Genomic DNA, 72089 nt, shown 5'->3' on the forward strand with positions numbered 1-72089 from the left:
TGCTGTCTCAAACCCATGGTCCACAAGGTTCATGGGAGTGGCCACACTCCCACCCTCTGCCTGCTAAGCCTACTGTCAACTGCTTACTAAGGACCCATAAAGTCCAGCCCCAGTTTGAAGATCCACCCAAGGCCCTATTGGCAGAGTCACAGAGCAGCTGATTGGCCTGCTGGCCCTCCTTAATCCAGCAGCAGAAACAGGAAGCTGTCTGAACAAGTGGTCATGGCTGGGTTGTGGACAGCCTGACTTGGAGGTCAGAGCTAGAATCCACAGTCACACAATCGAAGTCAAGAAGCAATTGGGTCAGGCCATCAGAAGCAGGAGACAAACTTGAGATCAGAACCATGAGTTCTAGTTCCATGAGTCAGGTACCACAACCAAATTGGCTCAGGACACCAAAGGGTCAGAAGCAGGAAACAACTGGGGGTCAGGAACCACACATCAGATGCCAGTAGTCAAGCCAGGGCAGGTTGCCTGAAAATCAAGCTGGGGGGCACACAGTCAAGAGTAGGGTGGAGATCAATTGTTCAGACAGCTTCCTCTTCCTGCTGCTGGCTTAAGTAGGGCCAGCAGGCCAATCAGCTGCTCTGGGACTCCTCCAATACAGAACCCGGGAGGCTAGCCCTGGCTCTGCCCCTAGGCAGATCCTCTCCTGTCCTATTATACCTGCCGTCCATGGGGCTGGGCTTAATAGGTCCTTGATAAGCAGTTCTCAGTAGGCTAGCAGGTGGAGGGTTGGAGCCTGGCCACTCCCATGAACCCTGTAGACCTGGCTTTGAGACTTGAGTGTGATGACAGCTGCTTCCACTGGTATCTCTCATGTGGGTGGAGAGGGCAGGAGCTGCAATCTACAGTGTTAGTACAGATGAATGGGGGTAAGTGAAACATTCTGCATGTTCAGTTCTTTAGTACTGAAGTATTCACAAGGAAGTCAGCTCATTAATACGTTTGTGACAACTGTTTATTAACTTATTAATATTTATGTGGCTATATAGTGAATGTGTTAACAATGCTACAAACCATTAACTATTGTTGATAATCTGAAGGCTTTGTTTGCAAATGTGTTTAATTAATTAGACTGATAAAATAACTTTTACGAGGTTAATAAGATGTCATAACCTGATGGTATTTGATTACTGTCAAACAAATGTGCATTTGCCTCAAGTTATTCCCTTAAATAGAGGTCTATGTAATAAACAACACAGAACACAACATTTTTAGAGACATCATCAAAGACCATGTCTGAATTGGATCAACTTCATTTTCATGTTTACTAAAATTCATTGATAACTTACAGACAAAAGTACTGACATATGTTTAATAACTGCAATTTATTAACTCTTCCATTATTGCATGATTAACCAGTTATGGGTCAATATTGTACACACTTAGGTAGATTATTGCCCTGACTATCAAGAGTAGACAATGGAATATTCTCATTGGAAAAAACAAAAAACCAAAAAAACTATGTGGGGTGAAAGGGCGAAATTTCAAAAGTACTGTGTTGACCTAATTCTGTTCCCATTGACCTCAGTGGGATCAGTTAGTCCAGTGCTAAGTGTTTTTGAACATTCCACTGTAAGCACTTGCATGATTGTGGTTTATATTTATATGTCTAGCAATTAGTTCTTGCATAATGTTTATATTAGAGCTGGGTGAACAGTTAACTATCAGCAATCTATTTGCTAAAATTAGCCCTTTTCCCTCTTCAGAAAATGTCTGAATAGATTACAGGTTTGTTTACTTTCAGAATTGTTTTAGGTTTTGTGCAAACAAATCTCAGCCTATGAATTGCGCACAAAGTGTCAGCTGCTAGTATTCACTCAAGCATATCATATTCATAATTAGAAAACCAACCTGTGTTACTGGTTTATTTCTGGTCAGTGATTTGATCATCAACAAATTATTTATTCTTATGTAGGGCCCAGAAGTTCCATTTTGTTATGACCCATGCAAACACATAAGACATGGTCCCTTGTCCAATGAACTAACAGCTAAAGAAGGCAATTAATACTAGAAGGATAGGGGAAAGGGCTACAATCTACTTCCATACTGTTATGTCCAACTGAGCCTCAGCTAGGCCCAGTAGAAAATTTTCTATCTACACTTATTTTGATAGAAAATTGGGTTTTCAACTAAATGAAAACATTTGTGGAAAGTTTGCTTTCCTAGAAAAATTTTCATTTCCCCCCCGAAAAACTGGAAATTCAAACCCCCACGCTTATTTCAGTTTTCAATTAAAAGTCAACATTTTCTGCAGAAGATAAATTCTGACCATAAACATAGCCTTAAATTACTTTTAGGCATAATGGGAACAAATGGTTTAGAGGGTGGATTTGAAGGAAGAGATCACTCTAGTGAAGGCAGCCCAAATTTAGGGGGCAGCATAGAAAAGGCACAAAGCAGGCAGTGAAAGAAATGTACAAGTCTATTGTCGTTGGCAGAGTGAAGAATGTTGGGAATAAAAAGAGAACAGCGGAGCTTTGAATGGCGTTGAAAGTCAGGGCAAAATGTCTGGAATTTTGTAAAAAGGGAGCTAGTGGAGGCATTAGAGACCTGATTTGATTCTAACTGAAGTCTTACAGTGGTCACCGTTTGTAAATGTCATGATTTTAACTGTAGTACTGTGTCAAGAACTGATAGGCACAAACAAAAATAAATCTGAATGAATAAACTTGGTAGTGTTACTGCTCCTAGCCTGTTCCAATGCCCAGTGAAGTAAATGTGAGTCTTGGCATCGATAACAATGGGCTTTGGATCAGGTCCACAATTCCCATATTTATTTATTACAATGAGATCTAAAGTAGTATTAATTCTTTGCAAAGGACATCATTGTATATACAAGTGAAAGATACAGGACTATCAAAATCCAGAACTGTTTGGACCCAGGATTTGATTCTATTCCATCTGTAACATAAATGTGTTTACAGAAGATGCACAAAAAGGTGCAGATGGCATGCTCTTTGCATACTAAGAAATATGACTGAGGTTAATAGGAATTTTGCCTGTGTAAGGACTGCCACATCAGGCCCTTTATTCTGTATTTTTTAACCTCTGGATACCCATGTAATTGTTAAATAAAACCAAAGCAGAGGTCCTAAATTTTAATGCATGGACTGATTTGCTCTTGGATTTTTATCACTTACAGCATTAAGAAGTGAAAGGATAATTTATCTTGAAGGACAAACCGTGTGTCTTTTAACCAAGTGTTACCCTGGGACCCCCCAAAAAAAAAAAAATCTACAAACAGATGGATTAGTTCACTGTGCACTAAATCTAAAAGGCACTGGACTGCATGATATGGACTATTCTACATCTCTATGCTTAGCTCAAGGTCACATTTGACTAATTAGAATATTTTTCTGATCAACCAGTTCTGTTAGATATGCACAGTAATATACCTGACAGGAACTTTAAAAAAAAAAAAATATCCTTCAAAATCCAATTTTGATTTTCATTGGAGTATCATATGGATACTATTTTTAAACACACCTTACCCCTAGATACACAAAAGAACGTAAGCATTGCAATACCTAACCGTTATGTTGCTAGAAAAATCACTGGAACAACAATGGGATCCACAAAGCCTGAGTTATACACCTAGGTTCCCTGTGCAATGAATGGGGAGAGAGAGATGCCTAAGACTGTAATCTATACAAGCCAGCATGCTACATGGGGAGCCACCTAAACCAGCCAATGGAGGTTGCTTACCAGAGTGGTATGTCCTAAGCTTCAATCTTCTCACAGAGTTCGGTGCCTAGCTCTGTTTGCAATCCAGCTAGAAACAGGAGCAGTGGCCTAACTCCACCCAAAAAGGCTGGGGGAGACGGTGGAACCTTATAACCTTTAGCCCAGTGGTTTGGGTATTCATTTGGGATGTAACAAACCCCAATTCACTTCCCTAATTTACCCGATGAGGAGAAGGGATTTGAATAGGGTTCCACACCTCTGAGTTGAATGCCCTAGCCACTGGACTATGGGATAGATGTGGGTCTCCCTTGATCTCTAAGTTGTTCCACTTTTGATTAAATAATTGAATAATTAAATACTTTCTCTGCTGCATTAATAAGAATCACTCCGTAGTCCAGAGGTTAGAGCCCTCAGAGAGGAGTGGAATCATTGTTTAAAATTCTTCTCATCAGGCAAGGGGGAAATTGAACCAGGGTCTGCCACATCAAATCTATCCTGGACACTGGGCTAAAAGTGATAAGGGAGGCCACCACCTTCTCCTCCCCTTCCCCAGGCCTCCAGATAGTGTGTGAGGTAAGTGTGCTCTGAACACACCTGCATCCAAGATAGGCATTTCTCTGCCTATCATTCCCCAGCTTTCGGATTTTGCTGCGGCTTAGGCGTGAGACAGGCATTCAGAGACAGAGTGAGGCAGCAGTGTGCATGCCCAGAGGCAGAACTTTAGGCACCTAGGGAACTTTGATAGCAAAAATTTAGCTCTGAATGAGGTTAGTGCTTACAGGGTTAGGTGACAGCCAAGCCTGGGGTTTGTGGATTGCAGTTGTGCCTAAAATTGGGACTTAGGCACCTCAGTCTGACTGGATCTGGTCTTTTAGAATCATAGAATATCAGGGTTGGAAGGGACCTCAGGAGGTCATCTAGTGCAACCCCCTGCTCAAAGCAGGACCTAATCCCAACTAAATCATCCCAGCCAGGGCTTTGTCAAGCCTGACCTTAAAAAACTCTAAGGAAGGAGATTCCACCACCTCCCTAGGTAACGCATTCCAGTGCTTCACCACCCTCCTAGTGAAAAAGTTTTTCCTAATATCCAATCTAAACCTCCGCCACTGCAACTTGAGACCATTACTCCTTGTTCGGTCATCTGCTACCACTGAGAACAGTCTAGATCCATCCTCTTTGGAACCCCCTTTCAGGTAGTTGAAAGCAGCTATCAAATCCCCCCCCCTCATTCTTCTCTTCTGCAGACTAAACAATCCCAGTTCCCTCAGCCTCTCCTCATAAGTCATGTGCTCCAGCCCCCTAATCATTTTTGTTGCCCTCTGTTGGACTCTTTCCAATTTTTCCACATCCTTCTTGTAGTGTGGGGCCCAAAACTGGACACAGTACTCCAGATGAGGCCTCACCAATGTCGAATAGAGGGGAATGATTAAGTCCCTCGATCTGCTGGCAATGCCCCTACTTATACAGCCCAAAATGCTGTTAGCCTTCTTGGCAACAAGGGCACGCTGTTGACTCATATCCAGCTTCTCGTCCATGGTAACCCCAAGGTCCTTTTCTGCAGAACTGCTGCCTAGCCACTCGGTCCCTAGTCTGTAACAGTGAATGGGATTCTTCCGTCCTAAGTGCAGGACTCTGCACTTGTCCTTGTTGAACCTCATCAGGTTTCTTTTGGCCCAATCCTCTAATTTGTCTAGGTCCCTCTGTATCCTATCCCTACCCTCCAGCATATCTACCACTCCTCCCAGTTTAGTGTCATCTGCAAACTTGCTGAGAGTGCAGTCCACGCCATCCTCCAGATCATTAATGAAGATATTGAACAAAACCGGCCCCAGGACCGACCCTTGGGGCACTCCACTTGAAACCGGCTGCCAACTAGACATGGAGCTGTTGATCACTATCCGTTGAGCCAGACGATCTAGCAAGCTTTCTATGCACCTTATAGTCCAGTGACTTAGGCTCCTAAGACCCATTGACTTTCAGTGAGACAGACTCCTAAGTTCCTGAGACACTTGCAAGTTTTATCCCTATACCCATATTTCAGTTTTTACAGTTTGGAAATTTTAGTTATTGAGTAACGCTTACAGTAGGTATTAGAAATTTATGAAAAAATAAATAGTTAATTTTGGCAGTTATCGTTGTAACATTTGAGCACAATGCACATCAATGAACAATGCAGGCACATACATGGTAATGGGCAAAGAAATTAAGCAACCCTACCTACAGTCTCCTTGTCTACTGATAGAATTCCCCAATCCCAGCTGCACCACAATACTCAGACAAAAGCCTAAATACAAAGATTGACTGCAAAAACCTAAACCAACATTCTTAAATATAGAGGGATCCAACACAGTTCTTTACCCCACATTTGTAACAGAGAACAAAGGAGATAAATTGTTTTACTGCTGAACAATAATTTACATTTATAAACAACACCTGAAGAGGCAAATCTGGGGTGGTTCCTTTTTCATAAGGTTCAGCAACATCTGCAGAATCGAAGCTTTTAAAAATATTAATTATTTGTTTAGAACAAAAAGTATCTAACACATGGTTATGGAAAAGACCTTGTCAATATGAATTGAGTGCAAAGGATGCCATATGAACTCTCCTGATTCATCTCAACAGGGTATTAATGCAGAAAACTGTTTTTGCAGGAGAAGTTGAACTTCAACATTTTAAAATGTATTTTACAGGCAGGATGCATTGGGATGAAGGCTGGGGGAAGGACTTGAGCCTCTTTCTTCAAATCCCAGGTGACCTGAGAAAGGGAAACCCATGGAAATTTCAGAAATTCAGGCCAGGTTTACACTAAAAACCTTTGCCAGTATAATAAAATCACTGGGGAGGGGGAGAATTATTTACAACAACAGTTTTTATGCCAGCAAAAAGCCCTAGTGTAGATGCAGTTATAGTGGCAGGAAAGTTCTAGGAAGACTTTAGTTAAGTGCCTCTGGAATTAGTGCTTACCCCAGCCAATCTCTTTTCTGACTTACAACAAATCAGACATGATTAGTCCCATTGCCTTATTGCGCTAACTTTGATGTCTATTCATGGAGGGTGACCCAGGACACTAAGGGCATATATACACAACAATTAGGAGATGTGATGGCAGCACGTGAAACATACCCAAGTGAGCATTAAACTAGTTACCCCCCCTCCGAAAATAAAAAAAAGTCAGACGAAGCCACAGTAGCATAGGCTGCATCAGCTTGCCTGGGAGTTGGGTTTATACTCAAGTGGCCAGCCCAAGCTGACACGGCTTCACTGCTACTGTTAGTTAGATCAAACTTAGCTTGAGTACATCTACATGAGTTGCAGCAGTCACACTCATGATCGCAGTGTGGACATACTCTACAGACAGGAATATAACTGTATCCTCTGTAAAATACCCAGGATCTCAAAAAATGGTTTATGTAATGCATTAGATATCATGCAATCTACACTTTCATAAAGATGCATTTCAATCTCTTAAACTATGAGCAGTCAGATAGGGCTGCAATGTATTCCTACCACTTATACAATCCTGACAATGCCAGACAATATAACCATCTCCTATATAAACAAGCAAGGAGGGGAAAGGGTCTATGAGTAGAGGCAGCCAATGATCTGGAACCACATCCCCTCCCAGGCACTCAGAACTCACTGGCAGATGGCCTCAACAGACATTTTGCCACTGATCACAAGTGGGAGTCACCTAATTCAGTGCTGAACAACATCTTCACTCAGTGGCAAATGCCATCTTGGGACCTGTTCACCTCCCACCTAAACAAGAAGTTCAATGCATATTGTTCCAAAGCAGCACAAGGGAAGGACTCCTGGGACAATGCTCTCCTCTTGTTCTGGACAGGCACTTGAGGTACGCCTACTACCCCAGAGTGTACAGAAGATTCAACACAAGAAAGCATAGGTCATTCTAATCACACCCAAATGGCCCAGACAATTCTGGATTCCGGACCTGCTGCGAATGTCAGCCTGTCAATCCATCAGAATTCAGTTCTTTCCAGACCTGAAAATTTAGAACAGAATCAGACATCTCAACCTGGACTCTCGTCATCTCGTGGGTTGGTATTTGGATGGTCATCAGACCTAGAGTGGTCATGGTCAAAGGCTGGGCAATCACAGCAGGAAAGATTCTACCAGAATATATCTAGCCAAATTAAGGTGTTTCTCTATCTGTTATCAGTTATCAGAATCAACAAGTATTCCTGCTATTTTAAAAAAGCAACAGAGAGTCCTGTGGCACCTTTAAGACTAACAGATGTATTGGAGCATAAGCTTTCGTGGGTGAATGCCCACTTCGTCGGATGCATGTAATGGAAATTTCCAGGGGTTTGTAGATCTCCTGTCTTATTTTAGTGAAGTCCGTTTGTGTGGAGGGTTGGTTATTAATGAAAGTCTCCAGGTTGGAGAGCTCTTTTTTGATGTTTTCCTGTTTGCTGTATAGGATGCTGATCAGGTGGTTCCTCAGTTTCTTTGATAGTGTATGGCATAATCTCTCACTGTGGTCTGTGCAGTATGTAGATAGCAATGGATTTTTCACCTTCAGTCCATTTGGTATGACGTCCATCCGTTTACATCTGTTAGTCTTAAAGGTGCCACAGGACTCTCTGTTGCTTTTTACAGATCCAGACTAACACGGCTACCCCTCTGATACCTGCTATTTTTAAACTCCCTCGTCACACTCAAGACGTGGGGTCTTTCTATTAGTTTGCTGCAGATCCACTGAACAACAATCAGTGCATTCCATCCTCAGGTAGATGGCTATTCTATTTTTCCTAAAGGGTCTGACTAGGACATTACTATTAGTAGTGAGGCCAAAACCATAGCGGGACCTCCATCTCTTACTTTCAGTACTTATTGGACCACATGTTCTGTGCCTCTTCTGTCTATGAAGGTTTCTATGTCTAGGTCCAGACTGTCATTTCGACCCTCAGGAGGAGTCCATGTGGAGTTCTTCTTCCTATGTTGTTGGTGGGAGGGTATCTGTGTATCAGTGCACTGTTCAGTGTTATCTTGTGCACGCCCACTAATGTTATAGATGCCATCATGTGCCAGCAATGCCCCTCTGCTATGTACATTGGCCAAACTGGACAGTCACTACGCAAGAGGATAAATGGACACAAGTCAGATATCAGGAATGGCAATATACAAAAACCTGTAGGAGAACACTTCAACCTCCCTGGCCACACAATAGCAGATGTAAAGGTAGCCATCTTACAGCAAAAAAACTTCAGGACCAGACTCCAAAGAGAAACTGCTGAGCTCCAGTTCATTTGCAAATTTGACACCATCAGATCAGGATTAAAAAAAGACTGTGAATGGCTATCCAACTACAGAAGCAAAAACAACAAGGAGTCTGGTGGCACCTTAAAGACTAACAGATTTATTTGGGCATAAGCTTTTGTGGGTAAAAACCTCACTTCTTCAGATGCATAGAGTGAAAGTTACAGATGCAGGCATTATATACTGACACATGGAGAGCAGGGAGTTACTTCGCAAGTGGAGAACCAGTGTTGACAGGGCCAATTCAATCAGGGTGGATGTAGTCCACTCCCAATAATAGATGAGGAGGTGTCAATTCCAGGAGAGGAAAAGCTGCTTCTGTAATGAGCCAGCCACTCCCAGTCCCTATTCAAGACCAGATTAATGGTGTTAAATTTGCAAATGAATTTTAGTTCTGCTGTTTCTCTTTGAAGTCTGTTTCTGAAGTTTTTTTGTTCTATGATAGTGACTTTTAAATCTGTAATAGAATGACCAGGGAGATTGAAGTGTTCACTTACTGGCTTTTGTATGTTACCATTCCTGATGTCCGATTTGTGTCCATTTATTCTTTTGCGGAGGGACTGTCCGGTTTGGCCAATGTACATGGCAGAGGGGCATTGCTGGCACATGATGGCATATATAACATTAGTGGATGTGCAGGTGAATGAGCCCTTGATGGTGTGGCTGATGTGGTTGGGTTCTCTGATGGTGTCGCCAGAGTAGATATGGGGACAGAGTAGGCAACGAGGTTTGCTACAGGGATTGGTTCCTGGGTTGGTGTTTCTGTGGTGTGGTGTGTAGTTGCTGGTGAGTATTTGCTTCAGGTTGGGGGGTTGTCTGTAAGTGAGGACTGGCCTGCCTCCCAAGGTCTGTGAGAGTGAGGGATCATTTTCCAGGATAGGTTGTAGATCGTGGATAATGCGCTGGAGAGGTTTTAGCTGGGGGCTGTATGTGATGGCCAGTGGTATTCTGTTATTGATTGAATTGGCCAGGTCAACACTGGTTCTCCACTTGCGAAGTAACTCCCTGCTCTCCATGTGTCAGTATATAATGCCTGCATCTGTAACTTTCACTCTATGCATCTGAAGAAGTGAGGTTTTTACCCACGAAAGCTTATGCCCAAATAAATCTGTTAGTCTTTAAGGTGCCACCAGACTCCTTGTTGTTTTTGTAGATACAGACTAGCACAGCTACCCCGATACTCAACTACAGAAGCAGTTTCTCCTCCCTTGGTGTTCACACCTCAACAGCTAGCAGAGCACCTCACCCTCCCTGATTGAACTAACCTCGTTATCTCCATACTGATTTATACCTGCCTCTGGAAATTTCCATTACTTGCGTCTGATGAAGTGGGCATTCACCCACGAAAGTTTATGCTCCAACACTTCTGTTAGTCTTAAAGGTGCCACAGGACCCTCTTTTGCTTTTTACAGATTCAGACTAACACGGCTACCCCTCTGATACATGGATTTTGAGTTATTTATTTTGTAAATGTTCTATTTAAGGAAATATTAGGTGTTTAATCACTTAAACTCATGTCATTGGGGGTACAGAAGTGCATGTCTTGTAGTTTTCATATAGATTCAGTGATTCCCCCCTGTATCCTCAAGGTAATGGATGTTTATTTTCTTTCTGTATAATCATAGAATATCAGGGTTGGAAGGGACCTCAGGAGATCTAGTCCAACCCCCTGCTCAAAGCAGGACCAATCCCCAACTAAATCCCCAAATGGCCCCCTCAAGGATTGGGCTCACAACCCTTGATTTAGCAGGCCAATGCTCAAACCACTGAGCTATAGTTCCCTGCACATCTATGTTGCAGTAAACAAATATTAGATAAAAATACTACAAGCAGATCAATGCTCTGTATCAGACGCACTATTAGTAAATGCATTTGCTGTGAATTGTGAAAGACAAAAAAAAAAGAATAGAGAAAAATCTACTGAAAGTCTGTGGACCTCTAGGACTTTTTGTGAAGAAATAAGTGTGAAAAGCATTATTCTACAAAAGCAGCTGATGCTGTTAATTACTTTTGAATTGGGATTCAGGACTTCACAATGAAACAGATATTAATACTTATGAGTAGGAGTTCCAGATTCACCACTAGCATGCAATTCAGACTGCATAATTATTGTGTTAGCAAAGTACTATGTACAGTGAGTGGTAGATACTATGAGTATCTATCCTAAGAAAACTAGTCTTAGAACGGGGCAATGTAATTTTGAAACAGAGCCATAGCTCTTTCAGGTCTCAGTCCTTCCAATTATTCCATAGGGATAGTTCTGTGTGTTTAGGTAAAGCCCCATTGACTTCAAAAGGACTCCACATGGATTTACCCCCACGGAGTAATTTGTTGGGTCAGAGCCACAGCCAATTACTTTCCTACAATTGCTGAAAATTACTAGACGGGAAAGAAAATAGTGCCAGAAATAAAATACTTGGTTAATGCTTACACTCCACATAAACAAACTGCTATGCACCATTGTTGGATATTAACAAGTCAGATGAGATCTGTGAATCACAAAGCTCACTGTTTATCACAAGTTACACATAATTTGATTATATACTTATCCCCCTTTTGCTTAAGGCCATTAATGTAAGGATGATGTTGTGACCCTTCAGAGGCATCCAAAAGGGTAAGTCACCTTGTTACTATTCCGCCTCAGCGAGAGAGGTTTTCTGCTGCTAAACTGCACATCAACTCCTTGACACTCCAGTCTATTAGATACCCCAATAAACTCCTCCAGACCCTGCCAGCCCTTACTTCACCTTGCATGTAACACTTGGTGCACTCCAGTTCCCAAACTCCCTTGAAGAGTGTCAGCCTACAGTCTCCAACCCTTACGCTGGACCATTATAGAAATTTCCCAGTCCACTGTCTCCAAAGAGTCAGTCTACACACAAGTCTGTTGGCTGTAGCCAATTACTTCATTTTATCCTTCATTTATTGGGTGATATTATGATTAACATGTCATGTCATATAATCATTCTATGTTGAACAGATTTAAGTTGTAGATTATGGAAGTATAAGATTGATCAGAAGGGATAAATATGTATTAGGTATCTAAGTAAGTAGAGTTGAAATGCATGGCCTACAGGCTGAGGACTAAGATTTTTAGGTTAGCCATAGTAGGCCTTAGTCTTAAGAAATACTTGACATTTGTAAGTGACCAAAGAATAACCTGATGACACAAGATTATGGGAAAAGATGTGCCAAGATTAATTTTTGATTATAAGATACCCGGTATTCATATTTTTCTAACACATGACCAAACCACAGGGTACACGATGGGTGTAAACGGTAATGAGAATAAAAGGAATTATAAGCAATCATGAAAAAAGGTATCCCAATATTCTTGGACTCAATAGGACAAGGAAAAGCAGGTTGACCCTTTCACTTATGTGTGCAGGGTATTAGGTATAGTCAGAATCACATTATAAAAGAGGGTGTGATTCTTGGATTGGGAAAATGAATTACCATTGGGAAAACTCCAGCAGGAACCATCTTTCTATTGATGATCAATTTGTGAGGAACCCATCAGACCCTAAGACTATCTAGGAGGATTTGAGTATGACTTTAGCTATAATTTGTGCATAGGTATTTTTAGGATTTACACATGCTTGGATAATCATAACCTTATCAGAAACTTTAATAAAATTGATAAGGCAGACTAGACCTTATGAATGTCTGTGTTACTATCCTTGGTCTTCATGTGTTCCTAGAGACTCTAGATCTGAGACAAAGGACAGAGATAACTTTCATGTGGAGCTTGAAACTGTAGCCACCAGAGCTGGACCCACAGTGGTATAATATGCAATTACTTAAAATAATAAAATTACCTACATTCACTTTAAATAAAATATAAGGCTACATGGTTCAGCTGAGGATGTACATCCCATTTCAATACACTGTGCTGGCATGAACTTACAGTAAAACATGAATAAGTGTATTAATATCAGTTAAATCTCTGTTCTTTTAAGCAAAGATAATAGAAAGAGAACATGATTACAAACAAAAGTATAGTATGCTTTCTAGTAACTAAAACTTAATAGGCTACAATCCTTTCCTAAGGAAGTTTTCTCACCTAAAAATTCCTTTCAGTGTCACAAGCCCTTCCCCACCATCCAAGTCAGGATCCAGCTTTCATGGATGCAAAGATTGCTGATCTTTTGCTTCCCTCAGGCTATGTCTACATTACAAAAGTTATAGCAGCGCAGTTGCACTGCTGTGGTGCTTCTGGTGGAAGACACTGTAAGCTGATGGGGAAAGAGCTCTCCCATCAGCTTAACAACTCCTGCTTCTGCGAGAGGCAGTAGCTCTGTCAGTAAGAGACGTTCTCTCACTGACACTGCGCTGTCCAGCCGACCACTGCTTAGGTCAGTATAAGTAACGTTGCTCAGGAGTGGATGATTCACACCCTTGATTGGCTCAAGTTACATTGAAGTAATTTGTAGTGTAGACATAGCCTCAGTGATGAATACCAAAAATGTCTTCCCTTCCCCTCCTTGTTTTATTGTCCAGTAAACCTTTGAAAAGTATTTTTTGAAGTGTAGCCCAAGACAAATTTCCTCTCTCCCTCTGGTTGACTTTTCTTCAGGGTGCATTTGCCATGTTGTCATTCCTGTATTTATTTGCTTTTCCCATTGACTCAAAATGTAAATAAAATTCTCATTGACTTTGGCTCACCCTGTTTCATTTACATTCAAGGTCCAGGCAGATAGGCCACTCAACATTCCTTTGTCTGGGACAAACTAGTTTACCACCCTTGCCCCTGGTTTCATGGTTTGAACATATTTTAAGTATACATATACATCTTCTTAATTGTTATCCATACGTACACCACTCAGTTATTATGATGACCATTATGATATAAGCTTTCATTTGGTGTGTTACACAACATTCTTTATAGATGAATGCTAAGACAGCAATGGATTAGTTGTAGTGAGTATGTCAGGTCTAATAATCATGTAACAAGAATTCCTATGAACCCTCTGCAATGGAGCTATCCTGCAGGACCTAGGTTCCCCAGGGCTGGAGTCTTCCAGCCCCAGAATCAGACGAACACACACACATTAACAGAGTGCATCTGAGGACCAGGTTAATCAGCATTCCCAAGCTGACCCCTTATATGTCCCTGGACTCAGTAGGCTGGGTCGAGCAGCATGTCCAAGCTCTCACCCTCATAGGCCCTTGGATTCAGCAGGCTGGGTCGATGAGCAAACCTCACAGGATTTCTGGGTGCTGCAAGGATCTTTAGCTTAAGTACGAGGAATGGGAAAGCCAAAAAAAAAAAAAAAAAAACACCCAGCACGGGGGCAGAGGGGAGGGGGAGAGAGAGAGAGAGAGAGAAGCAACCAGCTTAACCATGAAAGTTATTTATTGCCAGGTAATAACCATACAAGGGGAGCCAAAAAAACAAAACAGTTTTAATATTAAATCTAACTTAAAGTTGATTATAAAAGTCAGGTTTAGAAAACAAGTAGGGAAAAGGACACATGTCAGAAGGTTATACTGAGAGAGAGACAGAGCGCGCGCGCGCTGGGTTCTCACCACTCCATGAAGCTTGAATGGAGCAGGGGTTCCAGGTGGTGGTGGTAGCTGAGGGTCTGGAGTGCTGGAGACAGGCAGAGCCCCCAGCATGATCAGTCAGGAGAAGATGAAGTCCCCATGGAACTGATACAGATGTTGGATACAGGCATCAGAACCCTTACTTCAGCATGGGTAGTGTTTTTTGTAGGGAAAGAACAATGGTTCAAGGGAGAACACTGGATTTGTTTATAGGTAAACTGATGGCTCAAGGGAGTATACCAAGATTGTTTTGTTCAGGCTAGACAATAGGAGCTGATCACTCCTGGCTATAGGCGGTGTTCCTTCTAGGGAGCTCAAAATGCAATTAGGCAGCTTCAGTATTTTGGATACCATTTTGGATTCATTACTAGAATTGGTCTGCTAACTACTGAGCTGGGTGTGTGCAGGCATTGGTTCATTAACATCTGGAGCAGAGATCCCCATCATGCAGTGCTTCCCTGCTTTTCTGGTCCCAGAGTTCAGTGCGGTTCTTGCCTTGGAATCTCTGTTCTCCATTCTGTATGCTAATGGAGATGCCTCCCTGTCCCATCTTCAATGCAAAGGAGGCTAGGGGAGTTTCCTTAATCCTGTCACCCTAGTCCAAGGGGTTTAGATGGGTCTCCCACTGCCTTTTCATTGCTTTTTTTAAGTCTTTCTTCTGATCGGTTTTGGTTCAAGCAGAGGCTGGGCCGGTGCTGGGGGGAGGTCTTCCATGAGTCAGACAGGCTGGGTACAGTGCCCTGGTTCCCCAAGAACACAGAGCTGACTTGGGATAAATAATTAAAGTCATTGGAGCAGGAGGACTGAACCCTCAATCTTCCATCTCTCAGATGAGTGACTAGACTATAGAGTGATTGTCACTCAGTCTCTGGCCCAATTAGTACTTGAATATTTAATACCAAGTGGCACGAGGTCAACACAAGAGAGAGAGCCACATGAGAATGTCCCCATTCAGTCCCAAACCTCACCCAACCCAGCCGTTTTGTGTGAAGTTAAACAGGTGCTTAAACTTGTTCTTGCAAATACCAGTTTAGGCACCTAAGGTGCCAGAGACCAAGAGAGGGGTTTCCAGCTGTAGATCACCTCCCTGCAGATTCAACTAACGCACCTATCTTCAAGACATAAGTGGGCATAGGACACATGCTTCTCATTGGTATGTCCCATTGGCTAGCTTAGCCAGCTCCTTCTCTAGCATGCACCCGACTAAGTGGGTATTCACCCAGAAAAACTCATGCTCCAATACGTCTGTTAGTCTATAAGGTGCCACAGGACTCTTTGCTGCTTCTTTAGCATGTGACTGTTGTGGAACTCACCATCAAGCACCTCTGTCTCAGTCTCCCCATGTAACCCTAGGTACTTAACTCAGAATCGGTGGATTCCACTGATTTTCTAAGCGCTGTGACACTCCAGTTTGGATCCAGACAAGGCTTCCTGACTAACATTATACTATGTATGGAAGGTGGGTAAACTTCTATTGTTTCTTTATAGGTGATGAACCTCATTTTCAAGAGGCCATGAATAATGTAAATGAATATTAAAACAAATTTAAATACAGTTCCTAAATTATTTTATCTATTAGTCGAACAACATCGTTAAATTGTCTGTGAAGCTACCAGTTCTGCTGGTATGTTATGCTAAGGAAATGTGTAGCACTGAATGCAATCATTTATTTTGATAGCAATGAGTTATCCCCTTAGAGATACTCAGTAAGGATAAAGGAAAGGATTTCAGACAGGATTTAAAATTTCCTACAGAGTGATCAAAATAACTGAGAACCCTTCATAACATTATGCCACTTCAGTAAGTGTGTGTGTGTGTATATATATATATATATATATATATATTATACACATACATACACACACACACACACTATACACATTGTCAGAAACCTTGAACAGATTGATTTATCAAGTTCATACGTTAGATAAACTGATGAAAAAAAATAACTTTTTGAAATTATATTAGATAGAGATACCTCAAGTGAGGCCAAGACAAATGTGGGATTACTATTTTGCAAGACAAATACTCCTGTAACAAAGACATTACATAATTGCATAGCAATTGATGATGATATAATTACTGCACACATTCATTAGCAGATAATTATTTGTCACTGGTCAAGTCTAAAAGATTTGAAGGTTAAGACAAGTATACAATAGAATTGTATCCAAACCTGTATTTTATATTAATTTTCTAGCCTTCCCCTTCTTTAGTATCTAAATTAAGGTTACTTTCCCCATCAGCTCTGCATGTACACTCATCCAATCCCCTTCATAAAAGAAGTTTTCAGTGGCCAATTTCTCTAATATTTTCTATCCCATAGCCATGTTGTCAAGCCCAAAACATTATTTTCTTCTGCAAGATATATTTCCTTTCTTCCCATCTAGATTGCTTTCCCAAATAGTAGAGCCTAAAGATAACCTCCTAAATCCACATTTAGGCACTTAAACAGGGGACCTGATTTTCAAAAGCCTGAGCATCCAGCATCTCTCACTGAAGTCTAAAGATTCATCACTTTAGACTTGAAAATTACGCCAAATTATAGGCAACCATGTTTTCCAAAATCTTGCCCCTTGTCTTTCAATTAGCCATCCTCCTGCTTCTGTCTGTTACCTTGCCACTGAAGTGCCCTGCATTGCAATGAAAATCTTACAGTGAGAAGTGACAGCCTGCTGTGGTAGCAATAGGCAGCTTTTCATGATGGTGATAAAGCTGGCCTATTTTACCTTGTTTACCAAAGATCTAGAAAGAGCTGAAAGCTAAATATTAAAAGGACAGAGGAATGCTACTTTGGGACATTGTCCTAGAGAAGGACATTATGGAAATGTTATGCAGTTATGGCACAGCAGGACCATGAGAAAGGTAAGAGATTGGTTGAGAGGCACTTCCCTTCAGAAAATTGTAATAATTATAAATAAACCAACATTTTTTAAAAGGTTTGTAATAGAGATGCATAAACATCCATGAGGCCAAATCCATCCCGAGTCATGCAGAAGCTGCTCCCACTGAAGTCAAAGCAAGCCAGCCCTATGATAGCTGTATGTGTCATTAGCAATTCAGGCTGACGCAACTTGGCAAGACCATAGAATGGCCTAAAACAGAAGATTTAGGCATGTCCTTATCATTCTTGAGTGCTGTGTTCTGCATCGTCCTTGAGTGCTCCTTTAGCATCTCGATCACCCAGTGGCCCCACTGGTTGTTTAGCAGGCTTCCTGCTTCTGATAGATTTTTTTTTTAAATACATTACTTTTTGAGTCTTTGGCTAGCTGTTCTTCAAATTCTTTTTTGGCCTTCCTAATTATATTTTTACACTTCATTTGCCAGAGTTTATGCTCCTTTCTATTTTCCTCATTAGGATTTAACTTCCACTTTTTAAAAGGATGCCTTCTTGCCTCTCACTGCTTCTTTTACTTTATTGTTTAGCCATGGTGGCACTTTTTTGGTTCTCTTACTATACTTTTTAATTTGGGAATACGTTTAATTTGAGACTCTATTATGGTGTCTTTAAAAAGTTTCCATGCATCTTGGAGGGATTTTCCTTTTTGTGCTGTACCTTTTAATTTCTGTTTAACCTCATTTTTGTGTAGTTCCCCTTTCTGAAATTAAATGCTACACTGTTGGGTCACTGTGGTGTTTTCCTCACCACAGGTATGTTAACTTTAATTATATTATGGTCACTATTACCAAACAGTCCAGCTATATTCAACTCTTGGACCTGATCTTGTGCTCCACTTAGGATTCAATCAAGAATTGCCTCTTCTTTTGTGGGTTCCAGGACTAGCTGCTCCAAGAATCAGTCATTTAAGTTGCCAAGAAACTTTATCTCTGCATCCCTTCCTGAGGTGATATGTACCCAGTCAATATGGGGATAGCTGAAATCTCCCATTATTACTGAATTCGCCTCTCTAATCTCCCTGAGCATTTCACAGTCACTATTACCATCCTGGTCAGGTGGTCAGTAATATATCCCTACTGCTATATTCTTGTTATTCGAGCATGGAATTACTATCCATAGAGATTCTATGGTACAATTTGGTTCATTTATGATTTTTACTTCATTTGATTCTACACTTTCTTTCACATATAGTGCCACTCCCTCACCAGCACGACCTGCTCTGTCCTTCCAATATATTTTTTACCCTGGTATTACTGTGTCCCATTGATTATCTGCATTCCACCAAGTTTCTGTGATGCCTATTATATCAATATCCTCATTTAAAATGAGACACTAGTTCACCCATATTATTATTTAGACTTCAAGAATTGGTATATAAGCACTTTAAAAACTTGTCACTTTTTAGCTGTCTGCCATTACATGATGTAATTGAATGGGTCTTTTTCTCTTTTGACTGTTTCTCATCAGATCCTACCTGTATTTTATCATCTTCCATCCTCTCTTCCTTATTAGGACACGGGGGAGGATTTATAAATGGATATTCCCTAAGGGATGTCCAAACCACGTGCTCCTCCATACCTGTCGGCTTTCCCCCAGACATTAATTTAAATACTGTTTATGACCTTTTTAATTTTTAAACACCAGCAATCCGGTTCCATTTTGGTTTAGGTGGAGCCCATCCTTCCTGTATAGGCTCCTCCTTTCCCAAAAGTTTCCCCAGTTCCTAATAAATCTAAACCCCTCCTCCCTACACCATTGTCTCATCCACACATTGAGACCCTGCAGTTCTGCCTGTCTAACTGGCCCTGCGTGTGGAACTGAGCATCTCAGAGAATGCTACCATGGAGTTCCTGGACTTCAATCTCTTACCTAGCAGCCTAAATTTGGCCTCCAGTACCTCCCTCCTATCCTTCCCCTATGTCATTGGTACCTACATGTACCATGACCACCAGCTACTTCCCAAGCCCACCGGCTACACCCCAAGCCTGGCCTTGACCCAATATGGGGCCTTAAGCAAGTCACATGAGTACAAATACTACCACCCCAGTCCTCCAGGGTCACAGAGCCCTGATTACAGCCAAAGTATCATTCAATTGTTCTGCTGTGGCACAGAGGATCCTGGGAGCATAAGAAAGTGGAATGCACCACCTACATACTGTGAAACCCAACTCAGAGGGAGTTTCTAAATACAGTCACAGACGAGGAGGTCAAGCTTGGAAGGGAACATGGGGAGAGTTAATGGATCCTTGACAATGCAGATCCACTGGCCATTTTTCCCTGCAAAGTGGGAGGGGAAGTTCAACACCCACAGCAATTGCTGCAGTAGAAGCCAGAGAACTGTACTGCTTCTCTATGGCCTGAGGTACAAGAGGTTTCTTTTCTTTCCAGGTCCCATTGGATTTCTAGTGCCTTCAGCCCAGTTACTCAAGCTCTGTGCATGATGGTAAGATATACCCCCCCATCCTCTTTTCCAGTTTCTCCAACTAGTGAACGGAGATAAACAACTCTTACCTGCCTCTTTGTGGTTTCTGAGCATTTATCAATCAATTAAGCACTCTCACTCTCTTTCCCTGGCCCAATGACTGTTCATTGTCATTATGACAGACTACACATTTCCACTACAAATGACAATGAATAGTCAACAGTGTGAGAATGGCTCTATGGCAGGGTAGTTAAGGCACTTACCTTGGATGTGGAGACCCCAGTTAGACTCCCTGTTCCAGTGATTAATTATTAGGGCTGCCAAGTGATTAAAAAAATTAATCACGATTAATTGCACTGTTAACCAATAATAGAATACAATACAACAAATATTTTTGGATGTTTTTCTACATTTTCAATTGGTATTATATTGTTTAACAATGTGATTAAAATCGTGATTAATTTTTTTTTAGTTAATCACGTGAATTAACTGCGATTAAGCGACAGCCCTATTAATTATTTATATAACCTGGAACAGCTTCAACACCAGAGGCTGAGAGAGCCCCATTGTACATTATCCCATAGCCCAGTTGCAAGGCTGCTCACAACACATGAGACCCAAGTTCAAATACCTGCTCTATATCTGGGGGAAGGTGTGGGGGGAGGAATTGGACCTGGATCTCCCACGTGAGTACCCTAAACACTGGGCCTAAAGTTATAAGGAGGCTGGTCATAGCATCTCCACCTGTTTATGAATGGCATCTAAGTCCTGAAAAAATGTTTTGAGTGTGTAACTATTAGGCCATTCATGTTGAATTTGCAGGCAGTTTTAGGGTTGTCCAATACTGCATTTTTTTTTATTATTATTATTTTTTTTTAAGAGAATACATTATTTGTCTGAAAAATCTTGCCTAGCTCTAGTGAACTGTTCAGTAACATTTCATGGATGCAGTTGTTGAAGGATGTCTGTGCATCTGGGAAGGAGGGAGAGAAGAATATTAAAGTGAGCAAGCAGATGTACCGTTTACAGTGTGTTCCGTTTGTAGAACTGATAGTTATAACTATTACAATTCAAATACATATCTCCAAATTTGAACTAATTGTATGAATTAATACACGAATCAATATGAGCATCAGCCTTCACACACAGTGCTGGTACTATATCATCTGAACAATTCTGCAATTTTGTAATCCACCTTTTCTTCCTCTCCTCTGCACCCCCTTTTTGTAAGGAGATTAACCAATCAACCAGCTCCCACTATTAGCCATGACCATCCCCATCACAGTTTCGGACAGTTTTATTTTAACATTCACATGATCAAATTATTCAGGGAATAACACGTTTGTGTTTGTAAAGTTCAATACTGAAACTCAGACAGAATGTCATAACAAATTTAACCATGTTAAAAAAAAAAAAAAAGCATCTTTTGTCCTTTAGGGTACTAGAACAAAGCCACTGGACAACTTTACATGCCTCTAACAGTGCTAGTAGTATGAGAATTCTCTAGTTTTGACTATAGACTAATTAATTGCTGGAAAGGCGCTATTAGAGTCTGTCATGTCACTGATGCATATATTTATGACTCCATGAGAATGCAGTGACGTTATAAAAAGAACTGGCTATTAGAGAGCTGATACAGGGTATTGTGTCAGTAATACATGGATTAAGGGTCTCGAGGAGGACACACTGACAAGACAGACCATAATAGCTCAGTAAGAGGAATCACATTCCATCATATGATGCCAATGATTTATAGGTTAAGTACGGAGAACTGTCTCATATACTGCCATTGAAATCACTAGAAAACAGATTAATTTTTTCCAACTACCATCTTTTGCAACACACATTTCAAAGAAAATTAAAAACAAATTTATGTATTTGGAAATGCCTAATTCATGAGTTTGAGAAGAGTGGCTTATCTATCCTATCATCCAGAGGCATGATATAAACTACTGAAAACTGAGACGCTATTAACTGTAGCTTTCCTTGCTTTATTAGATTTAAGCTAAAACCTCACTGTTGTTTAGCTGAATTGTATGTATAGTACCAAAAGAAAAATTAAAAATCATTTTACCACACTTATTTACTATTTGTATTGAAGTAGCACCTACAGGTCTCAACAAAAACTGGGGCCTCATTGTGTTATGCACTGAAGAAATACGTAGTAAGACAAAAAGTATATAACTTAACTATAATATTTAGTTTCCCCATTTTACAGCTGGGGAACTGAGAAGTTAAATGACTTGCCCATGTTCACACAAGAAGTTTGTGGCAGAGAAAACATTGAACACTGATCTAAGTCCCAGTTCAGTGCCTTAACCACAACACCATCCTTTCTCGTGGCAACTATTACTTTAAATTATTGTGTATGTGTATATGTATTATATAGAACACGAACATTTAAGAAAATTGTGTCCAGAACTATAAAATATTTTAAAAAGTGGATCCTACACTACCTAGTCATAGATTTCAAGGCCAGAAGGGACCACTGTGATTATCTAGTCTGTAGTCCTGTATAAAACAAGAAATTCCATTAATTCATTCCTGACTGAACTAGAGCATATCATTTAGAGAAAAAAAAAGGGGGGGGGGAACAAACAAACAAAAAAAACCACCCCCCACAACCCTTGGTAAGCTGATCCAATGGTTAGTTATCTTCACTTTTTGTCTGCTAAACTGAAGAGCCCATCACAAAAAAGTTTTAACCCCCCCATGTATGTACTTATTGACTGATGAAGTCACCACTTAACCTTCTCTTTGTTAAAACTGAATATATTGAGCTCCTGAAGTCTATCACTAAAAGGCATGTTTTAATCATTCTCATGGCTTATCTCTAACCCCTCTCCAATTTATCAATCTCCTCGAATTGGCTTAATTTTTGAGGTATTTAAATATAAAACAAACAATACATAGCCACTCAAACATCCCATCAGAGAACAAGGACTAACTCATATATCTATTACATTTTCTTAATTTTGGCAAAACAGAGGCAAAAATCCCCAACCTGACAATCATGATTTCTTGCAGGCATGAATGAAGTATGAAGTCTGGATTCTGAAACCTGACTCTAATCAGGCCAATACCCCCCTCTATGTAGCTGCTCAGGATAGTCCACCATTTATACCAGGGATTAATCCTATCCTCCTGCCTTGCACTTTTAGCATTCCCTTATTATCAGAAAAATGTTTACAAATTCAGTGGATGCTGCAGGCAAGCCAAATAAAGTCAATAGCATACGATTACTGCTATGCAATTGCACCAGTCATAAAAATAACATTGTTTAGCTAAAAAGCAAACACGTCAAATGTGTGAAAAAAAGACACTGCAGTGCATTTCACAGAATGGTACAGTGCCAAGGGATCAGAGTAGCATCCGGGTTCATAATACAAGAACATAAGCTTCCACCTACTCCATACAAAACATTCTTGCAGCACAGAGAAAACAGAGATGACAAATGAGAATCATTTACCTGAAAATATTCTTGAATAAGAAGAGACAACAAAGAGAGAAGAGCAAAAAGGCTCCTTTTTAAAATACTAAACATACTTCACAAATGTGGCTTGTTTTTAAAGTGCAGTTTTACTTTGAAAATAGGCTATGTAAAAGATAGCACCTTCTTACTCCGGCCTGTTGCCTGAGTATAGTTAGACTCATATCTGTCAAAAATAAGGGATAATAAATCGAAAAGAATGTCAGTCAGGTAGAACAAATACAGCTCTGGCAGAGTGAACTGGATACTTTTGTGTCTTGTACAGCATCAGTACAGTTACCCTGAAACTCTTAGTTATGCATGTCTACACTGCAAAAAAAGACCTGCAGCAGTGAGTGTCAGAGCACAGGTCAACTGACTCAGGCTCACGTTAAAGGGCTTAAAAAAAAAAAAAAAAAAAACAGAAGTGTAGACATTTGGCCTCAAGCTGAAGCACGGGTTCTGAAATCCGAGGGGGGAAGTCTCAGAACTTGGACGTATGCCTAAACCCTATTCTCTACCTCAGATTTTTTGCCATGTAGCCAAATTGACCTGGGTTCTGAGATTCACTGCTGCGGTTTTTTTTTTCTTGGGGGGGGGGGGGGGGGCGTGTAGACATATCCTCAATTGCAAAGCTACTTTACAATCCCATTATTTTCTCTGTTTTGCTCTCAGTTACACTTATGCAACCCCACTGAAAGTAATAGAGTTGCAGAACTGTATCTGAAGGCAATATTTGACCTGCAGAATCTTTATTACTGGTAATACATGAGTCTGATAGAAGACAGCTGAACTTCCAGATCCCAGCCTGAGTTTTCAGGTCTGGCAGATAGAAAAGCCATCTCTATTTGTAAACTACTTGTGATTGGGAAATTACTGAGAAAAATAACCACTGAACACGACAACACTATTTTATAGTCAATTTTCAGATAGCCATGCACTTTAAGAATTAATCACATCCTGCTGCTTATTCCTTACTTGAAGTCAAAATGCTCCATTTTTGATATCACAATTGGTTGCTATAGAAATGATAATCAGGCCACAACAGGGAATTATGATTTCAGGTGAAGAATAAGGAACATGAGCAGATGAACCCTTAAGAAACAGAGAGCTATTTCTCTTGCTTCAGTCATAATAAGTGCAGACAACAGAAATGAAATACACTATATACATAAATAAATATACAGTACAAACAGCTTATTTTGAATTTGGAGAAATATGCAATTCTATCTGGAGGTGAATAAAAACACATACATATGCAGGAACATCTTGCTCTTGAAGGCCACAATCCTGCAAAGACAGTACAAACTGTGAGTAGCCCTTTGATGTGAATGGGACTACTCACAGTGAGTGAAGTTAAGCATGTGCTTAAGTGTTTGCAAGATTCGACCTAAATAATATGAGCTGGATAAAGCTAAAATTTCACTCCTCAGCATCCCTTCTTTATTTTGTATGAGAATTCAGTATGAATGTAACCCCTGATTGTAAGGTATTCTTTATAATTAGATATTGCATTCACTGATTTTTAACCAGATGTCATGAGGGAGTAGGAAGCTTGGAATATAGCAAAAGATTCTAATTTCCCAACAGGAAATAATAAGTAATACCTGGCTCTTTCATAGCATTTTTCATTAGTAGATCTCAAAGGCTCAGATCAAAGGGAGTTAGGTGCCTAAATACCTTTGAAGATCTGAATCAAAGTGCTTAACAAAGGAGTTCACTATCATTATCCCCATATTAGAAATGATGAGGCTGAGAAAGAGGGAGGTAAGGTGATTTCCCCAAGGTCACCAAGCAAGCCAGTGGCACAACCAGGAAGACAGCCTATGTCTCCTGAATCCCAATCCAGCACTATTTGCTAGGCAACACTGCCTCCCTAAATAAATGAAAGCAAGACAACATATGCTAACACAGTGGTCCTCAAACTTTTCCATACTACAACCCCCATGTTACCAAAACAAAAAACAAAAACAAACAAACAAAAAGTTCAGGATATCTTTCCATCTACACAAAAAAGAAAGAGGGAGGTCATAACTGGGATGTGGTCACAACTTCCCAGGTTGAAAACCATTATGCTAAAAGATGATTAGAGACATAGAACAGCTTCCATACAAGGAAAGATTAAAAAGAGTGGATAAAGAGATTAGAAAAGAGACAACTAAGGGAGTGGATATTATAGAAATCTATAGAGTCATTAATGGTGTGGACAAAGTGAATAGGAAAGTGTTATTTACCCCTTCACCTAACACAAGATCCAGGGGGCTCACTCTTGAAATTAATAGGCAGCAGGTTTAAAACAAACATAAGGAAGGACTTCTTCACAGTAACCTGTCTAACTTGTTGGTGGGGCATGTTGTGAAGGCCAAAAGTATAACTAGCTTCAAGAAAAGTATTAGATAAATTCATGAAGGATGGGTCTATTAATGGCTATTAAGATTTCTTACCCATACCCTTTTGTTTTGTGTTAAGGAGTCCTTAAGAACAGAGCTGCTTTAAAGAGGTGGGAGAAAGGGAAAAAACAAACAAACCATCATTCCCTCTCCTCTCCAAGATCTTATTGTTTGGTTCCTTCTCTCACCTGAAATTTCTTTTTCTTGTGGTATGTGGGTATAAATGAATGCTATCTTTTCAACTCTTCTCCAGAGCAGAGAGGAAACACATTTTCTTTTTATTTCCCTTATTAAGGACTTCCCTCATTAATGGAGTTATTTCTAAAATAGAGCTGGAAGAAAAAACTGCCACAAAGATTCTTACCTGAAAAGGAAGTGTCAACAGCTGCTCATTCATTGGAGTTTGACCCAGGGGGGGGGGGAAAAAAATGAACCTGAATTCACCAACTTTCAAATAATTGTTTGCTATTAGGCTGCAGTCAGCTCAACTGTGGCTAATTTCAGGCAGTCGCAGGTGTAGTGAACGCTCTGTGATCAGGCAAAATGGGTGGTGTGGGTGCTTAACACGTCTGAAAATCAGACCACTTTTATTGGGTTTCAAAATATAGAGTTAAGAACTGAACTTCAAGGCATGCACATTTGAAAATTTAGACCCAATTGAACTTAATTTTGAAGAATGCTACTCATTGTTGTCCCAAGGTTATGTACATTCCACACAAATATGATGTCCCCTTATTTTTCATGTTGAAAATTATTTTAATAAAAAGCCATGAAATTGAGGTTATCATTTTAATTGTCCTGCATGAATAATTGTTTGTATCTCTCATTTTGGGCCTTGTTACACTCCGAATCCCACATTTGGGCCTGGGGAGAAATAAGATTCTGAACAAAGTTCACATTTCTTTACAGTATAGCAACCTTATCTCTCCCTCATGGGTTACTGTGGATATTTTTAGTTTAGTTTTGATTTTACTAAATATTTTCTTCTAAAAGGCTCTATTTATTTTAAAATACCATCAGTTAATGAATTGATCAAATGATAGATTGCAGAGGAGAAAATATCTGTATTGAATAATTGATATTTGAGAATAATGTGTGTGGAGTTGCATGGGAAGTTTATGCAACATTGATTAGTGGTATAATTATGGGTTTAGATAACCTTCCATTTGATGCTGATCTATGTTCATGCTTACTGTGTACCTGTATATGTCCTATCCTGCATGCTTCTACATGTACACAGACCCGTATGCTGGTGCAGAACCCTCTGAAAACTAATGGAGCTGTTCATAGGCACAGGAGCCTACCTAGAGCAGCAGAATGTAGTTAGTCGCAAAAAAACAAACTTCCTCTACATTACTCATGCTCTCTAGACCCCTGTTAATCCCTCTTATGTCATTTCTTTAAAAATATCCTCCCAAGTTCACTGTATTAGTGTATTATAAAGATTTCCGGAGTGGGCTACCTTGAGGGGGTAGGGACCCTCCCTCTGAATGGGAGGGGGAGTGAGGGGAGCTACTGGGACTTGTGGGGATGGGCCAGCCAGCTCCTGGCTGGGAAGAGGTGTCCTGGTAGTTCCTGCGGTCATTCCTATGGCCGTTCCTGGACACCTTGTGCTCAGTGCCGCCCCTAGGCAGCTGGTGCTCATGCTCCTATGCTTCTCCTGGAACTGGTGTCTCTATTATGACCTGTGGTGGTCCTACCTGCTCCCCAGCAGCCAACCCTATCTCATGTGAGATGGTGGCCCTCCTCCAGGTGCCAGATTAGTCTCCTTCCCTGCGTGTGAAACATCGATCTGACCCATCCCACCCCCAATATTTCCACTGAGGGGGCACTAGTCCCACCCCTGGTTCCACTGTCTCTGGGGATACCAATATTTCCTTTGTAGCTTCCCAAGACAACAATGGCAAGCAAACATGAAGCATACTTTCAAGTTTCACTCATATTTCCATGCTCTCATTTGTGGCTAATATAAAGAGTTGCATCACTGCTGTACTCATTTATTTATTTGTCAGCCCAATTAGTTGTGCATATGTTATGCTGTAGTTTATTTTTAATACTAGATTTGCAACTGGTACCGGAAAATAAGACCTGTCAAAGCATGGATTCATTGTGAGAAAAAAATTCTCCTCTGAGTTAGTGAATAAAAATGAAACATTTTAGCCTTTGTGCAGCTATCAGCAGTCAGAACTAGGATTGGTACTACGGCTCCATAAATACTCATTAAAAGAACTAACTACTGTAGATGGTTACAAGTACATTAGCTAGAGAGCCTCTTAGCACAATATAATAGATGTGTAGGATATGTGCAGACTTCATCTGATGGGGTCTTCTTCTTTTCCTCAAGGGAGTTATCAAAGTCTGTTTAAACTAAGCAAACAGATCTGGTGTAGGATTTTACCTGTATGGGGGATGGATTAAAAGTGTTTACTAATGAAGGCTAAAATAGTGTCACATGGGTAGAAGACTTCTTAGGAACAGTATAATTATTAAGGTGTGAAAGTCACAGGAAAAGCCCGGATTTGTGTTTCTTGCCTGGCTGAAAATGATAATCATTATCTTTAATCATGGTAGATATCCCAGAAAAACAAGTCAAACAAATATGGACCTAACTAAACATCGCCTTAAATGACAGGAATCATCTCCTTTCTTTCTCTTCCTCCATTACGTTTGCTACTACAGATTAGCTATAGTGCGTTGTTTAGCATGTGAAGCGGAGTGGAATGTCAAAAGATGAGTCAGACAATCATGCTAATATTCTCTGGCATTAATTCTTGAGAAATGTTCTACACATAACCACTGAAACAACCATAGTACATGTGTGCATTTCCATCGGAGCACAGATCAGGCTATTTCCTGGGGATCAATGATCGAATGGGGTTAATAGCCCTTGGCTGCACAACAGGCTAACTCCTTTTAGAAGGTCATAAATTGCAAGAAAATGTCCTACTTCTTGATTGCTATTACTTAACTAGTAATGTGTGTTTTGGTCACTTCAGATCCATGGCCTGTGTCATGCTTCCATAAATCGCTCTAGTGCACTACTGTTCCAGTCAATGGTGTGCTATTAATTAGCAAAGCTATACCAGTACCAATCTCTTCAAATCTTCCCTTTGTAAATTCATTCTAGTCTTCAGAAAGCTCCTGGAAAAATCAATGTAATGTACCACATTATATAAAGAGGTGAGTTAGGAGAAGGAATTTAGGAGAGGAACAGAGAGAGAGAATGGGTGATTCTATAGCCTACTGGTTAGGGCAGCCACCTGGGAGGTGGGAGACCAGGGTCCACAGTTTCCAACTTTCACGCAGTTAATAAGCGCCCTGACTTTCACAATAAGCCAAAAATCAAGCTAATCCCATTTCAAAACAAGGCCAAAACAAGCCAGTCCCTAAGAACCCCAACACTCTATGTGACTAGATCCCCCCCAGCATGCAGACTGGGACTGTGGTAAGCGTGCTGTGAACCCCTTGCCCCTGCTTTCTGGGGGCTGATCAAAAAAAAAAGAAGCAACAAGCTACAAGCCAAAAACTAGCCAACAAGCAACTCACAAGCCGATTAAGCCAAAAACAAGCCCAATTTCTATGTTTTTTCCACAGGTTTGGCATGTCTGCCTGGGTCACGTCCTTTTGCTCCAATGACTGATTATCCAAAATGAAACAGCTTCAACAGGAGAGATTAAGAAGGCAACATCCCATAGTTTAGGGCATCTACATAAGAGGGGGGAGACCCCATTCAATGTCTTTCTCCCCAGCTGGCAGAGAAAAGAATTGAACCTTGGTCTTCATATCCCAGGTGAGTATTCTAACCACTAGACTGATGGCTACAAGGGAGCTAATATCTCCACCTCTTCCAGCTGGATTCTGAAGGGAGCCTGATTCTGTGGGTGTCCTCAGAGCCATTTACTGGATTGGGAACTGCAGGTTCCCATGGATAATGCTGGGGCTTAGGTGTCCAGATACCTAGAGTGAGCCAGCAGTTTGCATGCTCAGAGGCAGAAATTTAGGTACCTAGGGAATTTTTACAGCAGACATTTAGGTTACAAGTGAGTCTAGGCTCCTACAGAGTAAGGCAGAAGCTGAGAGGGGGTTTTGTGGATTTGTGGTGCCTAAATCCCTTTGCAAATCTGGGCTTTATTGGCTTTGTAAAACAATGTAATAATACTGTCAATACTTGGGCATATTTTTCAACTGATTTCATAGATTATTTTATTTATCATGCCTGCATTCTGACCCTAATAACTTCTATTACTTCCATTACTGAAAGAATTGGCTCCTTGATTTAACTGTACCAAATTATCCCAATGACATTTAAGGCTCTTCCATTTATCTAAATTTACTTTCAGCAAAAGCTTACATGTTCTGCCTGATCTTCAGCTGGCATAGATGAGGGTAATTCTTTTGACTTTAAGTTACAGTTGACAGTTACAGATCTGTACCATAATACCACTTGAAGGTCCTTCAGAAGTGTGGGAAACCTTCCCTATACCTTTTACATGAGAAATATCAGTTTCAAATGAAGATTTATTTTTAATTAAAAACAAAACAAAACAAAAAAACTTTTCATTAGACCATCAGAGTGCTCTGTGTCCAGAGATCATCCAAATTTTCCCTTGTAAATCCTTAAAGAAAAATCTTACATATTGTAACCAATGAAACCACTAGGGGAACAGAAAATATTTCCAAATGTCACTAATTTAATACAGAATAATGTTCTATTCCGAATACTATAAGGAAGTTTAAAAATTCTATAGAAAGATCAACATTTTATATTCAGTTGTATAGGACTTCTCTATGGGATGTATTTCTGCATGTGTAATCTATAAAACATTAACGTTCTCAACCTAAACTTTTGCATTTTAAACCAGAACGTGTAAGACTAAGCTTAACACACTGCAATTTGCCTTTCATTTTGAACTACAAATTGAACCTTTTATATTACTGTTCTGTATCCTGAACATTATGTTCTGTAGGCTTCTATTAGTTTAGATTGGCTGCCATGGAAACTGGAGTGTGTGTGTGTGTGTGTGTGGGGGGGGGGTTAACCTAAGTCATTTGTCCCTTTCCTCATTTCTTTAAAACAAAATTCAATGATGGCCTAAACAAGTAAAGACAACATATTGTTTGGGAGGGGTAACTGATCAGTCTAGAATTTTGGGAGTGTGGAGTACATTTAGCATTCACAAAAGGTGACAGATATGCACTGATGTCCTCTATCTATACTGAGAACATGTTTGTTGTTATATGTTAAAAATTTTACACCACGGGAGACCATTTTAGGAGCACATCTAGAGTCAGCATAACTGATGGAAGAATTCATTCTCTCTCTCCTTGGAAAATATGGGAGTTCAAGGTGGTGAAGACAGGATGTTCATCAAAGTAGTTGAAAATGAATGCATTGCTCCCTTGAGGATACTCTGAATTCTAACTCTGGAACTACTAATGTCAGATATTTGGACTTTTAGGGTCTTGATTATTAAAAAAATAATTATATAAAATTATATGCCCATTTTGCATGTGCAATTGTATTCCTAATTTATATTTCCATATGATTGCACAACTAAATGGATAATTTGTATGCAGAAATATTCACGAAAATACATAACTGGCCATTTGCACACAGCATCAGCTGATTTATGTGAGCAATCATGGTAACTGAGTGGGTAAATTAGAGCTTTGTTTCTTGTAGCCTCTATACCTATTCCCAGCTGCACGATGTACACAACCGCTGCTCCACAAGGAGAATAACTTGTAGGCCATGAACCAAGATATGCTTGCATTGTATGAAGGTCATGTCACCATTATGATATGTATCCTGTTTTGAATTTACAATGCAAAATCTTTTCAAGTATTCTCCCTCATCAATGTCCACAGTAGCAATCTTATTTCCAGGGGAACAAAGGGATTACTGGGTTGCAGGTCCTTTGCTACTCACCTAGATGTTAGTATATAGCAGGGGTGAAAGTGAGCTGGTACGGGCCAGTACGGCGTGCCGGTAAGAACCCTCACTGGCCCATACCCAGCCCACATTAAAGCACTTCCGCTGCAGTGCTTTAAGGACGGTCCTTTGCTGCTGCAGCGTTTTAACATTAACCCCCCCCCCCCCCTGCGCGCAGTAACATTAAAGCACTGCCATGGCAAAGGACCCTGCAGTGCTTTAACGTCCCTGCCCCTTTTGCCCCCCCACCCCGCAGCCAACGACGGGTGGGGGGGGGGGCAAAGAGAGCAGTTGCCCTGGGGCCGGCGATTTAAAAGGTCCCATGGCTCTGGACGCTGCTTCCGCTAGCGCAGCAGTGGCGTCTGGAGCCCTGGGCCCTTTAAATCAGCACGGGAGCCCTGGGCGGTGCGGGCCAGGCGGCCTGGAAGGGCTGGTTGGGGGATGCTGACCCCCAGCCCCACCCCTTCCGCCCGAGGCCCCTCCCCTTCCGGGGGCCGGAGTGTCCCCCCCATACCAGTAAGTGTCCTGACTACTTTCACCCCTGGTATATAGGTCTGTTTGTTAGTGTATGTGCCTTTTTGTAATTGTTTCAATAAAATTGAAGGTTATAGAATTATTTTGTAACTAATTAACAGTAGTTTCCCAGTTTACAGCAGAATTCCATGCAGCATTGGTGTATAAAGGTCTTGTTCCTGCAAACACTTATGCAACTATGTATGTCCTTAAAGTTAAGCACATGCAGGTGTGTTTGCTGGATCAGGGCCTTACTGTAGAGCTCTGCAGAATAATTTGGTTTTTTTCTGCTTCCTAAGGCCTTGATTAAATGGCAGACCATCACTCTGACTTCAACAATCATGAGTTCACCATATCTGTATGGAATGTGTTATTATTTATCAAAGCTGTGTAGTTTCTCATTTATTTTACAATATTTAGTTACTTTTAAATTAACGTGTTAACAAGAGAACTTTAAATGCTGACACACAAAGTATAGGTTGATTTCTGCCTTTGCTCAAAAGAAAAAAAAATCTCTACTCATATGAGTGAGAATTTTGCACTAGAAAATGTCTTAGGATTATAGTGAGTTTTCCAGTGAATTCTTGCATTTGGTTTGGAAAAATATGTTTTAGCTAAGCAGGAAAAAACCCTTTAAGAAAGAGAAACAAATTGACTACTTTGGCACAATTAAAGTGACAAATGTGAAGTTCTATATAAGTACCCTTGATATACTAATAGCTATATGTATTATCTACCAATGCTTTCACGTTGGGAGGATGCATCAGTAAGAAACATTTTAAATTAAATGGATGCAAAGTGGTCGCAATGAAAATAGAGACATTGAAAAGATGATGAGGCTATTGAAAACTGTTTAAATGCTGCATTTTAAGATGGCATAATGTATGAAAAATCATTATGCAATGATGGGAGTCGAGCAAGAATGAATCTAAGGCTCAATACAGTTACTGTTATTCTTCAGGCTTCGCTTAAAGCTATGAGATTGACAATTTTCAGTTCTTCAGATAAATTACAATGATAATCAAACAAACTTTTTGGATAAATTTCCCCCACCCCTCCCAATACCTACGGACAACAATTACTTCAGTTCAGCTCCATCACAGTGACATCATTGGGATCATACCTGTTTTCAATACCAAGAAACATTCGAACTAGGGCTGTCGATTAATTGCAGTTAACTTGCACAATTAACTCAAAAAATTAATAATGATTAATCGCAGTTTTAATCACATTGTTAAACAATAGAATACCAATTGAAATTTATTAAATATTTTTGGATTTTTTTCCCTACATTTTAAAATATATTTATTTCAATTACAACACAGAATACAAAGTTTACACTGCTCGCTTTATATTATTATATTTGATTACAAACAAGTCCACTCAGTCCTACTTCTCGTTCAGCCAATCACTAAGACAAACCAGTTTGTTTATATTTATGAGAGATAATGCTGCCCACTTCTTATTTACAATGTCATCAGAAAGTGAGAAACAGGCGTTCGCATGGGACTTTTGTAGTTGGCATTACAAGGTATTTACGTGCCAGATATGCTAAAAATTCGTATGCCCCTTCATGCTTCGACCACCATTCCAGAGAACATGCTTCCATGCTGATGATACTCATTAAAAACAATAATGCACCAATAAAATTTTTGACCGAAGTCCTTGGGGGGAAAATTGTATGTCTCCTGGCCTGTTTTACCCACATTCTGCCATATATTTCATGTTATACTAGTTTCGGATGATGACTCAGCACATGTTCATTTTAAGAACACTTTCGCTGCAGATTTGACAAAACGCAAAGAAGGTACCAATGTGAGATTTCTAAAGATAGCTACAGCACTCGACCCGAGGTTAAAGAATCTGAAGTGCCTTCCAAAATCTGAGAGGGAAACTTTCAGAAGTCTTAAAAGAGCAACCCTCTGATGCGGAAACTACAGAACTGACCCACCAAAAAACAAAATCAACCTTCTGCTGGTGGCATCTGACTCAGATGATGAAAATGTACAAGCGTCAGACCGCGCTCCTTTGGATTGTTATCGAGCAGAACCCCTTATCAGCATGGACGCATGTCCTCTGGAATGGTGGTTGAAGCATGAAGGGACATATGAATCTTTAGCGCATCTGTCATGTAAATATCTTATGACGCTGGCTACAACAGTGCTATGTGAATGCCTGTTCTCACTTTCAGGTGACATTGTAAAGAAGAAACGGGCAGCACTATCTCCTGCAAATGTAAACAAATTTGTTTGTCTGAGTGATTGGCAGAACAAGAAGTAGGATTGAGTGGACTTGTAGGCTCTAAAGTTTTACATTGTTTTATTTTTGAATGCAGGTTTTTATGTACATAATTCTACATTTGCAAGTTCAACTTTCATGATAGAGAGATTGCACTACAGTACTTGTATTAGGTGAATTGAAAAATAGAATTTTTGGTTTTTATAGTGCAAATATTTGTAATCAAAAATAAATATAAAGTGAGCACTGTACACTTTGTATTCTGTTATAATTGAAATAAATATATTTGAAAATGTAGAAAACATCCAAAATATCTAAATAAATAGTTTTCTATTATAGTTTAACAATGCGATTAATCACGATTAATTTTTAATCATGCAATTAACCACAATTAATTTTTTTAATCACTTGACAGCCCTAATTGAAACCATTTTGTGATCATGCTTTGCAGGATTGTGACTTCTGTCACTATCCCAGATCTGAAGGTAATAGTGCTTATATGATGTTTGCCTATAGAAGTGTCCTGAAGAATCTTAGTATTTTGAAGAATTGCAAATGAAATATTCTTGTATTATAAAGAACTTTTAATTAATAAAATCCTGGAGAATTTCTGCTAAAAGCTATCAGTGTGATAATGTTGTGTGAATAGTTTGTATTACACCAGTCTCATAAACCAAGGCAAATTTTCAATAGAAGAAAATATTTTTCTCACCACACAAAGGCACACATATCTCTTTGCTGCACTTGCTTTTAGAAGTCGTTATATTATATATTACATTTTAGTAAAGGTAATGTTATTAGGCTGCATTTTTGTGCTGTGTGTCTGAAAGGCTTCCTTTTGTTTTGTGCTATACCATGGCATTCAGCATCAGGTAAGGCATTTGATCTGAAAGGCCCCAGATTTGCAGGTTTGGCCTAGTGGCAGGCTTTTCTCAGTGGGAAGCCAACAAAGCCAATTCAGTCTTAAAAGAACTCAAATTTGTTGACCTTCAGTTCACGCTGTAGAGCCTATTTACTGAGCTTTTAAGAAGCAGTAGGGGTGAATTGGTAGGGTTTTAGGTGTTGGGGAGTGGTTTACAAGACATTATGTTAGCTTAGGTTCATTTTGTATAAAGTGCTTTCATTACATGTACTTAAGCTTTTTGGAAGGCACACTATATAAACCAGAAAAAAATCAAATATGCTACCATTTTAAATTAAAATTAAATTAAAAGTATGTTTCTTCAATAGTTATTGAACTACCTCCCTTTCTGTCCAGTGTTTTCCCATAATTAATTCTTTGGCTTTAATATTGCACACTTAAGGTTTCTCCAAATAATGTGTAGAATACAATCACTGATGAACCAAGGCATTCACCCACTTGACTCTAATGCTTTGTAGAAGAAACATCTGTAATGCTAGAAATCAGGTGATGAGGGTTTGAATCCCATCCCTGACATATCTTTGCTTTATGGCTTTGGACAAGTTAACCATTCTGTATTTTAGGGCTTGTCTTTACTATGGAGCTAAATTGGCATTGCTATATTCGATGCAGCGGCATTGATTTAGTGGGTTTAGTGACGACACACTCAATCGATGGGAGAGAACTCTCCCATCGATTTCTGTACTCCACTTCAATGAGAGGCGGAAGCAATGTCAATGGGAGAGCGTCTCCCATCAACATAGCATAGTGTGGACCCCGCGGTAAGTATATCTAAGCTACATCAAATTGAGTTATGCTACAAATGTAACTCAAATTGAGTAGCTTAGATCAACTGGCAGCTGTAGTGTAGACCAGGCCTTAGTCTTCCCATCTGTAAAATAGGGAATACAGAATTCTGATACATTGAAAGATACCAAAATTGGAATTGGCACAAAATGGAATTGTCAGCCTTTAGCCAGCTCTAGTTTTAATTGAAAGAGCAAAAAAACATTTTTTTGGTGTGTTTTTTTCTTTTCTTCCAGGAAGAGGTGTTTAAAGTCTACAAGTCTGTGTGTAGCAGGAAAGCCCCTGTCTCTGAGCCCTAAACCTGGATCCAAAAAGCCTTTTTCAAAAAAGTCTACATTGGCAATGAAACATCTCCACAAAAAATTGTAGCATTGAAGAAAATGAATATTTTGAGGAAATTTCATCTATATATGGAGACATACCTCTTTCAAAGAACTGCAAGAGACCCTGAAAAGGTCATCAAATCCAGCCCCCTGCCTTCACTAGCAGGACCAAGTACTGATTTTGCCCCAGATTGCTAAGTGGCCCTATCAGGGATTGAACTCACAACCCTGGGTTCAGCAGGCCAATACTCAAACCACTGAGCTATCCCTCCTCCTCATGTTCCAAGTGGTTCTAACTAAAACCTGAAAACTTTCTCCCAAAACTGATTTTTTTGGGGCAAAATTTTCCTTTTGGTTGAGAAAAACATTTTCACTCTGAGAACTGGGGCTGAGATCACCCAGTGCTGTTAAGTGGCAGACACAATAACAAGTGATAAGCTCACTGCTTTACCTTGTCTATAATGCTATTACTGTACTAACATTGCTCTCTGTTAGTGAACCATGCCCATTAAAGTACAATCAAAATAAAAATTGTTTCACAATGAACTAAAATGTTTTGATTGAGAACTTCATTAATAGGTCAAAATTCTGCCTCATCGGAACCAATGGGAGTTTTACCATTGATTTCAATTAGTCCAGAAGTTCACTCACACTATTTATATTAACCCATTTAAGCTGATTTGCATATTAAAATTGGAGATGCATGTGCAACACAAGTAGGGTGACCAGACAGCAAGTGTGAAAAATCAGGACTGGGGTGGGGGTAATAGGAGCCTGTATAAGAAAAAGACCCAAAAATCGGAACTGTCCCTATAAAATTAGGACATCTGGTCACTCTAAACACAAGCCCCTTACAAGACAAAGGGTTCTATTCTTCCTGGGAATATGATACGCAGCTCCTATAATCCCATGAAAATGTATGGGCACATGCATCTTGATCTCACTTTTTTCAGTTTCTAGAAACTTAAAGAAGAACAATGACACTCATTTTCAACATAGTGGGAGTCACAGCTTTCGTTTGGCACGCGGCTCGCCAGGATAAGCACCCTGACAAGCCGGGACAGTTTATTTACCTGCTGACGCGGCAGGTTCGGCCGATCGCGGCCCCCCACTGGCTCAGCCATCAGACACATGTGGATCACGGGCCAATGGGGGCGGCGGGAAGCCGTGCAGGCAAGGGATGTGCTGGCCGCGGCTTCCCGCCGCCCTCATTGGCCCTGGACGGCGAACCGCGGCCAGTGGGGGCTGCGATTGGCCGAACCTGCTGCCTCAGCAGGTAAATAAACTGGCCCGGCCCACCAGGGTGCTTACCCTGGCGAGCCGCGTGCCAAATATTGCCGACCCCTGATATATCGGATCTGCATTCTTGCTGTTATCTTTAGACATTTCTCTTTCTGGCTTAATTTAAATGAGCTTTCTAACACAGATACATGAATAATTTCATAATAAGTACAAATAATTAAAGGAAAATCTCCCTTATCACAAGTCCTCCTTTCAGTGTTAGAGCATTATGGGGCCTTTTCAGTGCTGTACATTGAGCAGAAAGATCACATCTAAAACTGACATTAGCTAAATGTGCTCAAATCTTTTAGTAGGCTCAAGTGACAGCACACATCAATTTATTTAAGGTCTGTCTTTCTTTCCCCCATCATCTATGTTTTTTTAAGTAGAAGAGTGTAGGATTTAACTAGCACCAGAAATCCCAGTAACTCAGCATCCAGTCAATTACTTCAAGAAATACATATGTTCCTCTACCATGATAGGACTGATGTAATAATTATTCTGACAATTATGGGCTAAATTGTGACTTTAACACAAGCCCCGGGTATGGGGAGTGCATTGTTAGACCACCTCAGTGACAGCTCAGTGAGTCACAATCTGCCTCCCAATTTCTTGCTGCTCTGGGTGACATGGGTTAGAACATACCCTGCACTATACCTGGAATAACATATATCTCACAGCTGCATTGCCCAGTTCATTGGGGTTTAGATCCTAGGCTCTACCACCTTCCCATTTCTACCTACTGACTTGCTTTGGAGAGGGAGCAGTGGTTCTGAAGAAACTTTTTCCCATCTCCTTGCATTACTTTCCACCCAACGTATGCCCCACCTGTGAGCATAAAGTGTGACCCAACATCAGGCCTATACTTGTCACGGTAAGTTAAGTGCAAAAAGTAATTGCGTTATCAGCATCTACCTCCAAAGTTTCCAGGTATCAACATTTTTGTAGTGGTTCTCACAAAACCACATCCCTAACCCACAAACATGTGAAGGCATAGAGGTTCTTGTGTGGGTATTGTTTCTGTCCCCTGACTGAGCAACTGAAACTTTTCAAGCAAGATAATTAAGTAATAAATGATTAATAACAACTACTCCTGTTTATGCAGGACTACTGATGTTGACAACAAATATAGGTTTTTTTCTGAAGAACGGAAAATCATGGAAATAAAAACATTTTGAAATACATTTTCATAATTAATAAATCAGAGGTATGAACATGGTCAAACCAATCAGCTATTTACAACATGAATGAATGTGTGGAGCATTGTTTTTGCAGTACTAAGGTAGGATACAAGCCACAAAGGTACTTAGGTACATAAGTCCTGTTTTTAGGCACCTAGGTCCGATTTTTAGATGCCACTGCAATCCACAAAATTCCTGATTAGTTGTCTTTTAACTCTGTAGGCAACTAAGTTTTTGCCACTGGGCATGTGCACAGTAGCCTTACTCTAGGCACCTGTATCCTGCCTGAACCCCAGAGTGATTCACAAACTGGGAAAGATAGGCATCTGGTCACCTAAACTGTGATCTTTTGGATCACGTTCTCAGTCGTCTATTCCTTGGATAGGAAACTTAGGCCTAATTGAGGCTTTGTGGATTCCACTGTTGTTCCCATGATTTTCTAGGTGCCTAAATGTTAGGCATTGCAAAGCTCAGCATTGCATTGCATTGCCTAAGTCCCTTTGTGGATCTGGGCCCCAGTATTCTGAGCATTCCACTTCTAAATTGCCAGCGGAAATCCATCCCAGGCTGGTAATAAGTTATGTAACCAAAAGTGATCCACATGTGTCTGATGGCTATTCTGTACACTGTATGAATTGAATTGATGATCTCAGTCCATTTCCTGCTGGACTGCTGACTACAACACAAAACCTTCATCACAATTGACACTAATTGGCACCCTTATTTGTAGTTTCACCAAAGAGGCCAGGACTGAACAGACTTGGAGACAGAATTATCCTATCAGGCTCCTCCAGGACAGGTTTGCAAGATACGGTTGCATGGGGAAGCTTGTTTGACATTGGGCGTCCTGTATTTCTTCTCTGGATAAACAACTTTAGTCTCCAAGTAAAAAAATCTGGGCTGGGATTTAATAAAGTGCCTAAGGGAATGAGGCACCAAACTTCCATTTAAAAATCCTTTTTGCAAATCTCACCCTATTACCTTTTACAAACACGGAAAATTCTCTTAAAAGCAGCAGCAGGAGCAAGTGTTGCATAAATTATTCAAATCTAATTTAAGGCATAATTAGTTCCGATAGGTTATATTTATTCATACATGTTTTAGATGGATACTATTCTTTTTTCAGAAAAAAAATTTCAGAATCCTGAGTTTGCTGGAATCAGTACATATACAACTACTGAGGAAAGAACACCTCTAATAAAAGGCATGGACTATACACCTTGTGACTTTACTATTCAGGTCAAAATATTAGGTCTTGTAATATTCAATCAGTGCTGATTTGATTAACTTTTTTTTTTTTTTTTTTTACAACAGAAGGCAGTCCAAAGCCCACAGAGCACTGGCAAAAGTTGAGATACAGCTAAAATTGAGCTAGGAATAAAACATTTTTTTTTTCTAAATAGTGATTAGAGTGGAAGATTAGCCACTCTGGGATTTTTCAGTCCGCAGTAACAGATGGCTAAGTTAGTGATGAACCACTGAGGGGGCTGAAGAGTTGATAAGCAAGACTGACTGAACACATGCATCAAGAAATTGGCAGAATGCCTGGTAAAAGCAGTGACCCATCACTGGACTGAGTCTTTAAAATATTAAGTGGACAATTCTCTCCTGCAGAAAATGTATTCTTTTCAAAAAGTTTTGACATGGAACCAATTGCGCAATACTCATTTCTGTTTACTTTGAGTATACTTTTTTTCCTTTCTCCCCACATCATCTTAGTGTGTGCTTTAATATTCAAAAATGATTGAGTTTGATTTCATTAGGCATACTTTTTTTTTTTCAAACAACAACAGCTTGGCTTCAGTTTCTGTGACATGAGATTGTCTTTATCATCTGAAGAGAAGGAGACTGGCATTGTTTGTTTTCAGTATTGATCTCAATGAAGCAATTGACAATGTGTATATTTTTGGACAGTCCTGGACTCAGCTCAGATCTAAAAACACCAAAAGATAACAAAAGAAGTTCAGTCTCTTATTCCAAACTGAAAGAAAGCTTAGACCATTGGGGTGCTGACTTCAAAGATCTCTTATTCATTTAGGGTCAAATTCTACCACCTTTTCTCAATTGAGTAATACTTTATACACATAGATTAATTTCATTTAGTAAAGTACAACCGAGTCTGATGATAGCAGAATCTGGTCTTTGGAAAATGTTAATACGGTCTTCACTGAGAAAATTTGGTAGTACCATGGGACAAGACTGAGCCAAACCTTCAGGTGGTGTAAAGTGGTGTTGCTCAATGCACTTAAAAGCTTTCTTCCCTTTCTAATGCACCATGCAAATGAATAGTAATCTATCAAAGGTTAAATAATAGCACTAATGTGGGGTTTTATTCTTTTGCCATTGGAGTTTTATCATTTCAATGAGAGTAAGATTAGGCCTATGGCTGTGGTTCTGAAACTTTTGCATAACACTGAGCACATGTTAATAGAGCTACTAGAGCTGTGTGAAAAAGAAATACTTGCACCCAGAGAAAGATCCTAGTTTCACTGAAATTGCAAAAAGCGGAACATTTTATATATAGTTATTTTCCACAACATAGACTTTTAGAAGAAGAATATTGCCATTTTACATGTGCACACCCACACACACACATGATATACATGTATAGATTATCCCACTGGCACTGCAAGGAATGTGGTTTAACCAAGCAACAGGTCTATTAAAGAATACATTTCCTGATCCCTAAACTCCAAGGTCCTAGTTGGATCTTCCCTTGATCACCCCTTAATAGCGCTGATTAAGATTACCCCTCCAATAGCCTAAACAATACCTCCTGGAATTCTGATAACCTGGTATCCTCCTGCAAGGTGTGCTGTTCTATAAATAGGGCCCTACCAAATTCACAGCCATGAAAAACGTGTCAAGGACCATGAAATCTGGTCTTCTGTGTGCTTTTACCCTATGCTATCCAGATTTCACAGGGGAGCCCAGCGTTTCTCAAATTGGGAATCCTGACCCAAACGGGAGATGCGGGTGGGGAGGGATGGGAGGGTGTCACAAGGTTATTTTAGGGGGATTATGGTATTGTCACCCTTACTTCTTCACTGCCTTCAGATCTGGGTGGCCGGAGAGCGGCTGCTGTTAGCTGGGCAGCCAGCTCTAAAGGCAGCGCCCTGCCAGCAGCAGTGCAGAAGTAAGGGTAGCAATACCATACCATGCCATCCTTACTTCTGCGCTACTGCTGGCTGTGTCTCTGAATTCAAAGTTGGGCTCCCAGCCAGCAGCCGCCACTCTCCAGCTGCCCAGCTCTGAACGCAGCACTGTCGTCAGCAGCAGTGCAGAAGTAAAGGTAGCAGCACCACAACCCCCTCCCCACAATAACCTTGCGACCCTCCCACCAACTCCTTTTTGGGTTAGAACCCCTACAATTACAACACCATGAAATTTCAGATTTAAATAGCTGAAATCATGAAATTTACGATTTTTGAAATCCCATGACTGTGAAATTCACCAAAATGGATCCTGGATTTGGCATCTATAAATGAACCAAAATAGCATATGATGCTAACCCATAGTGTACAACACAAATTGTAATATCGAGCTCTGAAATAGGTCAGATTTTGAGAAGGTTCACCTCTGCCCTCTGTTGGAGTTAAATAAACTCCTCAACCCCCCAACATACAGTCACCTGTTTATGGTTCTAGTTGCTTTGCACTAAGACACAATTAATCAATAATCAGGGTTCCAAAGGCCTAGCTGTTCCCTAATGGGCCATTCACCCACACCCAGCACCCAGTCTCAAGTTCTACCTACCTCATACTCTGAGTGACTTCAAACACAACTAATTCAAGAACTGTCCAACATTGAAATTCTCCATTTATTGATTTTCCTTAATAATAAGTTGAGGCCTGGTCTATACTAGAAAAGTTTTGCTGGCATAACAATACCAGTATAGCTATACCAGTAAACCCTCCAAGTGTAGACGTAGCATATGCTGGCATAAAAGCGCTTCTGCCAGAATAGTTTAAACTTCCCCAAGCTATGAGAGAAAAAAACACTTTTATGACAGTATAATTGTGTATTCAGTAGGGTTTATACTGGCATAGCTAAGTCAGTAAACAAAACAAAAAAAACCCACACCCCTAACCAAACTAGCTATGCTGGTATAAGTTTAAAGTTTAGACCAGGACTGAGTCTAGCCATGACTGAGGAGGCAGCTGATTGCCAAGTGCAAAATACTCATCCGAAGGATATCACCCTGGGTATGAAATCGAAGATGGCCAGGCTTGTAGTTCATGCAAAGTAAACTTGGATTCCCCATCCCTATTAGCCTACAACTCTGCCAGTTTATTAGCAGTGAGTAGAAATAGCTGCCTCTATATCCAACTCAGTTTCCAGACAAGCCAGGCAAGTGAGATGGGGGCTTTCTGTTTTCCTTTTGCTGGTAGTACTCCTAATTTAGCAGACTACTTGAAGTCAGGCCAACAGGCTTGTGCCCTCTCCTGAATCAACCCTTTCTGCAAATAATTTATCCATTTGGACCATCACCTGTAACTCACCAATCTGGTCTGTGTGCCACTATCCACTCTGACACTGTACTGGACCTTTAGAAGCTGACCATGATCATGAGCACTAATGGGCTTGGCATGTCAAAATAACGACAGCCTCTTAACAACCCCCCCCCCCCAGCAGATTACTTTGCACGACCTTGAAAACTGGAGTAATAGAAATAGGATGGAATTTAATAATAGTGCAAAGTCATGCACTTAGGAACTAATAACAAGAATTTTTGCTATAAGCTAGGGATGTATCAGCTGAAAGCGACAGAGGGTATATTGGTTGATCACAGGGATGACTATGAGCTGCCAATGTGATGCAGCCTTGAACAAGGCTAATGCAGTCCTAGGATACATCAGGCGAGGTATTTCCAGTAGAGACAGGGAACTGTTAGTACCATTGTACAAGGCACTGGTGAGACCTCATCTGGAATACTCAGTGCAATTCTGGTCTCCCATGTTTAAGAAAGAAGAATTCAATCTGAAACTGGTGCAGAGAGGGGTTACTAAAATGAGCTCAGGAATGGAAAAGCTACCTTATGAGAGGACACTCAGAGCTTGGCTTATTTAGCCTAACCAAAAGAAGGCTGAGGGGAAGATATGATTGCTTTCTATAAATACATCACAGGGATAAATACCAGGGAAGAAGAGGAGTTATTTAAGTTAAGTGCCAATGTGGACATAAGAACAAATATGTGAAAACTGGCCATCAACAAGTTTAGGCTTGACATTAGACAAAGGTTTCTAACTATCAGAGGAATGAAGTTCTGGAACAGCCTTCCAAGGGAAACAGTAAGTGCAAAAATCCTTACTGGCTTCAAAACTGACCTTGATACCTTTATGGAGGAGATGGTATGGTGAGATTGCCTACAATAGCATGTGGCCCATTGGCTACTGCCACAGCTGCCCATTGGCTACTGCCAACTGCTGGAGATGGGACACTAGATGGGAAGGCCTCTGAGTTACTACAGAGAATTCTTTCCCAGGTATCTGTCTGGTGGGTCTTGCCCACCTGCTTAGGGTCTAACTGATCACCATATTTGGGGTCGTCAAGGAACTTCCCCCAGGATCAGATAGGCAGGGAACCTGGTTGGGGGGTTGCCTTCCTCAGTAGCATGGGGCACAGGTCACCTGCAAGTTTAAACTAGCGTAAATGGTGAATTTTCTGTAAGTTGAAGTCTTTAAACCATGATTTGATGACTTCAGTAACTCAGCCAGAGGTTAGAGGGAAGTTTCAGGAGTGGGTGAAGTTCTGTCGCCTGCAATATGCAGGAGGTCAGACTAGATGATCACAGAATTGTCCCTTTTGACCTCTGTGTCAATACTCACAGTTCGCAGGATCTGGTCTTAGGATAGCAATAGCACATAAGTACTGTAGATCAGTGCTTCTCAAAGCCTGGCCGCCGCTTGTTCAGGGAAAGCCCCTGGTGGTCCGGGCCGGTTTGTTTACCTGCCGCATCCACAGGTTCAGACGATCGCGGCTCCCACTGGCCGCGGTTCGCCGTCCCAGGACAATGGGGGCTGCGGGAAACGGCGCGGGCCAAGGGATGTGCTGGCCGCCACTTCCCGCTGCCCCCATTGGCCTGGAGCGGCGAACCGCGGCCAGTGGGAGCCGTGATTGGCCAAACATGCGGATGTGGTAGGTAAACAAACCTGACGGGCCATGGGCCAAAAGTTGCCGATCCCTGAGTTATTGGGAGACGCTAACAAGGGACTTTAAATGTTATAGATGGTAGAAAAATATCAAATAATTTTGTGAGAAATTTAAAACCAAAATATTTTCAAAATAGTTTTGATTTTATATTTTTTTTAAAATGGTGTTTGACAAGTTTTGTACAGACAGACAGACAGACAGACACACACACACACACACACACACACACTATTGTAGTGTTGACTGTTACATTTGGTCAGGATTTTTAAAAAACCTTGTTTGTCAAAATATCAATTTGTCACATATATATGTCCAAAGCTGAACATTTTTCAGTTTCTGTGTTTTGAGTGAAAAAAACTGGAAAATTTTGACCAGAAGGAAAATTATATGAAGATTATCAAAAAGCCATTGTCAAAAGCCATTTTTCATTGTAAAAATATTTTGATGAAAAAAATATCAAGGACTCTAGTAAATATATTGAAAATACATGTAAAATTATTGTGTTTTTTACCATGGTTAATGTCTTCATTAATTATTTACAATATTTTAAACTCTATTCCTTAAAAAAATGCTATATGATACTTTGCAAAACACTTTGGCAGTATATTTACATCTTCTTGAATTTCACAATTATCTATTTATGTTTAAAAAGTGTTCAATCTGCTGTGTTTTTCAAATTTTAACATTTTGTGATTCAAATGACTAAATTACAATATCTTGAAAACATGTCTCTGGATTTCAGGGCTTGTGAAATTATTATATATATTTTCCAGTTTCTTCTATTTCTAGAAATGACAGCAAGATCAATGATTTGTAATGATTTGTAATGAATGTGTCCAGTGATTCAGATTTAACAAAGCTCATATTTTGGACCTTAACATACTAGTAACAGCAGTTGAAAATTATATCACACAGAGAACAGCCAGATCCTGTGCCACTAAAGATTACTTACCCTTTATCTACCAAAATGGTTTGGACCTTTCCAGAGAATTACTGGGGATACGCTACTGAATCAATCACTTTAATCTCTTCCTCTAGCCCTGTTTTATTTGTTCACACTTCATCCCCTATTTGGGAAAAGAAAATGCAGAACAAGATTGCTGTTCTCATTTTAAGTGCTTACTAAACTAAGAATTCAAATGGATTAATCTAGCATCACCATGTAGGGGGAATCTGCATAGTTTACTCCACAGTTACCATTAATCAAAGTTAACCATCTGGTATGTGGCAAGCCCCATATCAGGTGCCATCTTTTATAGTAAAGTCTGGTCTTCGCTGTCATGATAGGTAGAGGTATAACTCAAGTGCTGCGCCTAACCAGACTCCTGTTCATACACAAATCTCTAGCTCGAGTTAAGTGGTGCTTTAAATTCGAGCTACCTGGTCTGTCAGGGTTGAGGCTTGTGTGCTGCTGATGCTTGAGTTAATGCATTGGGGATACAGGTACTCTATGCTGCTAATACAAACATTCCATTCCTCAGTACTGGACAAAAAAAGCAAAGTCTGCCCCAAACCTTTCAGTTCCAGTATCATGCCCTGTACTAAGGCAATAGTCTTGCTTGGTCTTCCAAATGCTCCTTTCCTCCAGAGATTACTTCACCTCCTAACCTCCATAATCATCATCTTCCCTCTAGAAAAAACCTACAGCAACATTTTCAACAGTTCTTCATAACCATGGCTCCTGGTTTCTTTCCCTTTAGAAGGGATTAAATTCAACCATGAGAGATTCATGGAGTGGAAAGTAGATACAATCTCTGGATCTCTTCCTTTGAGTGGAAGCCAAGAGGAACCATGATCATCTTGCTTCACAAGTGAGATAAAAATCAGAAGAGAATCAAAATATAATCTTCAAATCAGCCTGCTTGATCCAAAAAGGCAAGAAAATATAGGTGTTAAATTGGTTTTTTTTTCCTCCAGAAGGGGGGGAAAAACCAAACAATCCTTGAAAAGAACACAATTCATAAAAGTGCTCCTTTCCCTCTGTTAGCAGCTTGGATGTTGATACACTCCTACCAGCCACCTTCCTTTCCCTTATAATTGCTTCAGGCTGGATTTCCAGGTTGCTAATGAGTCTCAGCTGACTCATATCTCTTTAACCCTTTCTTCTTCAGCATGAGACACCAGTGGCTTTCTATCTTGTCCATGCTGCCAACCATCCCTGAAGCCTGAAGGCACAGCACATTCTGTCACAGATGGCACCAGTGACACCAGCTGAAGTTCTTCGGTGTAAATACACTATGTCCCTCCTCACCCCCCCCTCATGCCCCTAAGCCCCCCCTCTCACCCCTATGAAATCATCACAGGAAAGATCTCCCACCCCCCCCAACCATCCCAACACCCCCCCCCCCCCACAACCAACAACCCAACCCCAACAAACCCCCCACTACCCCAAACAGCCCACCCATCTCTTAAATCCCATGTGCAACCACTACAAATATTGAACCATGGATAAGTTTATACACACACACACACAATATGTAAATGTAGTGCAGTTAAAATTTTCTCTTTTATACAATAGGTTAAAATGTTTTGAAAACAAGGGAGTAAGGGGAAAAGTCAGATAGAATCAGGCATTTGAACAAAATTTAAAATGACAAAACCACTCTCCTCCCTCTTTATGATGAGGCTTTTTATGAACTGAAAATTACCCATGTGTTTCTAGCAGTATTCAGATTGTCTGCAGCAAGAATACCAGTAGCATCCTATTGAGGCGCCAAATGTCTCTTTTATAATATCATCAGTGGCAGAGCAGACTGAAAAATGGGAATGTTTTTCACAATAAATATTGCAAAGATTCGTCTTTGGCTTTCACTGAAAAAAATTAATATTCAGAAAAATTTTACCAGCTTCAGTCAAAGGCCGAAATTAAATTAAATAGGATTCTTAAAAGGATGAAAGAGGGTTCTGCCAGCAAAGTAGAGCTGGAGTGTTTGCCAAAGGAAGGTTCATACCTAGTTTTCCAACAGTTTCTTGTATCTCTTGCTCACCAGGAAGTTATTTTCCCTGCAGCAATGCCCTAGAAATATCTACCTACCTTAAAAGTTGAACTTTGAGCCCAGTTGGGTCTGTGAGGTGTCCATGCTCAGGACTTCATCTTTGATTGGATGCCAGGGTTCTGCAGACATGGAGTACACAACACTTCAAAATGAATGTGTTGCTAGACTCTAACTTCAGAAACAGAAAAGGACACCCTCAGGGTTCAGTGGGCCACATAGTGCAGAAATTCAGCAGATTGTCCAGGCTCACCTGCAAGAAGTCCACGTAGCCATTCCTGCTCTGTGGGGAAAAGATCAGAAGGGAAAGTCCTGTGTCAGTGCCTCAGTAGAAATTAAGAAACTACAAAATACAGTTGATCTGAGAGCTGGCTTTTCCTAGCTGCCTATCTTTGGATCAAGAGATTCTACTTTAGAGGACTAATTCTGTTATTCCACATAAAGAGCTCCCAACATTCTTAGGGAGGATTCTATGTAGCTGGCTGCAGAATCAGATTAAAAACAATTTCACATTTACCTTGCAGGATATCTTAACATTTAGCTAGCTTCTTACTGGATTTTGACTTAAATGGGCCCAATATTTGGCTCCTAAACCCAGAGACTTATCAGAAGAGGAAAGAGAGAAATTCAAGAGGCGTATTTTTCCAAGTATTAAAGAATTTGTAGTGTAGGAGATAATGTTCAGTAGTAAATAATTTCAAAAGTTTTCAATATTTCTAATGGGTACTTAAGTTTACAGGCAAATCACTCCAGTTAATTTGATTTCTACCTAATTATTCATATTCATGGTTTAAGTACCATTTAGTGCTCTTTCATGACCCTTTGTTTTTGAACAGTGAACCTGAAATCATTCCATATGGTTCACGAAATTCACCATGTGCTTGGGAGTAGCATAACACAATTGAGGCAAGCACCTTTGCACATGGCATCTTCTTAATGAACATAGTACACCCCTTTTGCTTAATTAGAGGGGAAATTAATGACTAAGTATTATTTTTCCTTGCAACATGACACATCTGTCACAAAGGAACTTAACATTTCAATGGAATGTGAGGTGTTTCCTCAGTTTACAGTGATATTGTACCTTTCATTAAACAGCTACTAGATCAGCTACCAGAAAAGCAGAGAGAAAGAACTCACATTCCCTAGACCATCTTCTTGATTAATAATACTGGAATATTACCTGTGCCACAGAAACCAGTGGGCTCTATTTTGACCTCAATCATCTTGATGGTAATTTACACAGAACATTGTTTATTTGAATTCAAATATACAAAAGCTCATCTAATATTAATTAAATCAATCTCATTATAAATGATTGGTGCCATATGCATCCTTTAGACAATGTAAATTAGATTATCATTAAATGGATCATCATGGCCAAATTATGGGCATATGGTCACCAAGTGTTTTTCTGTTATTTTGCACTTTGTTGTGAAACGAGAGGTTGGGATAATGAAAATGATCTTTCAATGTAATGTTGACCTAAAACTTCTAATTATGATGAATACATATTTAGTCCAAAAAATAAATATGGCCCTTTTCTAGTAAATCTCGAAGGATCAAGGACGTTTTTAGGAGTAAACATGGTGGAAACAGTGATTTACTATATTGCTATAAGTTCCATCCCGGGAGAATACTTCATCTAAGCACAGTCCCACGGAAGTGAATGGATCTACAGATAGAATCATAGGACTGTAAGGGACCTTGAAAGGTCATCTCATGGCACTAATGGCCAGGAGCACCGCCAGCTTTTCTGCCGCCCTAGGCAGCAGAAAGTCCCACCCCTAAATGCTGCCCCCACAGAGGCAGCGGAAGGTCCCGCCGCCGAAATACTGCCGCAGTCACCGACCCCCAAATTGTAGCGCCCTAGGCGACCACCTAGGTCGCCTAATGGGTTGCGCCGGCCCTGCTCATGGCAGGACTAAGTATTATCTAGACCATCGCTGACAGGTGTTTGTCTAACTTGCTCTTAAAAATCTCCAATGACGGAGATTCCACAACCTCCCTAGGCAATTTATTCCAGTGCTTAACCACCCTGACAGTTAGGAAGTTTTTCCTAATGGGCAACCTAAACTGCCCTTGCTGCAATTTCAGCCCATTGCTTCTTGTTCTATCCTCAGAGGTTAAGGAGAACAATTTTTCTCCCTCCTCTTTGTAACAACCTTTTATGTACTTGAAAACTGTTATCATGTCCCCTCTCAGTCTCCTCTTCTCCAGACTAAACAAACTCAATTTTTTTTTCATTCTTCTTTCACAGGTCATGTTTTCTAGACATTAAATCATGTTTGTTGCTCTTCTTTGGACTCTCTCCAATTTGTCCACAACTTTCCTGAAATGTGGCACCTAGAACTGGACACAATACTCCAGTTGAGGCCTAATCAGCATGAAATATAACGAAAGAATTAATATGTGCATGGATAGCTGCCTGCACAGAGCTATCATAGAATCATAGAATATCAGGGTTGGAAGGGACCTCAGGAGGTCATCTAGTCCAACCCACTGCTCAGAGTAGGACCAATCCCCAACTAAATCATCCCAGACAGGGCTTTGTCAAGGCTGACCATAAAAACCTCCAAGGAAGGAGATTCCACCACCTCCCTAGGTAACCCATTCCAGTGCTTCACCACCCTCCTAGTGAAAAGGTTTTTCCAAATATCCAACCTAAACCTCCCCCACTGCAACTTGAGACCATTACTCCTTGTTCTGTCATCTGCTACCACTGAGGACAGTCTAGATCCATCCTCTTTGGAACCCCCTTTCAGATAGTTGAAAGCAGCTATCAAATCCCCCCCCATTCTTCTTTTCTGCAGACTAAACAATCCCAGTTCCCTCAGCCTCTCCTCATAAGTCATGTGCTCCAGCCGCCTAATCATTTTTGTTGCCGTCCGCTGGACTCATTTTTGTTGCCCTCTGCTGGACTTATATAGCCCCCATTACCATAGTATCTGAACAACTCACTGTCCAACACATTTATCCTCACATCTTTGGGAGGTAGGGAAGTACTATTGTCCCCATTATACAGATGGAGAAACTGAGATACGGAGTGACTTGTCAAAAGTCATACAGGAAGTCTGTAACAGATCAAGGAATCCTAACAACTGGATAATCCTTCCTCTCATTGCAAGATTGAAGCCATAGGTCATGGTTGTCAGTAGACTCTGGATACTAACATGCGTAAGGATTGCCCATAAGGTTTTCACATTTCCTATATCAGGCTCATGAGATTTAAGGCACCAATTCAGTGAGGCACTTAAGCATGTAAGTAACATCAGTGAATCAAAGGGACTACTCATGATCTTAGAATTAGGCATATGCTTAAGTACCTTGATTGACTGACACCCAAACTATTTTCACTACAGGTGTGAAGAAGCCTTTCTGAGCTCACAAATAATCAAACATTCACCTAGAAACATCCCTCCTAGTCTCATTCTCTACACATCTTTCCTATATCAGACCTTCCATTTGTACTACAATCTCTGAATTTATGATGATGCACTTAATTTTACATTACTTAGGAATTTTATTCCTGAAAGATATGATAGAAGAAAATAATTTCACGGAATATAATTTGCCTAGTGAGAAAAGGGCCCTCAATATTACCCTATTTATAACTTCTTGAAATATTGGCAATTCAATTATGTTTAGTCTGCCAATTATTTTCCTTCATTTTAAGATATTGTTTGATTTATTGTCTAAAAAATATGCCTTACCCACACTTAATGGACCAAATTCTCCTTCCTGACTCACACTGCCATATGTATTCTACATGTGCTCCACAAAATAATCTACTGATGCTAACCATTTGATACAAGCATAGCCAATAAAATGTGCACTGCAGAGAAGAGAACTGCAATGTATGTTGTGAGAAATTTTACATTAGATATGAATTGAATTCATCTACAAAGCCCAGTTTGTAAAGGGGCTTCAACGTGGCCTCTAAAACTGTACCTGCAATGTTTCATACCAATGATTTTGACATGCAAAACTCAAATTCACACATGAATACATTTCAGGGAATTGTAACCACCTGATTCACATATGCAATGCAATTCAAAACACAGAAATCCTGCTCCTCCCCCGTCCCCTGCATTAAAAACCCATTCGATGAAATCTTGACTCCATTAACTTCAATGGGGCATGATTTCACTCCTAGGCTTTGCAATATTACAGGCAACATTCTGGAGGCTATTTGAACTCACATCACTGGATTGATAATCCAGGAGTCTGACCATTCCCCCCTAGAACCAGGTGTGGTGGCTGAGTGGTTAATGAGCTCAACTATATTTCTTAAGGTTGTGCTTTCAAGTCTTGTTCAATTATATGCTGAAAGGCCCTCTCCAGTTCTCTCTGCTGCAAAATGAGTATCTGATCCATTGGGTTAGGGCAGCCCAAGGCAGTCACATGTGATGCTGGCCACATCGGTCCCTTGTGTACTACACCTCTACCCCGATATAACACGACCCGATATAACACGAATTCGGATATAACGCGGTAAAGCAGTGCTCCGGGGGGGCGGGGCTGCGCACTCCGGCAGTTCGATATAACGCGGTTTCACCTATAATGCAGTAAGATTTTTTGGCTCCCGAGGACAGCGTTATATTGGGGTAGAGGTGTATTAGCAATGAAATTGACATGCCTTAATCATATTAACCCAATGAGCCATTAGCTCAGGGGAACTTTGACTTTACAGGCTGCTTTTGAAGAGCCCATAAAGTTCCAATAATATGCCAGGAATTGGAGCAGTTCTTGTAAAGTTAAAATTAATTTTTATCAATAAATCCTAATGCTTCAGCTATGCATAAGAATCCCTTTTCCTTGAGTGATTCTGACTTTGGTAAATCCTGAATGAGCAGTTTGTGTTTAATGATAATTTGGATTTTTTTCCTAAGATTTTATATCATATATATCTTTAATTTACTCTACAGCACCTTGATTATTGGATGAGTGCTTTATAAATCAAAATACTGCTTGTGCACATGCACATTCCTCTTATTTCATGAATTGACAGTCCAATAGCTGCAAACCTCTTTGTTAAAATCAAGTCAGCTCTGCAAGCTACACTCAGAGATGGAGACGATCATCTTCAGGTGATTTGCTCTTGCTAGTGCCATTACAACTGAAGGAAAGATGTGTCAGCCCCCTACTGTTAGCATGCACTTCCACTTCATTGATGGTGTGGAAATGAAATCTCTCCCCCCCCCCCCCCCGCCCCCGCCATTTACAGCAGTTCATGAATGTTTGTGATAAGAACTGCACCAAGGGATTATCCACTGACTCTAAATCCAAAGAATACCCAATGGTTTATGTTTGTTTGCACAAGGACAGGACAGGACAAGATGTGTGGAGATGCATGCTTGTGTGCCCTGAATAAGTAGGCAGATTTCTTTTTTAAAATCAGACCATTTGTCAGGGGTATAATGGTAATCAATAGTGCATGCACATCCTGAGGGGGCATGTATATAATATACATATATATATAATGTGTAATTCAAAGTTATTTAAACAAGGGAGTATTTATTCAAAAAATAGTACCATGAATAGAGACTAGACAGGAAGTGATTGTAAGCTAAAATGCCATAAGATAAATAACAAATTCATTTTGAGCAGTATAAGTGCCATTAAAAGTATGCTACCCAAACATCTGGGATTAGAGAGTCACAGTACCCGGTGTGTTTACAGCCAGGGTCAGAACATTCATTTACTGCAGCACACTGGTCTTAGTGCTGCAGTAGTTGAGCTAGATCCCCAGATAGACCAGAACACAAAGGTACACCGGAATGCAGTGTCTGACCAGCATTAAAGAAACCATTGCTCAGTGCTGGTTACTTTTTCAAGTACCACCTATTGTCTAATCTCTGTTGTTTAAGCAAAAAAAAAAAAAATTAAGCTAGGAAAAAAGTCTCCAGTGCTAACCTTCAGCTACTAGAATCATGGTACACTTTTAGGAGATATTATATGAAGATAGAATGCTAACTCAATAGGACAACAATTTACAATGGTTTACAATTAAACTAATATTTTCAAGGTTTCCTCACTACCATAAAGAGCCTAATATGTTTTTAAATGGAAGTTTGGATTCTGGAGCACAAATTTGCACCCAGAGGTGGATTCTACAGCAAATTATGCAACTACAAGAGGTCTTGCATATAAATATCTAGAGAGAAATGGAGCAGAGGCTATGCAGTGTGCATGATGGTGGCAGAAACCATGAAAGTGGTAGACTGAGACTATGTTCAGAATATGAACGAGAGGCTTCTAGGCAACTCTCTGACACCACATTCTACAGGCCATTACCCTCTGATCCCACTGAGGGTTACCAAAAGAAACTACACCATCTGCTCAAGAAACTCCCTGAAAAAGTACAGGAACAAATCTACACAGACACACCTCTAGAACTCCGACCAGGGGTATTCTATCTGCTACTCAAGATCCATAAACCTGGGAATCCTGGATGCCCCATCATCTCAGGCATTGGCAACCTGACAGCAGGATTGTCTGGCTATGTAGACTCTCTCCTCAGGCCCTACACTCCCAGCACTCTCAGCTATCTTTGAGACACCACTGACTTCCGGAGGAAACTACAATCAATTGCTTTGCATAATGACAGGTTTCAGAGTAGCAGCCATGTTAGTCTGTATCCTCAAAAAGAACAGGAGTACGTGTGGCACCTTATTTGTTACTCTCTAAGGTGCCACAAGTATGCCTGTTCTTTTTACAATCAATTGGTGATCTTCCAGAAAACACCATCCTAGTCACCATGGATGAAGAAGCTCTCTACATGAACATTCCACATGAAGATGGACTACAAGCCGTCAGGAACAGTATCCCTGATAATGTCACGGCAAACCTTGTGGCTGAACTTTGTGACTTTGTCCTCAACCACAACTATTTCACATTTGGGGACAATGTGTACCTTCAAATCAGCGGCGCTGCTATGGGTACCCACATGGCCCCACATCATGCCAACATTTTTATGGCTGACTTAGAACAATGCTTCCTCAGCTCTTGTCCCCTCACATACCTACTCTACTTGCGCTATATTAATGACATCTTCATCATCTGGACCCATGGGAAAGAGGCCCTTGAGGAATTTAACCAGAATTTCAACAATTTCCACCCCACCATCAACCTCAGCCTGGACCGGTCCACACAAGAGATCCACTTCCTGGACATTACAGTGCAAATAAGCAATGGTCACATAAACACCACCCTATACCGGAAACCGACTGACCGCTATACTTACCTACATGCCTCCAGCTTTCATCCAGACCACATCACACGATCCATTGTCTACATCCAAGATCTAAGTTACAACCCACATTTGCTCCAATCCCTCAGACAGAGACAAACACCTACAGGATCTCTATCAAGCATTCTTAAAACTACAATACCCACCTGCTGAAGTGAAGAAACAGATTGACAGAGCCAGAAGTCACCTACTACAGGACAGGCCCAACAAAGAAAGTAACAGAATGCCACTAGCTGTCACCTTCAGCCCCCAACTAAAACCTGTCCAGCTCATCATCAAGGATCTACAACCTATCCTTAGGGACAATCCCTTACTCTCACAGACCTTGGGAGACAGGCCAGTCCTCGCTTACAGAAAGCCCCCCAAACTGAAGCAAATACTCACCAGCAACTACACACCACACAACAAAAACACTAACTCAAGAACCTATCCTTGCAACAAACCCTGTTGCCACTCTGTCCACATATCTATTCAAGTGACACCATCATAGGACCTAACCACATCAGCCACACCATCGGGGCTCATTCACCTGCACATCTACCAATGTGATATATGCCATCATGTGCCAGCAATGCCCCTCTGCCATGTACATTGGTCAAACCGGACAGTCTCCACACAAAAGAATAAATGGACACAAATCAGACATCAAGAATTATAACATTCAAAACCAGTCGTAGAACACTTCAACCTCCCTGGACACCCAATAACAGACTTAAGAGTGGCAATTCTTCAACAACAAAAACTTCAAAAACAGACTCCAATGAGAAACTGCAGAACTGGAATTAATTTGCAAACTGGACACCATCAAATTAGGCCTGAATAAAGACTGGGAATGGATGGGTCACTACAAGAAATAAAATAAAATAAAAATCCCCATGCTAATTTGTCCCTACTGTTACTCACACCTTCTTGTTAACTGTTTGAAATGAGCCACCCTTATTACCACTACAAAAGTGATTTTTTTCAACCTGTTGATAATAGCCCACTAATTAAATTGTCTCGACCCCCCCCCCACTTGGTAAGGCAACTCCCATCTTTTCATGTACTGCTATATATATCTTCCTACTGTATTTTCCACTCCATGCATCTGACGAAGTGGGTTTACAACTTACTTGTGTTGTACACAATGAAGTGGAAAGTAGTAGTAGTATCACAAGATACTTTAATGAATAACCCAGACTTGGTTTCGAATATATTTTGGCATACTATCTATCTATGATTAACCTGATCTGTTATGGATGGAATAAACAGCACTAATATTAGTACCAACATAAACACACTATTTTGACAACCAGTCATAAATAACATGCTTCACAGTTATATAGAACAGATTCAGTAACGCCTCACTTAACGTTGTAGTTATGTTCCTGAAAAATGCAACTTTAAGTGAAACAATGTTAAACAAATCCAATTTTCCCATAAGATTTAATGTAAATGCGGGGAATTAGGTTCCAACTGTGGTTGAGAGGTGCCACTGGCTTACCCCACACAGGCACAGCCCACAGCAGAAAATGAGGCAGGCAGGGACACTAGGAAGCACCTTGTGCAGCAGCAGTGGCAGCTTCCCCCCAGAAGAAAAGGCACTGACTTTGCCATGGGATACTTCAGGCCCTTCTTCCCATCCCTGCTCCACCTCCTCCACAGAGCACGCCGCGTCCCCGCTCCTCCCCTTTCCTCCCAGCACTTCTCTGCCACCAAACAGCTGTTTGGCAGCGCTTAGGACTTTCTGGGAGAGAGGGGGAAGCGCTGAGAGGGAGGGGGAAGAGACAGAGAAGAGGAATTTGTGCAGTGCTCCCTTGTAAAGTCGCTGCTCTTCCACAAAATCTTACAAGCAGTGGACAGAGCAGGCAGCCAAATGATGTTATAAGGGAGCATTGCACAACTTTAAATGAGCATGTTCCCTAATGGAGCAGCCACATAACTTCAAAACAACGTTAAGCTGGAGGACGTTAAGTGAGGAGTTACTGTATTCAGGTTATGCTTAAAGCTGTCTAACAGCATATAAAATATGCATCCTATAACTCAGGGACATTTCCAGAGGCAGCTCCCTTTGGTACATGATGACCTATGGGAATTTTCTTTAAAGATTTTCATTTCAAGATCTGTAGACTCCATCTTAAACAACCATTTGCATTTCAGATCTGTGCAGTTGTTCCATGGGTCTTCCAGTACAATATTCAAAGATTACTATTGTAGTTCAGATTAGAGCTACAACGTTAGCTCTCTCAGAAAGGGTACACACACTATTTTTCCTTTGCAAGGGCGGATGTGGCTTAACTGTAGGAATAAAATTATGCCAAATTATTATAAGAATGGTGTTCTTTCAATACACAATAAAAAGTATGAATTTTCAACTAATAGAGTATAAATCAAGTGAGTGTTTCTAATCTCATAAACTATGAGAATAAAGTTCTAGTCGTCTGTAAAAACATCAAGACCCCGAGTGATTTACTGTGCATCCCACTTATTCATGTTACCCAAGTCATTTTTATCAGTCTTTCCATGGTCTGAAATGTCACCAAAGGCTATGGAGTCCTGGAAGAAAATGTCAGAAAATATTTCTCAACCAGATCATGGTAATTAAACCTGTGAAGATCTTCTTGCTTTGGATTCTCTTTGTGGTTAAGGAGTGGTAGTGATAGCTTCAGTAAAGGCCAAGCTTTATGAGTTTCATATAAGGAAGAAGACCATAGGGGAATATATGAAAGCACATGTAGTGAATGTCCTTTAAGGGTTTTTACTGCTCCATAATAGCTGAAGTGATGCTAATGACAATATCTGTTAAAATTGTGATAATTTATAACACAGTTATAGTCAGTGCCTATTCCTGCTCCCTTTGACTTTAATGGCAGAGGACTGAGTCTTCATATAATACTGCTTTATCCTAAATGTCTCTTAAGCATATATGTGCATGCACACACGCACATGGAAACAGGAATCAAGCAATCACTTCAGCCACCAGTGAAATGCTGGGGTAGAACGCAGAAACAATTTAACATTTTGTAGGAATAAATAAAGACGGCATGACAAGTTAGGACAGGAAATGAAGAATATATTACACTGTTCCATTAGCAATTGGAATAAAGATGAATTTGAAAAGATACAATGTACTGCAATTGTAACCCACACACTTTCTGGGTGTGGTGTTCAGTCCCATCGAGTGGCACCGAGACCACTTAGTTAAATGAGTCTGCTCTATAGTCAGTTGGCCTTTAGCTGTATGTAGTAGAGACTCATGCACTAAGCTCCAGAGGTCCCCAGTTCAATCCTACCTGCCGATGACTAGGGTCATTCAGCGTTACACAATCACCTTTATTGGCCTTTGTCTAACAATGAGACTATTTCCCTATGTCTTTCAAAAATTGATACAAGAGCTTTAAAGAGGTCAGATATTACGTTTTGCTTTTCCCCAAACATCTGCAGCTACAGAAGAAGTGTTCCCAACACATTCTCAGAACAAATGTAATGTTGCCAACACTTTCAATTTTATCATGAGACCCATGATATGTGGTGATTTTCTGAAAGCCCTTGCTCCTGGAGTCATGTGATCACACGAGACGCTCCATTTTAATTTTTGGGAGGAAAAAATAATCTAGCTCTCTTGGTTTCAGAGAAAAGCTTGAAAAGGTGAACCCTAGAGGCTAAAAAACAAACAAACAAACAAACAAACAAAAACCTCACCAGAAGGCATTTAATAATCAGTCTAACATTTATTAGTTTTAAAATTTCTTGATTTTTAAGATAATCTCCTGATCTGGAGTTGGCAATAGAGAAATTAGAAAATAAATGTGACACTGTAAAGCCCTGACATTGTTTTAAAGTGTGAACGAATTTAAATATACATTGTACATATCAATTTAAACATGATAATACAATATACCATATGTTAACAGAGTTTAAAGCAATATATCCCACATATAGTGAAAACAAATTAGTATAATTGTTTGCATTTTAATCTGTGGCATGGGCCAGATACATCCATATGCTTGGCTTCTTTGTGTTATGCCCATGCCACAGAGCAATTGCAAACCTCTCTTAGCCAGTCAGTTAAACTGGGTTTATTGCTGCTTTGCATTATTGGAGCAATTGTGTAATCTAGCCCATATATTTGTATATAATATAGTTCTAGGATGGCATTTATAAAATGCCTAGTGTGGATTCTATTGTTCAAACTGAAGCTACATTTTGTTTACAGTGTGATATCTCTTTATGGTCTCCTTAAAAATAAATATCTACTTTGGGCAAGAAATATTAGGAGGCAACACAAAGACAGGAAAACATACTCACCGCAAAATAAAAGTACCAAACATTATAAAGAAGGTATAAATGGATTAGGAGTCTACAAAGTCTAGAAAGTCTGCATCACTTCACATTAAGATGAACGTGAAATTGTCTCACCCAATCAAACTGCAAGGAGGCTACACAGTCTGTGATACATGATGAAATATGTTCTCCTAGTTATGGATTTACTTCACTCTGTGTCCAATTTACATATGGCTATATCTTAGCAAATATATAGGATGTGAATTTCTATATCTTTTGCTGATGGCGGTTATTAGCTAGTCTGAGTGCAAGGATTTGCATAATCTGCATGGTTAATTTTTGATAACTATATGCCAAAAATACAAATAACTCTACTCTGATTGGTTTCTACACTCAGAATTTTCAAGCTCTTTGCCAATCACCAAACCCCTACGCCAGCTTTTCAATCCTGTTTGAGGAATCAGAAAAATTCAATCTTTATATGAAGGAGAACAGGAGAAATCCTGCCACTGCCTCAAGCAAAGATGACAATAAAGAGGGAATTTAAAAAGAGTTAAGCACGTGGACTCATTTTCTGCATCCCTTCCTTCAACCATGCATTACAATTTCTTACAAATTATTAAGGCATTTGGAGAATCACAACCAATTCCTGTTAATTCAGTTTGGAATACAATGCAAAAGTATATTACAGTAATTCTGTGCATAAGAACTTTATTATATTAATTATTATTATTATTAGGATGACAATAGCACCTAGAGGCTGCAACTAAGATCTAATCTCCACAAGCATTGTACAAACACATTATAAACCCTTAGGGGCAGAACTGTCTGACTATCTAAACAGACAAGATAAATTGAAAGGGGTGAGGGAAAGGAAATATTATCCCCTTTTACAGACATGGAATTTAAGTAAAATTAATTGACATGTCCAAGATCACACAGGAAATCTGTGGCAGGGCTGGGGATTGAAATCAGAGCTCCTGAGTTTCAGACCTGTGTCGCTGTCAGAAGGCCACTCTTCCAGTATGGCCTTCAGGAAGGGAGGGCAGGTGGGGAGTGGAAATTAGAGAAAAGAAAGAAAAATAAAAGAGAAGAGGCAGACAATTGCAGGAGTTGGAAGAGGAAATACAACAGTACAGTAATGTTTCAACTTTTTCTATAATAATTTACCTTTCAGCAATTTGACAATTTTTCTTTTAGTGCCTCTCTTCTTTTAGTTAACATTTATTTAAAAATTCAGTAAGGTAATAACTTGAGGGTCCTTCATGTAAACTTGGTAACAGCCATATCCTTGGCTAATAAAATCCTTTGCCTTCAGCCTCAGTGGTTATTCATTCCAGGTTATGGTTATTACCTTGTGAGCAGAAAGCACCCTCAGGTTATCATTATAGGAACACGAAGAATAACTTTGTTAGATCATAATATGAACAGAGACTTCTCCATAATCAAAATGATACAGAAGCCTGAGCAGATACATTTAAAGTTCTGTTTCTACACTGAATCAAAAGGTAGAATTAGAAACACTTCTTTCTGCTGTTCAGATTCTTTCCAAACAGCACAAATTAGCCTGCTTGCTGTCTATTCCCTGAACTCTTATTTAAAATGATCAAATGTATGAACTTATGATCACAGAAAACCTCCAATACAGTTTTGCAGTACATCAATGAACAAAACCAGCATTTTTTTCAATTAGTGTAAGAGACTTTGAGTGGTTGCGTGAAATCTGTGAGCATGAGTGTGACTGTATCAGCAGGAGTGCAGGTCTCTGTGGACATGCAGAAGAGAGATATATAATCATGAATGAGATTTCCATTTTAAATGACTTCTTATTTTCATATTCACATGTAAGTAAATGTGCATTGAATGATGAGTGCATTCAGATTTTCAGACAAATTAAGCAGATAGTTCTACATTTGTCCAGCATGTTAAAAACAGCTGGATTCACCCACTAATGGTTAAACACTTACCAATACCCCAAAGCTAAAGCTGACCAACTATATATAGATATAATTTTCTAGTCTCTCCTCTCGCCCGCCCCAAAAAGGATGAATATTTACATCACTTAGACATATTTATTCTGTTCCAAAGACTTTGGAAGGGCTCAGTTTAAACTTCCAAAGCACCATTTTAAATTAAAGAGGACAAGCAACGTTTCTATTGTCCTTGGAATCAAAGATTGGCAGCAGGTTTATGATTTTGTGGCAGCTACAGTAAAATGATCAGCATGAAGTCTTTGTGCAAACTACAATTGTGAGCACAACACAGGCAAATTGTGTGCACAGCTAACAGGAGCAATTTCTCAGTGCAAAACCTGCTGCATGCCCAAAAGTAAGTGGGTTTTTGTTTTTGTTTTTTTTTATGCAGGTTAGTAAAAACATCTGTCTATTAAAGATACGAAATGAAAAATGACACCACCACCCTCCAGAATTTAGGATTAGGACCCATCGCCTTTCCCTGCAAGAGGATGGACCATAGGGTCCCAGCTGCCTTGAGAAGAGTCAGACTTGGCCAGCAGCAGCTGAGGCTGCTGAGGGAGTAGACCATTCATACCTGCCAAGCTCCTGATTTGCCCCCTTAGATGCTTTCCCATGATTTATTTGTTGACTGCTATCATGTGTCTGCCATGTTTATTCTGATTGCAAGCTTTTCAGACTGGGGCTGTTTTCTTTTAGGCATTTGTACAGCAGCCAGCACAGTGGGTTCACAATCCTGATTGGGGCCACTAGGTGCTAATAGAATACAAATTGTAAGTAGCAATAATAGTAGGTACTAATTGAACTTCTAAATTTGTGGAGGGATATGCATCTTTAGAGAATCACTGAATTGATCAGCATGTTGCCCTCATGGACTGATGTTTTAATAGTCCCCATCAACAAGCAATTAAGTGAAACAACAACAAAACATTCTGAAATAATTATCAGATTTACCCATCTGTTGATAACATTATAGAATAATGTTATTTTTGTATGACAAAAACTGCACTCATGCACACACACAAACCTTCAAACACTGCTTACCCAAAGGCAACGTACAGACAGGAGATAACTATGTGATTTAAGCTTGGACAAGGATAGACCTCACATTTAATTAATATGAGGAGGGATTGAGTGCCTCTATTGTAACCAATTGATTGTGCTCATGGGAAAAGAAGATTTGAGCTAGTGAAGTACTGTGTCAGATAGGTCAACAGAAAGTGTTCAAGGTGATCTGAAGGACTCCTAGGGTCAATTATGGTTAGTATTGTTGTGAGATCCAAAATCAAAAGCAATTATGGTTAGCAATAATCTAAAGTGAGAGGTAGATTGCTGCCATTTTAATCACTGCAGCTTCAGCTGAATGAAAGAATCAGAATCCTAATGGAACTATCTGAAACATGTTATCTGTGGGATTGTTGGCGTCACTAGGCATAGCTACCAGGTAACTCGGGGGGGGATGGAAGGCCATAAGTGCTGATGAAACCCCCCTGCTCTGGGTCTAAGTGAGCCACAGTAACTCCATCTTGTGAACTTTAACCAGCCTCCATGCTAACAGCCTAAATGCTGAAGCAGAATATGTAACGGTCAGCTTTTTTTAGCAGACAGCTGCAGTTTCGCTCACACTAGCAAAAGCAGTAGTGATAACGCGGGGGAAAGGGGGAGGGAGAAGCCTACTACTTCTTAGCTTGCAAGGCCAAAGATAAACATGCGGATGAGAACTTTTCTAACACGCCACAATGTACTGCCTGCTGTAACTGCTGTCGGGAAGGGAGGGGTAAAGGGGGGAACAGAACAAAGGCTTGCACACAAACAGCTTGGAATATAAAATGGGAAACTTGCTTGTATTTGCTGCGCTTGATTTGAGACTTGCTGGTCTCCTAGTGCCTATTCAGAGCTCTTGGATAAATTTGGTTTGCTTCTCCACCCTGGTGTGTCTATTGGTGCGACGCACACCGGGCAACGAACCCTGTTGCCCCCTCGGGCCCTCTGGGCCGGCAACAGGATGATCTTAACATTGGAAAGCAATAATTTATTGCCAATTGTTCTAGAATTTGATTTTTTTAAAGACAAAAAACCCTACTTTGCTTTCAGCAGATTACTCTGTATTTGTTTTTAAAACTGAACATGTATCACCCAGAAGAGAAAGGCAATTATTGCATAGCGCCACTATTGGAGCTTAATGCTAATTAATCCTACAATACATTACTGAGAAAATGCTGAATACACTGTAGTAAAAGACAGAACAAGGAGCAATGGTCTCAAGTTGCAGTGGGGGAGGTCTAAGTTGAATATTAGGAAACACTATTTCACTAGGAGGGTAGTGAAGCACTGGAATGGGTTACCTAGGGAGGTGGTGGAATCTCCATCCTTAGAGGTTTTTAAGGCTCGGCTTGACAGAGCCCTGGCTGGGATGATTTTGTTGGTGTTGGTCCTGCCTTGAGCAGGGGGTTGGACTAGATGACCTCCTGAGGTCTCTTCAAAACCCTAATCTTCTATGATTCTACAAAAAGGCCCAAGTTGATGCTCAATTTAAAGATGATAGGAATTGAAGGCATTTGGCCTCTTTCAAAAATCAGACCCAATGGCCATAGATTTAGAAGTGAAGAGAAAAAAGGGGCTGATATATTTATTTGATGTGATGAAGGAAAGTAGGCCACTGAACTTGTATGTTGAGTAATTATTTCACAAGAAAATTCTGAAGAATTATTTTATGCATTATTCCTATTAATAGTAAAGGGGAAAATAACCCCATGAGCATGTCTTGGAGAGTAGATCATCAAGAACCAAATTTGATTCTGGTGCACACTGTGAATCTCTAAGTTAGGCAATGGAGTGACTGAGAGCAGCTCCTGCACATCAGATATGACTTGCCAGTATTCTGCCATCCTGTACTAGGATGGATATGTAGGTCTGCCTGCCTTCTACACATGGGGCCATCCCAGTAAAACCTCTGGAAGAATGACAAAGTCCCAGGAAACCTCCGATGGGTTACCTAATGGAGATTCCTTTTAATGTTTTAGTGTGGATCTCAAGCCACTTCCCCACAGGAAGGGAGTATAGCCTTCCAGCCCTGCACATCTTTGAAATCTCTAGTAAAAGGAAGCTGTAACCCCTTGCAAAGCTGGACATCCACGTGGACACTCATGCATCACTGAAGGAATTATATCACAGAGCACTACCACTCCTCCAGTACCACCACTGGCTATCCCTGGTACACACATCATAGCATCATGGAATCCTAACCAATTGTGATGGATCCACAAAGCAGGGGACTACAAATCCCATTGGTCCTCTCCCTACTGCACTTTCTTTTAACCCAGCCAGGGAGAGGGAGAGGGAGAGGGAAAGGTCCTGAACCAGAAAGTGGCAGCCACATGTAACAAGCATGGAGCTGCAGGGAAACTGAAGCAGAGACTGCATGGTAAAAAGAGAGCTAGAGGCAGGAATGGATGCAGCGCCATATGTGGCACAGGCTGACTACTGGACATTACAGCTAGGTGTATGTCTGTGTGGGACTTCTGGACAGGAAGGCAGTGCGGAGAGGCCCCAATAGGAGGCACTAACTGAGCCTGGCTTGGAAACCCGCAAGCTCATATTTACTAGAATGGAGACTGGACTGGAAAGGTTACCCCAGGCACAAGGTCTGAAAAGTCCTGACTCTTAATTGGTTTGCCCCGGGGACCCAAATATTTATCATTATTGCTTCCTTTGAACTGTAATTGTTAAACCCTCTGTAACTACCATATCTGAAACCTTTTCCTTTCCTGCCAATCCTAGTAAAATGCCTTTTCCCTTGGCCATGGCTGAGTGGTTATTGGGACCCACCAGGGATAGCACCTATAAGGCCTAGCTGCTGAAGCAACTTCAGTGCTTGCATCCAAGTGGTAGTGCACCTAAAGGTTTGTTTACCTGCCACGTCCGCAGGTTCAGCCGATCGTGGCTCCCACTGGCCGCGGTTCGCTGCTCCAGGCCAATGGAGACAGCGGGAAGTGGCATGGGCCAAGGGATGTGCTGGCCGCTGCTTCCCACAGCCCCCATTGGCCTGAAGCGGCGAACCATGGCCAGTGGGAGCCGCGATCGGCCGAACCTGCAGACGCGGCAGGTAAACAAACTGGCCCGGCCCGCCAGGGTGCTTACCCTGGCGAGCCGCGTGCCAAAGGTTGCCAATCCCTGCTGTAAGGACTTGGGGAAAAGGGCTTCTATGGATGTGCTTTGGGTAATAATGGGCATATTTAGCATGAAATGTAAGCAAGCCTTATGTAGCAATTGAAAATAGGCCAGTCTTTCTTGAACCATTTAAGTGAGTTAAATTGTAATCAGTTTTGGAAAGAATACAATGCCCTTGAGACACCTGAAAGACGTAACCAATAAAGGAAGCCTTCTGGCTACATGAGGTTTTCTATATCTTTCATCTAACTCAGAGATCCAAATGCAAAAATCTCCAAGTCAGTGGTCATCATGTGGATAAGTCATACTCCCTGCTGTACATTGGGTCCATGAAATAGTCACTAGATTAATTATACATATTGTGACAGACCCAGACCAGTGGGGTACAGGAGTCTGGTAGAGGGCAAATATACTGGTCACTGGATGCGTAGTTTTCTGTTCCCTGAGTGACCAGAGCAGGGGCTGCACTAGAGTAATCAGGAACCTGCTAGAACCAGTTAAGGCAGGCAGGCTAATTAGGACACCTGGAGCCAATTAAGAAGAAGCAGCTAGAATCAATTAAGGCAGGCTAATCAGGGCACCTGGGTTTTAAAAGGAGCTTACTTCAGTTTGTGGGGAGAGTGTGAGGAGCTGGGAGCAAGAGGCGCAAGGAGCTGAGAGTGAGAGGGTGTGCTGCTGGAGGACTGAGGAGCACAAGTGTTATCAGACACCAGGAGGAAGGTCCTGTGGTGAGAATAAGGAAGGTGTTTGGAGGAGGCCATGGGGAAGTAGCCCAGGGAGTTGTAGCTGTCACGCAGCTGTTACAGGAGGCACTATAGACAGCTGCAGTCCACAGGGCTCTGGGCTGGAACCCGGAGTAGAGGGCGGGCCCGGGTTCCCCCCAAACCTCCCAATTGACCTGGACTGTGGGTTCTTCCAGAGGGGAAGGTCTCTGGGCTGTTCCCCAACCCACATGGTGAATCTCTGAGACAAGAAAAATCCGCCAATAAGCGCAGGACCCACCAAGATAGAGGAGGAACTTTGTCACTATATATATATAGGATGTTCGTGTGCTGCAAATGTTATCTTGCTTCTATATTTTGCATGTTTGCTTTTCTCACATGTGATGTTCTGAAATAATCAAAATGGAAAATCTATTCAGATAGACTTCAGGCACATCGTATAGCTGCACTTAAGTATATTTACGTGCACACAAACATACACAACTATAAACCTTTTGCCAGCTGCAACAAGGGTCGGGGTCAGGAGTTAGAGGTTCCTCTTAGCATTACTAAATAGAACCTGCTTGAGTGCTTGCCCAGAAATCTGTGAAAACTAAACACCAACCTTAGGTGCCTCTGAGACACAATACTCACAAGCACTGAGTCTGTATATAACAAAAGAAAATTTATTTTAAGAGGTGAGGGAACACAGCATTAATTAATCCGTGAGGGAGGTTCAATTTAGGGTGACCCTGTCAGTTACGGCATATTAATTACAATGTGCTGGCTTTTACTCATACAACAAGGATAATATTTTATTACTCCTGCATCAAAGACGTAAGTGAATTTTAGCCCCAAACAGCCAAAATTGGTCATTTTGGCAAAGCAGATATGTCTGCTGATCACCTAGACAAAGTAGGTGTGTTTATGTAAATACAGTCTACTCCTGAGATTTCCCCCCCCCCCCAGTTAATTAATAGGGGGAAGGAGAAAGTTCAATAAGTCACAAAATTTCTACATCTAGTTCAGTACACTCTCACCAGCAGAGTTCAGCACCAGATGCTTTAGAGGAAGGTGCAAGTAAACCTGTGGTTGGCAATTATGGGATAACCTGCCTGTAGGGAATATTTTTTTCTTAATCCTCAACAGTTATATGTTGCTTTAAGCCCTGAAAGAGATAATATCTCTTCTAAAAATAGTGTTTATACCTTTACTTTTATAACTCCATAACATTTTTGTTATTCATATTACTGTTGAATCCCATTTTTAATCCTGCTAAATGCTTTGTCTTAATGATATTCTATGGCAATGAGTTCCACAGTCTCATTGTATATTATGTGGAAATATTTATTTTGTCATTGTTAAATAGTTATACTTCATTCCTTACTGACATTTTAGGTATATTTTTTCTTACCCTTGTTAAAGCCCTGATTTTTGGAACGTTGAGGCCCTAGACCTGTACCAGTTTTGCAAATGCACTTGGACTTTCTTTGTGCATTCAGTTACCAAAACTGCATGTGCAAATTAAACTCATTTGTGTATGCAAGGAACAGCCCCCAAAACAATGCATATAGAGACATCACATTCTGAAACTTTGACCTGGAAAGAATAAATATTTTTTCACATATTTAAAAAATATTAGATGTCACCTAATCTGTATACATTATTTTGGACCCTTTATTTGTATTAATTTGTTAACTGTTGATTTATTTTCAATAAAATTTCCACATTTTTTTTAAACTTCCAGTTTATTGGCAGCACTAAATATTGACAGTTTTCAGTCCGACATAAATTTGATTAGTCTATAAGTTTCCAAAACTTTTGGACATCCCCTTATGATGCAGGTTTGAATGCTTTAGAAAACCATTTTCCACCCAATTCGTCCAAATGAACATTTGACTTTTTACTATGAGTGATGAGTTTCCCCAACCACATGCTTCATCACACTTCTTGGATTTGATTTTGATTGTGATGGTCTTTGCAAGGGAAAACCTGAGTGTTATTCCTGGGATTTGTGAAAGAAATCAACTAGAAAGGGGATGTTATGTGTATTTTGTGATTGCCATTGTTATAAGGATATGACAACTGGGAACAAATGTTTACTTTAGGCAGGCTTGGTAGCACTGACTATTAAGATTGTTCACCATTTATTATAAAACATTTATTCAGTTGCTTACTTTCCAAAACTAGTTGCTATTTTCCCAAACTTTAACCATTTGGGATGAAATTTTCTATGCTGACTATCTGCCTCAGGCTAAATATTTGAAAGAATTGCAGCCAAAACAGTTCAGCCATTTCTGAAAATTAGGGTATGGGAAAAATATTTTGTTTTGTCATTCAAAAAAACAAACAAACCACTCTGATGAACTTTTGAGAAGCTCCAGTGCCCCAGTGCTTTGGAGCAGGGAATTGAAATTTGCCAGGGAGCAGCCTTTTTGTTAGGGATATGCCTTTTGATGTTCCTTTGAAAATATGCCCAAATTTGGCCATGTTGTAAACCTACAAAAAATCCCATTTCACACATGCGCCGTAGAGAGAGAGAATTTAATAGCTAAAGTCTCTGAAGATTCCAGAGTATGCTCAAGCCTCTCACAGCTTCTAGGGCCCACCAGACAGCCCACATGCACCATCATCAGAGCACTGAGCTTACTCCCATCCCCTCACAGCTCTTAGATGTGACTGGACTGCACAGTTGCCATCCCCACAGAGCGACTGCATGCTCTTGACCAAGACTTCAGTTCCTGGCTGCTGCAGGCCAAGGTAGGGACAGATACTATCACTGACAGCAGGAACCCTGGCTCTCCTGCATTCTCACTGACCTCTCTACTGGAGGCAGTGTTGTTGTAGCCATGTCAGTCAAAGGATATTAGAGACACAAGCTGGGTGAGGTAATATGTTTTATTGGACCAACTTCTGTTGATGAGAGAGACAAGCTTTTGAGCCACACGGAGCTCCTCTTCAGGTCACCTTGTCTCTCTGACCCCTCTGCTGTCACCCAGGCAGCATGGAGGAGGAAACCACTTGACCCAAATACAGTGAATAAAAGGGCCAGACTGGAGAGGAAGAAAATAAATATATGAGGACAAGGAGCCAGCCTGGGACTGGGAGCCATGAATGTGTGTTGGTGGAGGGGTGGGGGGGCGGGACTGGATGTCACAAGGACTGGCCCTCTGAAGGGTCAGACACCCACCCTACCTGTGATAGGTTCACAGAAGGAGAATGAGCCAACCCAGACCCACCTGTATATAGTTATTGTCTAAATAGATGGGTAGCAGTTAATCAGGTAAAAAACAGATGGGCCTAATAAAGGCTTAAGAGGGCTCACTCAGATTTATTTACTGCACACGATTCAAGCTTCCACAAACCATTGCTTTCAAATTTCACTCCAAAGAGAAATGTTCCCAACAGTTTGCAGTAACTGAAAGAGGCAATTTAAATTGGAAACACCCAAGAAGCCTTAGCTAGAGCTCTTGCTACATCCATCAGCTATTATACAGTGTAGGATTTTCTTGTTCATACAGATAGAGGAAAATATACTTGTTTTGTACTGTTTTGCCAGAATATTAACTTTTTGTATAATATGCACACTCTCTATGGTGGGTTATGTTATATCTAGTTAAGACAGATTAGAACTCACTTACACCATTGGATAGCCAGAATAAAGATATTTGTAGGCACATGTTTCATTCAAGTCCCTAAATGCAAATACTTCACTGAATATATACAGCCTATTTTTGCCGCAGTAGAGATTTCATTCCACACCATAATATGCCATGTATCATACACATTTCTTACTGTATATGTACTTTTATAGAAATGAACATGCATTACTTAACATGGGTCCTTCCACTTTAATATTCAGGAATCATGTCTTTCAAACTATAAAACTTGTTCATTTTGAAGTTTGTTCCTTCGGTATCATTAAAAAAAATGAGGACAGGCAATCTAATCTCTAAATTAGTTTCTGACTACATAACATCTTTGCTGTTTTATATGAAATTTACAAGTCAGGTTTGATAAACTGTATTATCTTTTGAAGCCCACTGAAAGTCAAGTCAACATGAAAAAAACTATTATATTCATGTTGTTCATGTTTGTCCTGCAAAATCAAGACACATATCAAAGCTTATCGTAGTTGTGAATTGGCACTGGGATGCTTTTAACAATTGGCCTGCTACATGTTTAAATTGCAGCAAGGGAGGTTTAAGTTGGACATTAGGAAAAACTTCCTACCTGTCAGGGTGGTTAAGCACTGGAATAAATTGCCTAGGGAAGTTGTGAAATCTCCATCACTGAAGATTTTTAAGAGCAGGTTAGACAAACACCTGTCAGGGATGGTCTAGATAATACTTAGTCCTGCCATGAGTGCAGGGGACTGGACTAGATGACCTCTCGAGGTCCCTTCCAGTTCTATGATTCTATGTTGCTGTGGGAATATTATTTTCAGGTGTTCAAACTGCTGTCTTAAGACTGCTTACTTGTACAAAAATGCAAATCATTTCAGCCTTTCATTGGTCAATAAAAAATGTATTGAGTGCAAAATACTGATAATCACTCACATGGTTTTATGATCAAGCAAATCTTATTCATCTTAGTAAACTGAAAATTACTTTGCGTTTGCCTTCATCTGACCTCTCGATGGTTCCACTGAGATCGAAAAGCACTTAGAAAGACAAAATGTTCCCTTAATATTTTCCATTATTTTGGAACTCAGTTGATTCTGTATCAGCTTTATACTACAAATTACAGCAATCATTTTCCTCTAAACCATGGGAAAAATATATTTCCCCAATAAACATCTGCCTATGGATTGTGTAAGATGTGATCTCAGTGTTATACTTTCATGAAGTTTTAAAGTGAGGATATAACACTGATCATTAAGGTGCTTAAATTTGCTTTACTCTTTTCTGTTGTGCTCCATTTCTAGCTGGAGATGGGGGCAGTAGTGGCAGGCAGCACCTTCTGGAGGGTGCAAGAGTGGATGATGTATGAATATAGCATGGTATGAATGTCGTGGAGTGAGAACACATAGTTTAGAATAATGTGCATGAAAACCTGAGGAGCATAAGCATTCAAACCAGTGTTGTATCCTGCCTTGAGGCTCTGCACAACTTTCTCCAGGAGTCTCAGTGCAGGAAGTGGGCTGAAGAGCAATCACCTTGTTGGCCAAGGTATTCCTGTGGCACAGATATGCCCAGTTGCAGGAATGACTGGTGCAAGTTACAGCTAAGGCTGCTTCAGGATTGGTGATTGTCTTTCCTCTCTGTCCCTGTGCTGAGCTCACCACTATCAAAGGGATCAATTCCAAGGTGCTCATAAAGGCTGCAGATGCTACTACCAACCATGGAAGAGGCTGTATGGACATTCTACCATGTGCCCCAAAGTTTCTGGGAAGATTAAATTCCCCCAGGCCCCACACGGACTCTCCAGTCAATGGCCATTTATTCAATCTTTGCAGAGGTATTTGGCCCAGAGTGTGGCTTTCCCTTCCCCACCAACCTCAAGGTCACTAGCTGTTAATGGAAAGTATGTAAACTGAACAAAATTTATTTTTCACAAGTAAACCAGACAATTATCAGACAAAGAGCAACATGACATCCACAGACAGACTGAGGTCGATATATATTCAGCAAATATTACTCCCTATAATTATTTTATCTAATAAAAATGATTCAGATAAGCTGTTAAGAAAAACTCTTAAAAGAAATCCA

This window comes from Emys orbicularis, chromosome 3 (assembly GCF_028017835.1).
Source record: "Emys orbicularis isolate rEmyOrb1 chromosome 3, rEmyOrb1.hap1, whole genome shotgun sequence".
NCBI lineage: Eukaryota > Metazoa > Chordata > Testudines > Emydidae > Emys > Emys orbicularis.